Here is a 72,089-nt window from a genome sequence, read left to right on the forward strand (position 1 = left end):
CTTTGGATTTCTTTCATGGCAAACTTATATTACATCTCTGCAATTTCCCTTTTTGGAAAAGACGCCAGGTGTGCTGCATATGGAGAGACAGTTGTCGTTTTATGGGACCTCCTCTCCCAAGCACATTAGTATGTGTCACTCACAGTGGTCCTCTTTCTAGGAATGGCAAATGTCCTCATGCACAGTTACTGTCGAAAACGACCTTAGCATCTGGGGAAAAGGGAAGGCATATTTTAACTTTATTGAGTGTGGAATGGGGTCTAAAGGAGTTTCCTGGTTCAGTTTAATACCGATTATACAAGAAAGGGGTTTCCTGAGCACATGTACTTATGGAAAAGATGCTATGGTTGCAACACATACTAATTTTAACTCAGGAATAAGCCACTCCCATTCTCACCTTCCATTCCAACACGCATGCAAGTTTGCTCGGGATGCGTCCGGGCGAGTCGCTTTGGGTGTGTTTGACTCTTTGCCACACTACGGATTACAGCCTGCCTGGCTCCTCTGTCCATGGGATTCTCCAGGCAAAAATACTGGAGTGGGCTGCCATGCCCTCCTCCAGAGGGTCTTCCTGACGTGAGGATCAAACCCATGTCTCCTGCATCTCCCGCATTGCAGGCAGATTCTTCACTGTTGAGTCACCGGGGAAGACCCCATCCCAACACACATAAAAACAAAAAGAGAAAGGTGTACCAGGTAAACAGATGAGAAGTATCTGGTGACCCTGATGTTTGTGGAAATGATGAGAGATATTGAAGTGAGATTAACAGTTTCGTTTATCTGCCCACAAGACAGCTTTGAAGACCAGGTTTGGCTGTCTTTCAGTGAACTAGGTCAATAGCGTGGTTTATAAAAGCCCTGTGGGCAGCAGTAGGTGTGGAATAATTAGTACAAAGCGCTGTTCAGTGCTACAGTTGCTACGGCAAGACAGATGAATCCGAGGATTTGATTAGTTCCTTTTCTGTCCATAGCCCCTGACCCTCTTTAGTTAATTGAAACTTTAAGTAAACCCACTTGATAATAACTGGCCTCCTGGTGGTGAGAGTATCAGAACCATGGTGACTTGCTAACAGAGTTTTAAATCGAATTTCATGTTTAGCATCCCATTCTGGATATACCAACTTTGTTGTCAAACGGGAGACAAATTTGAAATATTAGCTGTTAATGTAATTTAAAAAAATGCTTTGTGGTTCTCCCACAGGAAAATCATGTTGAAGAAAAATCTTCCTCTTAGTGTTTCCTAGCTAGAGAAAGAATTAATACATTGATTGAACATTTTAAAAAGTAACTTTATCTTTCATCTAAAAAATATATAAAAACAGTGAATTTATGTTTTTGTAGAAACAATTTAGGAAAAGACTTTAGTGGTGAAAATAATCAGTACCAGATTTAAATATCCATCAGAAAAAGCAAGCAAAGAAAAAGATGAATGAAAAACACAAGAAAGATTCTAGTTTTGTTCCTCCACAAAACACTCAATCTCTATTCTTTCTGAACAGTAAATAGCTGGTCAGTATTTTTCCTAGTTACTGGAGAGGGATCTGGTAAGAGCATATTGTGTGTATGCGTGAATTACAATATAATTAAAACAGGAAAATGAAACCACTAATAAGAACAAAAGTATTTGTTTGATAGTCTCTAAAATATGACATGAAAACTTGATACCATGAGGGCATTAAAGAAAAACAGTAAAGAAAAATTTATCTTAAAATTCATTTTTTCCTTATAGTTTTACTTTTTTAATTTATAGGAGACACACAGGATTACAAATTACAACTTGAGAATTTTAAGTTAAAATTCAAACAAAAATGCTTATAAATAAATAATATATTTATAAATATAAATAAATAATTTTATTTTTAATATTTAGGCAATTGCTGGTCTTAAGTAATAAATAACATTTTGGTGCAGATATATTTTGGGGGAACAGAGGTATGAAAACTGCAGTCTATAAAGTACTCTGAACATCATTATAAGAGTAAATAAAAATGCAACTTTTAAACTATGCTGGATATAAATAAATAGTTAGCATTTTATCAGATTAGTAATCAAATATAGTACAATTAATTTCCACTTTATTGAAATTTTCCATTTTCCTGGGTCTGGTCATTTTATCAGTTGTTCAGTACCTAATATTAAGAAGTAATCACTGACTTCAGTCTCCTGTATCTGGTCCTCTATTCAATTGTTCAATATCTAATATTAAGAAATAATCTCTGACTCCAATCTCCAGGTTTCCCTTGCAGTTTCTGTGATAGGGAGCAACTTGTTAGTGTGATACCATGCTCCTAATTAAAGACTGTGGCCCTAATCAGAGTCAGCATGGCAAAGGCATGAATCTGCAGGTTCACCTCTCTGAATACTAATTAGCATGTGAAAGCCTCAAGCTCCAGTCCTAATTCAGAATAGATGATTTATAAGCATTATGTTATTGGAATGTCTATTTGATCTGAAATATTATTTATAGGGAATGATATCAAAGGTCACCTAATTTTGAAAACCAGTCTGTATACACTTAATTAAACTTCTTAAACTTAATTACTAATCCTTCAAACATTAAAAAAAATACTGTTAGTCTATGACAGCTATGATTGATGATTAAAAAATAGAAAGAAACTTATTACTAATACTAGGTAGCCAATATAATCTTCTAAATCTAAAATTATATATTAAACATAGAGGTATAAAAAAGAAGCAAATTAACTTCAAAACCTGAATTTGTTATGAATATTAAATAATAACTCAAACCTGTTTACTTTCTTAGTATGAAATGCCTTAAATAAGTCTAAAGCACCACATCTTATTTTAAAGCTTTAAAATTAGTTAAAATTATGGTTTATGAAGTAAAATATATTATAGAAATGGAAACAAAAAAATAAAAATTAACTGTGCTCCAAAATTGCAACAATTTTACAAAAATACATAAACACAAAGAAATTATTTTTTACTCACTCTGCTGGAGTATTTTAGGAATCTTTCCCATATTCAGAGCCATTTTCAATACTACCAGTATGAGTATTCCTTATTTTTCTGAGTAAAATGATAATTAATTGTGATTTTTTAAAAACTTCTTAAATATACTATAACATGTCTCCAAACATCCATGATACATGTAACCTTTCTATGGGAATTCTTTCAGTTCAAGAATCATACTTCTTTATGCTTCCTTCTTTCATTGCAGAATGAAATTGGCTATCATCAACGGCTACTAAGTTAAGGAAGTTGCAAATGGATATAAATCCAGTTCCGCTCTTGAGTACGGTGCAAAAAAGACAGAATGCATCATCCTTTGAACTATGCTGTACTGTACTTGGTCGCTCAGTCATCTCAGACTCTTTAGTTACCTGATAGACTGTAGCCCACCAGGTTCCTCTGTCCATGGAATTCTCCAGGCAAGAATAATGGAGTGGATAGCCTTTCCCTTCTCCAGGGGATCTTCTCAAGCCAGGGACTGAACCCAGGTCTCCCACTTTGCAGGCAGTTTCTTTATGGTCTGAGCAACCAGGGAAGCCCACTTTGAACTCTAGACCTTGGCTAGTGTCAAGAAAGTGAAGCTTCAGAGGTATTCATACCTTTGAATGGAAATTCACCTCATCAGTAGAGAAGTGGGTAAGAATTGACTATTGAACTAGATAGAGAAACATGTGCAGAATAGGACATTCTTTGACCAGTTTCTGTGACTTGAAGTCCTCAAACTTCCATGAGCTAAGTACCACATAAGTTGGAGGGGAAAACCACCGTCCTTATGCCAACATCCTGAAACCCTCACAGTAAGATTTTTTTTTTTTTTCCTTCAAACACATTTGAGAGAAATGTTCTGGAAAGAACATTGCAAAAAATTATTCAGAATCTGTAACTTTGTAGAGCAGGAACTTAGGCTCTAATAAGTGAGTTGCTTAAGTAAAACGAGTTGTTATTCATTTTCAAGACTGAGATTCAAATTCTTTATTTTTAATTAGATCATTTTGCATTTATATCAATTTCATTACCATTTAAATATTTTCATACATACCTCTGCATCTAGTATGGTCTTCACAACAATCTGTTACACGAGAAAAAATTGTGATTTTGTACCTCTACTAAGTCAACACAGATACTAAACCTCAGAAAGGTGCAGTACAGTATATTTGTCGCCCTAAAGAAATTTAAGATTTATTTTCAGTTATCTCCAAATGTAGTTAACACTTCATAAAGTTTCCCCAAATGTCCAATTCACCAAGACAATATGACTCAGAAACTAAACTGAATTCTGAGAAAACCTTAAGCTTTTTATTTGTGAAAAGCTTTAACCTTGCCAATAACAGTACAAGAAATGTCATTTTTCATCTGGCTTCAGCCAGCTTCTTATGGATCTCCACAGAACTGCTCCAGTTCCCTTTGCCATGGAACTAAGAAAATTGAAGCTATTCATCAATTGCAAAGAGTGGCATGCTAGGGTGTGAGACTTTCACTGACTTTCTTTTGACCTTGGTTTCTTTGGTGATTCAATGTAGGTGAAATACCCCTAGCTGGTGAATACTTCAAGGTCATTCTTAGGGTGAAAAAAGAAAAGGTGTGTGCTAATATTGATTGATCATCCTTATTTAAATCTGATAAATTATTAACTTTAATGACAAATTAATGTTCTTTAGTCTTTAGTGACATGAGCTATTGTGAGAAACAGTGTTTATGAAAAAATGATAATGCTTACTTATTCAGTTTTTTCCAATTACCAGTCCTTGTATTCTTTTTGTATATATAATCAATTATAATATTACATTCTGCCAAATAAACTTGTGAGTATAAATGTTTGACTGAATACATTCATACTGTTGAAAGCTAATCTGAATATTGGTGGATAAAGTCACCTCTATTTATGAATTCAGCATGCATCTCAGAATTCACTATCATCATCTGTTGGCAAGATGATCTATCTGAACCTCATGTCTTAACTTCTGAGACTCCTAGAACCAGTGCTTACATGACCTAATGGAGACAAAAAATAAAACAACATCAGATTTTCATTGACCAGTATTGGGGCAGTTAAATTATTGAAAGTAATATGTACCAAATCTGTGATTTAAAAGATCATATTTGTTATATTAAAATGTTGACCTGGCAAGGACATTTTTTTGTTGTTGTTGTTGTTGGGAGAATATTGACAAATCATTTGCATGAATATGCAGGAGAAATGTCTAATAATTTCTCACCTCCCATAAATATTCTTTAACCTTGGAATAACTGTCCTTGTGCAAAATGATGACAATGTTTTAATAGTTAATTAAGGCTGTTTTCCCACTTGTCTTTAAAGGTATTTTTCCCTATTGTTTCCTGTTTCTTTCTTTTCATTTGGACTTTACAAAAAAAAAAAAAAAAAATCATTGCATGAGACAAAAAAGGCACTTAGCATATTAAGTGTTATGGCTATACACTGTTGAATGTTCAGGGTCATATTTCTATTTTACATGAAATTTAATCTACAAAACATGGACCTTAAATACAAGAGAACTAAGTGAAGGCAAATGAGGTACGTATTTTCAAGGGTAGAAATTGTAAGTCACTTTTCATGAAATATAGCCACTAATGATGCATTTTGAAAGTTTAACTTTGAGTCTTTTATTTCTGAATAGGACTTTATTGTCTGTGGTAAATAGATGATTTAAACACATGGTAGCTGCATATTATGGTTAGATGGCATTGTGGAAGCAGGAAGGTAGGTAGATGATAGAATTTTTCATACTCATCCAAATCTGAGTAACTCTTACTATATTTTCATCTATATAAGACTTATCTAAAGGAAAGTGATAACAAATATGTCAGGTTTTATTCAAATTAATGAGGTACTTCATTTTTTAAATTTATTTTTTAAAGATGTACAATGATTAATTTTAAAATAAACATTTTTCTAATGTTATACATTGATTTTCATTGCAAATGTCTGTGATGAAAATGATTCAGTTTAATACAAATCAAAATTTCCAAGTTAATACATCTAAGAGGTAATAGATTTAAATACTTTTTCATATCTTCTAAAGTTAAATATGCTAAAAGTATAAGTACAAAATGATACTACTAAGGTAAAATGTTCTTTATGATTAAAAAAAAAAAATTCCCCATGGAATGTTACCACCACTGTATTCAAGGGATTTCTCTGAAATTTTGCTTAGAGTTCAGTGACACACATTGATTCATGAATTTGTCAAAACATATTTCTCATTTTTACCTTTAAACTCGCAGTTTCCAAGTATTTAAAGATTTTATCTGTAAACTCATTATGAATCAAAAATTATAATTTTTCAGGCTTCCAATGCAAATTTTAGTTTACTCTTAATGATTTCAATGTTTTTTAATTGGCATAAAAATATGACACAAAAGTAATTTCCATTCTCTAAACATGCCCAAATAGAAATGTTATTTTAAATTCAATGTAACATCATATCAACATATTATTCATAAACCGTTTTACTTATTTAGTATATACCATTACCCCTGCATATTAGAGTATGAAAAAAGGAATCTTTATAGATGTTTAACTATGATATGGATCAAGACCCTATGGGGCATTCCCAGGACAGAACTCCAACCTCCATGTTTTCTGTTTGCCTTTTATCTGTAGAAAATCTTTAGTCAAAGAATAAATTTAATCAGAGAAGTGTGAAAATGCAAAAGGAAGGGAAAACAGTTAAGCAAGTCTAAATGACAATAGTCATTAAATAAAGTCAAGGACCTTTACTTCCTTCTCTAAAGGCTATAGATAATATTCTGAGCCATATACTTTGAGCTGTTTTGTAGATATTGAAACCCCCACCAGGTGGAAGAACTTAATTACACAATGAGCAGATTGTAGCTATGACATCAGTTCAGTTCAGCTCAGTTCAGTCGCTCAGTCGTTTCCGACTCTTTACAAGCCCATCAATCGCAGCATGCCAGGCCTCCCTGTCCATCACCAGCTCATGGAGATTACTTAAACTCAAGTCCATCGAGTCGGTGATGCCATTCAGTCATCTCATCCTCTGTTGTCCCCGTCTCCTCCTCCCAGCATCGGGGTCTTTTCCAATGAGTCAGCTCTTCACATGAGGTGGCCAAAGTACTGGAGTTTCAGCTTCAGCGTCAGTCCTTCCAATGAACACCCAGGACTGATCTCCTTCAGGATGAACTGGTTGGATCTCCTTGCAGTTCAAGGGACTCTCAAAAGTCTTCTCCAACACCATAGTTCAAAAGCATCAATTTTTCAGTGCTCAGCTTTCTTCACAGTCCAACTCTCACATCCATACATGACCACTGGAAAAAACACAGCCTTAAGTTGACACAATTCTAAGAGGGGGAAAAAAAAAAAAAGTGAAATTTGCCCAGTCACTTCCAACTCTTTGCGACCCCATGGACTATGCAGTCTGTGGACTTCTCTAGGTCAGAATACTGGAGTGGGTAACCTTTCCCTTCTCCAGGGGATCTTCTCAACCCAGGGATCAAGCCCATGTCTCCTGCATTGCAGACAGATTCTTTACCAACTGAGCCATCAGGGAAACCCACAATTCTAACTGGCCTCAAAAAAAAGGGAACACATCAACTCTGAAACTGAAGATTAACTGTACTCAACACAATCAGGAGGATGCTGATCAGGCCACCAATGACCAATTTCAAGATGACTGTCAGACCTGACTGCTGTTTCTACACGTAGCCCCCTCTCTCCACTTATACACCCTTGAAATTCCCTTTAAAAGCTTGTGTCCCCTGGTTGTCAGTGGGGAGTAGACAATAAGGCATGAATCTGCCTTCTCCCCCAGTTGCCCACCTCTGGAACAAAGCAAATTTTTCTTTCCGCCAATCTCGCCTCTCCAATATTGATTTTTGAGTGCCAAGCTGCAGTTGGATCTGAGTTTCAGTAGTATCCACATAGGTGGCACTAGTGGAAAAGAATCTACATGCCAACGCAGGAGACACAAGAGACACAGGCTCGATCCCTGGTTTGAGAACATTCCCTCAAGGACAGCATGACAACCCACTCCAGTATTCTCGTCTGGGAAATCTCACGGACAGAGGAGCCTGGCAGGCCACAGTCCATGGGACCGCAGAGAACCAGGCATGACTGAACAACTGAGCACATTGTACATACTCAAGACCAAGTTATAGAATCTACAAGCTATCACACTGGCTAATACAGAAAAGAAAACCCCTGGGCGATAGGGAAAGAACTGTTAAAAGTAAAAATTATTAATCAGAGAGAAGACAGTGTCTATAGATCACTTAGTATGCTGTCATCTCTTAATTTTTATGATTTCTAATTTTCATTTAATTGATTCAAATTTCTTAATTAGGAAATAAAACACCCAATGTTCCATTGTGGACTTTCATTATATACGGTGTACTATGATACAGTTGCTTTTCTCTTTTAGAAGATGCTACCAGGCTTACTTGGAGCTACTAAAAATAGAATGCAGAAAATGAATATGCATTTGAATACAGATGTTTGAAAAAAGTGGTATAAAGTGAAGTAAAAGATAACTGAATAAATACAATTATATGTGTATATTATGTACAGACTTTCTAAAGCTGCATCTCCTCACTTGAAAATTAACTTAAGGGAAACTGGCACCATTTAGATACAGACATGAATGTAAATACTATTAAGGGTTTGCTGTTGTTTTACTTTTGTCTCACTCTATTAAGTTATATTGATTGACAGTAATGGAAGTTGATGACAGAAAAGAATAGAACAACTAATTGAGTGAATCATGATCTTTTGTAGTTCTCTGTATTTCATCTGGAGCATTAGATGGTAAAAATGTTTGATGAAGGATCCTTCTTACTTTGTTCATGAGGTAATAAGCAAGAATAATTTGGAACATTAAATATGTGCATGTTTATTTTGCATTCCATAAATGGTAAACATTTTACTGGCTACAGAGTATAAAGTATAAAGAGTACAGAGTATAAAGCAAGCAGTGGAATTCAGTTCATCCTTTCAATAATCATATATTCTAGTTACTGAGACTCTTGTAGTCAAGTGGCTACATATATACTAAAATGCAGCAGTAGGCCAGTTGATAAAATATTGAAATATTTCCTTAGCATTTTTGGTAAGCAGATACTTCCTCAAGTCCCATCACTACTTACTCCACACCATCCACTTTCTGGAAAGGATCTTAGTGAGAAGGATATAAAATACGGACTCCAGTTCTGGTGCCCACCTGCCCCACATACTGAAAGAATCATTTCTTAAAACAGTAAGTAGATAGCAAACAGATAAGGCCTGAGGTGGGAACATCTATATTTGAAGAACAAGGCCATCCACAGTGATAAGCAGTGATCCACCAAAAATAGTGCTAGTGATCATCAGAAGCAGAGGACCTATTGTGATATGGTGAAGTGCTGTGATTTTATTATGTGTTAAATAAAAAAGCACTAGAATGTGTACATGAGAGAAGAAATAAGACCAGTTTTATGTTGCAAAATATTACACAACTTCTCTGTAGAGAATGGATCAGAAGTTTCTCATAATTTTCTAGACAAACTTTGAATTATTTAAGACCAATTGTATGATTAACTTTCATCTGAACTAGTAAGTTACCCAAATATTTAATAGTCACACAATGACTAGAGACACTGCTGAATTGTAGATCTGGTTTGGACAGAAAATATTTGTATATTTAATTTGGATCTTACACTTGGAAAGAGGGTTGTGAATGTTAATCATAATGTAGAACATTACCATCCCTCACTACAATTATGTCCACTGATCAGATCTGGTGATTTCTCATGGAAAGAAATTTTTCTCTCAATTTTTATTTATTTCATCATACAAATGGGTTTCAAACTCAGAGGGCTACACAGATGAAGCAAGTTATAGCAAAAAATGAAGTGTATTCAGTCAAGTATAATGAATAATGACAGGAGTGAAAGTGTTTGCCACTCAATTGTGTCTGATTCTTTGTGACCCCTTGAGCTGTAGCCCACAAGGCTCCTCTGTCCATGGGATTCTCCAGGCAAGAATACTGAAGTGTGTTGCCATTCCCTTATCCAGAGGATCTTCCTGACCCAAGGATCGAACCTGGGTCTCCTGCAGGTCTCCTGCATTACAGGCCGATTCATTACTGTCTGAGCCACCAGGGAAACCCCAAACAGGGGTAAATTTCCTGTGAATCACCCCCCCCCCACACACACACACACAAATGTCCAAGTGTCTTTTTAACACATAATTGAGGACAAAGAAAATCAATTTGTGTGCAGTTTCAGAAATGAATAAGAACATATTTCACAATGATGATTGAAGTGTCTGTTCCCCCGGTTTCTTAAATGGAACTGGAAAATGCTTTAGGAAAGCTCTTTGAAGGAAGGTTTTAGCTACTGAATATAAGCTGGTGATAACTCTTAAGAAATTCATCTGATATCAACGAAGAAACCATATATACACAACCTCACGGACTTTTATGGTAGGTTGGAAACTGTTATGATGATTGAGTTCAAATCCTTTAATTTTCAAGCAAAGAGGCTGAAGATTTGGGCCTTCCCAAGTGGCACTAGTGAAAAGATGCTGCCTGCCTGACATAGGAGACATAAAAGACATGGGTTCGATCGCTGGGTTTGGAAGACCTCCTGGAGGAGGGCATGGAAACCCACTATGGTATTTTTGCCTGGATAATCCCATGGACAGAGAAGCCTGGCAAGCTATGGTCCATAACCAGTGCCAAAGAGTCAGATATGACTGAAGTGACTTAGGACGCACATACACACATTCTCTATAATACGCAATTTTCATAGGAATCATAACATTTGGAAAAAGATAGGATACTTTCATTAACTTCTCCCAGTGAATATAAATGGAAGAAAATTTTCTTAGGCATTTTTCAACATCTGAGAGGTCATTCAAGAGATCTGTTGAATAGTCGCAATGTTTGAGCTGGATTCGCTACTGTGAAAATACGATAACTTCAAATAACATCTAGAGATGATTTTGGTTTTGTATGAATGGTATAGCCTCTTGTCAACTCTTAAATTGACCTAAAACCCATTGTGCAGACTTTTCATAATGATCTTATCTTAGAACTGTTATCTTATCACAATATAAAAATGTGATACCTTTTGAAAAAAGGAGAGTTTTTTTTTGTTTGTTTGTTTTCTATTGTTTCTGTCATTCATTACTCTTCTTAGAACAAATGTAGACTATATTTATACTTTTATTCTTGAATTTAGTTTAGAATTGCAGAAATATCTAAATCTGTAAAAAGTGAAATTTGTGTTATCCAATTCCCAATTTGAGTTAGTTTCTCTTATGGAATGGGCCTATGTTCTATGTAAATAGGAAGCTAAAGGAGGAGACAAACAGCAAGTTCTAGTTACTTTTATTCACATGCAGTACAAAGCTCAACATGGATCAGAATGATATTTGAGCACCTTTTAATAGTGAAAAAACTGGTTTAAAACTCAGCATTCAAAAAAATGAAAATCTTGACATCTGATCCCATCACTTCATGGCAAATAGATGGAGAACCAATGGAAACAGTGACAGACTTTATTTTTGGGGGCTCCAAAATCACTGCAGATGGTGACTATAGCCATGAAATTAAAAGATGCTTTCTCCTTGGAAGAAAAGCGATGACAAACCTAGACAGCATATTGAAAAGCAGAGACATTACTTTGCCAGCAAAGGTCTGTACAGTCAAAGCTATGGTTTTTCCAGTAGTCATGTACAACTGTGAGAGCTGGACAATAAAAAAGGCTGAGTATGGAAGAACTGATGCCTTCAAATTGTGGTGCTGGAGAAGACTCCTGAGAGTCCTCGGACAGCAAGGAGATTAAACCAATCAAACTTAAAGCACATCAGCAATCAATATTCATTGGAAGGACTGATGCTGAACCTGAAGCTCTAATACTTATGTAAAGAACCAACTCGTTGGAAAAGACCTGATGCTGGGAAAGGTTGAAGGTAGAAGAACATTGTCCTCTGTTAAAGGGGACAACAGAGGATGAGATGCTTGGATGTCAGTGGACATGAGTTTGAACAAACTCTGGTAGATGGTGAAGGACAGGGAAGTCTGGTGTTCTGCAGTCCGTGGGGTCGTAAAGAGTTGGATATGACTGAGCTACCAAACAACAATAGTGACTTGTATTTTTACCCGAGACTTTGAAGTATGTGACAGTATTCTTTACTTAAACAGTGAAAAAGGCACATGCCATGTCACTCATAATCCTCCATGTCTGTCAAGAAGTCAAGGTTACTTAGGTAGCTTCAGGGTGTTCCATGAAAACTGAAAAACTTTTCACAAGTGTCTTAGGTGATATTCACTGTATGTAAACTGTAAGATCTATTCCAAGAATTTGATAGTGCAAGAAAAAAAATTTTCAGTTAGAGATATAAAGAGCAATATGCAAGCTAAAATATTAATTTGTCTTTTGATTAATAAAAGGGAATAAATTAGAAATCCTTATATATTAAAGTGTAAAAACCATGCATTGTGTGTTATAGAGTTTTTAGAAATACTGTCTTGACTATTTTGGAACCCCAGCTAGTAGCCTGACAGTTCCTTTTCTTGAGGAGCAACTTAAGTTCACACCGCTTCCTCTTCTCTGATCAGCCTCTCACACTCCAGGGCCAGTATTAGCACCAGGCCCAGGTATTGGCCGCTTAGGATATGTTTTCCTATGTTCTAGATCCCAGGAAATTATTCAAACTAGTAAACTTATACCCTGTTTGTGTAATGTAAGCTTCTCCCTACAACTTCAGCTTGCTATTATCCTGTCCTCTGGTTCGATCCACTATGTGACCTTGTCTGGCAGTCTTATCTGTTTTGGATCTATAAGTAACAACAACAACAACAAAAAAAAACAAACCTCTTTATCTTTTAGCTTTCTGAGTGTCCTTGTTTTGCTTTCCAGCCAAATTTTTAAATCTTAGAAAAGACTGTGATATAGTATAAATACTGGACCGGACAACATGGTGCATGTATCATAATGAAAGCGCTCTCATTTCTAAACTAGATAATGTATAACAGATATAACAGCCAGATGAAAATCATCTTCACTGATACCACATACTATGAGGGTGAGGTTATACTTCTTTTACTGCCTTGACTGCTGCATCAGGTGGAAGTCATCTTGCCTGAATACACAGTGTGGAAATTCTTAAATTAGTATATAAAACTATACATGCACACATTCATGTGTTACTGGTAGGACAATGATTTCCTCGGTTCTTGTATTCTCAAGGGAAAAAATTAGACAAGAAACATCGAACAGTTTCAAGCAACATGAATTTTATTAAGCAAAGCAAGAGTACACTCTTGAGAAAAGATGATAATGGGCTATCTAGAAATCAAAAGCAACCCTACAATGAGGTTGGGTTTGGTATTTTAGAGTGTGGCAGCCCCTTCCCCTCTCCTACATCATTTGAATGACAAGTTGATTGACAGTTTCAGGTTATACAACTTTTCTCTTAGTGTGCAGGTGCTCACCTACAAGCACCCAAGCATAACCCAGACCGGGTAGGTTAAGCCACAGTGCTAATTTATTATAAATATGGCAAAATGGGCCCCAAGTTACTTTGAGTCACTTGTAATCTTGGTGCACTTGTGACAGCTTGTTTTGGTGGTTTTATCTTGTTTGGTCCTGATAAAATTGGAAACTTAGCCATGGTCATTGGATAGAAGAATGAGGCACTCTGGGTGTGCTCTGATTGCCAGTATCCAGGAGAGAGAGGGAAAGATGATCCCTGCCAGAATGAGGTGGGATCTGCTTATGTCTGACTAGCTACCTAACAGATGCATTCAGTTGAAAGAACATATACACCTTATGTGCATTATCTTTTTTTATTGTAAGCATTATTTATTGTAATCAATGACAAACATTCAAAGCAGTACACTTATGAATTTACATAATTCTTCATTTGTCCATTTTATTTATTAATTTTTTATTGAGGGATTGTGGCCTTACAATGTTGTGGTGGTCTCTTCTGTACATCAGTGTGAATCAGTCATAATTATATATATGTACATATATACATATCCCCTCCCTCTTGAGCCTCCCACCCCCTCCATCCCACCCCTCTAAGTCTTCAAAGAACAATAGGTTGAGTTCCCTGTGTTTTGCAAAAGCTTCCTGTTATCTATTTTACACATGATACTGTGTATAAGTAAGTAAATTTGCTCATTCGTCCAACTCTTTGTTCATTGTCCAACTCTTTGCGACCCCCTGACTGTAGCCTACCAGGTTCCTTTGTCCATGGGATTTTCCAGGCAAGAGTACTGGAGTGGGTTGCCATTTCCTTCTCCGGAGGATCTTCCCGACCCAGGGATGGAACCCGGGTCTCCAGCATTGCAGACAGACACTTTACCGTCTGAGCCACCAGGGAAGCCCATGATAGTGTGTATATGTCAATGCTACTTTCTCAATTTGTCCTACCCTCAACTTTCCCTGCTGTGTCCACCAGACCATTCTCTTTGTCTATAATCTCAATTCCTTCTCTGTAAATTGGGTCATCAGGATTATTTTTCTAGATTCCATATATATGCATTATTCTCTGTCTGACTTACTTCAGTGTGTATAACTAGCTCTAGGTTCATCCACCTCACTACAATTGACTCAAATTAGCTCCTTTTTATGACTGAGTAATATTTAAATGTATATATGTACCACGGGGCTTCCTAGGTGGCACAGCTGGTAAAGAAGACTCCTGCTAATGAAAGAGACATGGGTTTGATCCCTGGGTCGAGAAGATTCTCTGTAGTAGGAAATGGCAATCCATTCTGGTATTCTTGCCAGGAAAATTCCATGGACAGGGGAGCCTGGCGGGCTACAGTCCATGAGGTTGCAAAGAGTAGAACATGACTAAGAGCCTGAGAATACACACAGCATACACACACCACAGTTTCTAAATTCATCCATTTGTTGATGGACATCTTCATTTCTTTAATGTCTTGGCTATGGTAAACAGTTATGACCAATGAAGACAGCATATTAAAAAACAGAGACGTTACTTTGCCAACAAGGTTCATCTAGTCAAGATAATGGTTTTTCCAGTAATCATGTATGGATGTGAGAGTTGGACTATAAAGAAAGCTGAGCGCTGAAGAATTGATGCTTTTAAACTATGGTGTTGGAGTAGACCCTTGAGAGTCCCTTGGACTGCAAGGAGATCTAAACAGTCCATCCTAAAGGAAAACAGTCCTTAATATTAATTGCAAGGACTGATGCTAAACTGAAATTCCAACACTTTGACCCCCTGATACGAAGAGCTGACTCATTTGAAAAGACCCTGATGCTGGGAAAGATTGAAGGTGGGAGCAGATGGGGATGACAGAGGATGAGATGGTTGGGTGGTATCACTGACTCAAGGGACATGAGTTTGAGTAAATTATAGGAGTTGGTGACAGACAGGGAGGCCTGGCATGCTGCAGTCCATGGGGTCACAAAGAGTTAGACACAACTAAGCAACTGAACTGAACTGATGGTAAATAATGCTGCAATAAACATTAGGGTGTCTGTGTCCTTTCAAATTGTGGTTTTCTCAGTACAAATGTCCAGTAGTAGGATTGCTGGATCCTGTGGGAGTTTCTTTCCTCATTTGTTAAGGAATCTCCATATAGTTCTACATATTGGCTGTATCAGTTTACATTCCCACCAACAGTGCAATAGAATTTCCTTTCTCCATATCCTCTTCAGTATTCTTTATTCATAGTTTTTTGATGATGGCCATTCTCACTGGTGTAAAGTAACACTTAATTGTAGTTTTGACTTGCGTTTCTCTAATGATAAGAGACATTGAGCATCTACTAATGTGTTTATTGGCCATCTGTCTGTCTTCGTTGGAGAAAAAGTTTAGGTCTTCTGCTCGTTTGTTGATTGGGCCATTCCTTTTTTCTGATATTGAGTTGCATGAGCTGCTGAGGATTATTCTGAGGGTTGTCTTTTATTCTTTTTATTTCTTTATTTTTTGTTATTTTATTTTATTTTTTCATTTATTTTTATTAGTTGGAGGCTAATTAGTTTACAATATTGTAGTGGGTTTTGTCATACATTGACATGAATCAGCCATGGATTTACATGTATTCCCCATCCCAATCCCCCCTCCCACCTCCCTATGTTGCCTTTACTGTGCAAAACTTTGAAGTTTAATTAGATCTAATCTAGTTTTTGTTTTCTTTTTATTTCCACTACTATAGGAAGTGGATCAAAGAAAATCTTCCTGTGATTTATGTCAAAGAGTGTACTGCCTATTATTTCCTCTAAGTGTTTTATAGTTTCTTGCCTTATATTTATGTCTTTAATCCATTTTTAGCTAATTTTTTTATTTTTAGTATTTTTTATTTTATTTTTAGTGTTAGTAAGTGTTCTAGCTTCATTCTTTTACATGTAGCTGTTCAGTTTTCCCAACACCACTTATTGAAGAGGCTGTCTTTTCTCCATTATATTTTTGACTCCATTGTTACAGATAAAATGTCCACAAGTGTGTGAGTTTATCTTTGGACTTTCTATCTTGTTTAATTTGTGTATATTTCTGCTTTTGTGCCAGTACCACACTGTCTTGATGTCTATAGCTTTGTAGTATATTCTGAAATCAGGAAGAGTTCTTCTGCAGTTCTGTTTTTCTTTCTCAAGTTTGCTTTGGCTATTTGATGTCTTTTGTGTTTCCATACAGATTGTGATTTTTTTGTTGTTGTTGTTGTTCTAGCTCTAGTAAAAAAATACCACTGGTAGTTTGATAGGGATTGCATTGAGCCTGCATATTGCTTTGGGTAGTATAGTTATTTTCATCATGTTGGTTCTTCCAATCCAAGAACATTGAGTCTTCTTTGATTCCTTTCATCAGTGTTGTACAGTTTCTGCATACAGGTCCTTTGTCTCTTTATGTAGGTTTACTCCTAAGTATTTTATTCTTTTTGTTGCAGTGATGGATGGGGCTTTTTTTTTTTTTTTTAATGTCTCTTTCTGATTTTCCATTGTTAGTCTATAGGATGCAGAGGGTTTCAAGTATTAATTTTATATTCTAAAACTATGCTGTTTTGTTGATTAGCTCTAATAAGAATAATTTTCTGGTGGCATTTTTGGGATTTTCTTTGTATAGTATCATGTTATCCAATCTGGATTCCTTTTATATAGTTGTTTTTCCTCTCTGATTGCCAAAAGTAGGACTTCGAAAACTATAGTTAGTAAGAACCTATATTGAATAATAGTGGACACCCTTGTCTTGTTCATGGTCTTAAATGAAATACCTTCAGTTTTTCAGTGTTGAGAATAATGTTTGCTGTGGGTTTGTCATATATGGTATTTACTATGTTAATATATGGTCCTTCTATGCCTACTCTCTGGGGAGTTTTTATCATAAATGGCTGTTGAATTTTGTTGAAAACTTTCTCTGTGTCTATTGAGATGACAGTATGCTTTTTATCTTTTAATTTGTTAATATGGTGTATCATATTTATTGATTTGCATTTATTGAAGAATCCTTGCATCCCTGGGGTAAACTCCACTTGATCATTGTGTATGATCCTTTTAATGTGTTGTTGGATTCTGTTTGCTAGAATTTTGCTCAGAAATTTTGCATCTGTGTTCATTAGTGATGTGCTTAATTGTTAAGTCATATCTGACTCTTTGCTACCTCATAGACTGTAGCCCACCAGGCTCCTCTGTCCATGGGGATTCTCCAGGGAAGAATACTGAAGTGGGTTGCCATGCCCTCCTCCAAAGGATCTTCCCAACTGAGGAATTGAACTTAGGTCTCTCTCATTGCATATGGATTCTTTACTGTCTTATAATTAATATATCTTCTTTTGGCTTGATCTCTTGACCATGATGTTGTGTTCTTCCTTGTCTTGTGTAATAGTCTTTGTCTTGAAATCTATCTTATCTGATATGAGTATTGTTATTCCCACTTTTTTTTTATTTCCATTTGCTTGGAATGTCTTTTTCCAGCCCCTCGCTTTCAAGGATGAAGTGTCCCTGGGGCTGAAGTGAGTGTCTTGTAAACAGTGTATATAGGGGTATTATTTCTGTTTGTTACAGAAATAATTCAGCTGGTCTGTGTCTTTTGGCTGGAGTATTTAATCCATTTACATATAGTGTAACTATTGACATGTATGAACCTATTACTATTTACTTTATTTTGTGTGTGGGGGGGGAGGGGGATTCTGTCTTTTTTCTTGTATTTCTTGTCTAAAGAAGTTGCTTTAGTGTTTGTTGTAAAGCTGGTTTGGCGGTGGTGAATTCTCTTTAATTTTACTTATTTGTAAAGTTTTTGACTTCTCCATCAAATCTGAATGATATCCTTGCTGATTAATCTTGATTTCAGTTTTTTTTTTTTTTTTTCATCACTTTAAGTATATCCTGCCACTTCCTTCTAACTTGCACAATTTTTGTTGCAAAATCAGTTGTTAGCTTTATGGTGACCCCCTTATATATTATTTGTTGCTTTTCTCTTCCTGTTTTTAATATTTTTCTTTGTGTTTAATTTTCATTAGTTTAACTAACATATGTCTTGGCATGTATCTTTTTGAGTTTATCCTGTGTGGGACTCTCTGGGCTTCCTGGATGTGGGTGCTGCTTCCTTTCCCATGTTAAGGGCAGTTTTTGTCTATAGTCTTCTTGAGTATTTTTTCATACCATTTCTTTTCCTCTTCTTCTGAGACCCATATAATTCAGATGTTGATGTGCTTAACAATGTCTAAGATGTCTTTGAGACTGTCCTAATTTTTTTTCACTCATTTTACTCTTCTCTGCTTCAGTTGTTTCCATTATCCTGTCTTTCAATTCAGACATTCATTTTTCTGCCTCAGTTATTCTGCTATTGTTTCCCTCTAGTGTATTTTTAACCTCAGCTATTGCACTGTTCATTGCTAATTATTTATTCTTTATTTCTTATAGACTCTGGTTGTAAGCCTCCTGTATCTTCTTAATATGTGTCTCCATTATATTTCTGTGCCTCCATTTTATTTCCAAGATTTTGGATTACCTTTGTTATCACTACTCTGAATCCTTTTTCTGGTAGACTACCTGTATCCTCTTCATTTATTTCGTCTTGTGGATTTTTTTTACCAGTTCTTTCATCTAATGCATGTTTCTATATTTTAGTTTCATTTAATTTACTGTGCTTGGGGTCTCCTTTCTGCAGCCTACAAGGTTGTAGTTCTTGTTATTTGTAGAGTCTTTGCCCAGTTGGTGGGTTGGACCAGTGCCTCATGAAGGTTTCCTGGTTGAGGGAGCCAGTGTCTGTGTTCTGGTAGGTAGAGCTGGATCTTGTCTCTCTGAAGGGTACTGTCTGGTAACGGGCAGTATTGTGTTCCTGTTTTGTTGATAATTTGTCATGAGGCTTCAATATTAGAGTTTGCTGGCCTTTGGTTGGGGCATGGTCTTAGTGTTGAGCTGAAGGCCTTTGGGAGAGTTCTTTCTAATTAATGGCCCATGAGATTTTGAGTTCTCTGGAGGTCCAACACCCAGGACTCAAGTGTCTACCTCAGAGGTTCAGGCTCAAACTCTTACTGTAGCACTAGATCTCCACAAGCCACAAAACACAGAAAAGAAAGAAGTAGAAAGAGACAGAGGAAAACAAACAAACAACAACAAAAAAAAAAAAAAGAGAGAGAGAGAGAGAGAGAGAAAAGAAGGGAAAAAAAAAAAGAAAAGCAAAAGGGAAAAGAAAGAAAATACAGAAATAAGAAAACATACAGACGAAAAAGATAAATAATAAAAATAACGCTCAACAGACAAGAACCCCAAAGACACTCATACTCATTCTAGGGAGATTAGCTTTCTTTTTTGAAAGTCTGGGGTATTCTTCTAGTATACAGAAGGTTTTCATTAGGCATTGTTCCACCAACAGATATATTCTTGATGTATTTGTGGGGAGTAAGATGACCTCTCCACTGACTCCTTCACCATCTTTTCTTTAAAAAACACTATTTGTTTGGCTACACTTGGCTTCAGTTACAGCTCATGGGATCTTATAGTTAATGTATGCAAACTCTTGATTGTAGCATGTGGAATCTTGCAATCTGGATGAAGATTAAACCCAGGCACCCTGCATTGAGAGTGCAGACTCTTAGCTATTGGACAAGGGAATGCCCTAGAGCATAAACATTTTAATAGATTATCAAATCTGTTCAGTCTCTCAGACATGTCTGACTCATGTGACCCCATGGATTGCAGCAAACCAGGCTTCCCTGTCCATCACCGACACCCAGAACTTACTCAAACTCCAGTCCATAGAGCTGGTGATGCCATCTAACCATTTCATCCTCTGTCATCCTCTTCTACTCCCACTTTCAATCTTTCTGAGCATCAGGGTCTTTTCAAATGAGTCAGTTCTTTGCATCAGGTGGCTAAAGTATTGCAGTTTATAGGTTAGTCCTTCAACTGACTATTCAGGACTGATTTCCTCTAGGATGGAATGGTTGGATCTCCTTGAAGTCCAAGGGACTCTCAAGAGTCTTCTCCAACACCACAGTTCAAAAGCATCAATTCTTCAGCATTCAGCATTCTTTATAGTCCAACTTTCACATCCATACATGACCACTAGAAAAAACATAGCTTTGACTAGACAGATATTTGATGGAAAAATAATGACTCTGCTTTTTAATATACTTACAAGGTTGGTCATAACATTTCTTTCAAGGAGCAAGCATCTTTTAATTTCATGGCTGCAGGCACAATCTGCAGTGATTTTGGAGCCCAAGAAAGTAAGGTCTGTCACTGCTTCCATTGTTTCCCCATCTATTCCCTATGAGGTGATGGGACCAGATGCCATGATCTTAGTTTTCTGAATGTAAAGTTTTAAGCCAACTTTTTCACTCTCCTCTTTCACTTTCATCAAGAAGCTCTTTAGTTCCTCTTCACTTTCTGCCATAAAGGTGTTGTCATATGCATATCTGAGGTTATTGATATTTCTCCCATCAATCTTAATTCCAGCTTGCGCTTCATCTAGCCCAGAATTTGCATGATATACTCCGCATTTAAGATAAATAGGCAGGGTGACAATATACAGCCTTGACATACTCCTTTCCCATTTTGAAACCAATCTGTTGTTCCAAGTCCAGTTCTGTTTCTTCTTGACCTGCATACAGGTTTCTCATGAGGCAGGTCAAGTGGTTTGGTATTCCCATCTCTTGAAGAATTTTACAGTTTTTGTGATCCACATAGTTAAAGGCTTTGGCATAGTCGTAAAGTAGAAGTAGATATTTTTCTGGAACTCTTTTGCCTTTTCGATTATCAGACGAATGTTGGCAATTTGATCTCTGGTTCCTCTACCTTTTCTAAATCCAACTTGAACATCTAGAAGTTCATGGTTCACATACTGTTGAAGCCTGGCTTGGAGAATTTTAACCATTGCTTTACTAGCATGTAAGATGAGTGCAATTGTGCGGTAGTTTGCACATTTTTTGGCATTGCTTTTCTTTGGGATTGGAATGAAAACTGACCTTTTCCAGTCCTGTGGCCACTGCTGAGCTTTCCAAATTTCCTGGCATATTGAGTGCAGCACTTTCACAGCATCATCTTTGAGGGTTTGAAATAGCTCAACTGGAATTGCATCACCACCACTAGCTTTGTTAATAGTGATAATTCCTAAGGGCCACTTGACTTCACATTCCAGGATATCTGGCTATAATTGAGTGATCACACCATCGTGGTTACCTGGATCATTATCATATTTTTTGCATAGTTGTTCTATGTATTCTTGCCGTATCTTCTTAATATCTTCTGCTTCTGTTAGGTCCATGCCATTTCTGTCCATTATTGAGCCCATCTTTGCATGAAATTCTCCCTTGGTATCTCTAATTTTCTTTCTTTTTTTTTTTTTTTTTTTCATTTTTATAAAAATGTTTTTTATTTTAAAACAAGTCTATAAAAGTAGAAATCACATACAAAAATACAGATTACTCTGACGTGTTAGCAAAATAGCTTATGGCTGGACTTGAGTTTGGAAGTAAGTACTGTATGTGTTGAGGGCATCCGGAAATCAGAGGCCGACCGGATCCTCCCTCCAGCCCGTGTTACTAATCTGTAAACAATAATTTCAAGTAGTATGTAGCACTTTTAAACTACTACAAAACTGAAACCTAATCATTTCCCGTGTAACACTACTTTATAAAAATGTTCTTCCTTAGGTTTGAGCAGATAAGGGCACTTCATACCATTGTTTCTAACATTTGAAAGATCTGATTTTTTAAAAAAGCAATGTTAATAGAAATGATGAGTTTGGGCTTTTTGCTCCATTTTGAATATATGGGAAGGTCATCTATTTAAACAAGAAATTAGTGTTTTGTGTTTCTGTGTGTGTGTTTTAAGTAGAATTTAGTCCTTTTTCTTCTATGTATCATCAAAAAAAAAAATTCACTGATGCTATTAAAAGGTTCAGCACCCAAGTCTTAACTTTTACACACGTGCCGGCTGTGCTTATTGCTCTGAAACTGCACGGAACATACACCTGCTTCTAGTGTATATTCCTAATTGAAAGGAACATGCAGTTCTTAGGGAACTCCAGGTCCAGAACTTTATAAAACGGGTTGCTAGAGACAATCATTGTGGGAGGCCATTAAAATAAAATAAAGACAATTTAAAATACTTGATTCCAGAGTAAAAATAGCTTTGAGAACCTTAGCTAAAAGGAAAATGGCAGGCATCTGCGGTTCAGGATTCCATCCAACATTTCAAGAATCAAAGAATGACTGGTTCCTACCTCTCTAAAACAAAGTAAGTCATTTTAAAAGCTAAAGAACCCATGTTAACATAATTTGATCATAACGTCAGAAGTCCATAATTCAATTTCCTCAGCTAATTCAGAACACTGCAAACACAGTACATAAAGAAAATAAAAGTATTAGTCGCTCAGTCGTGTCTGACTTTTTGCGACCCTATGGACTGTAACCCTCCAGGCTCCTCTGTCCATGGGATTCTCTAGGCAAAAATACTGGAGTGGGTTGCCATTTCCTCCTCCATCTAATTTTCTTGAAGAGATCTTTGGGCTTTCCCATTCTATTGTTTCCTCTACTTCTTTGCATTGATCATTGAGGAAGGTTTTCTTATATCTCCTCACTATTCTTTGGAACTCTGAACTCAAATGGGTATATCTTTCCATTTTTTCCTTTGCCTTTCCTGTCTTTTCTTTTCTCAGCTATTTGTAAGGCCTCCTTGGACAATCATTATGCCTTTTTTGCATTTATTTTTCTTGGGGATTTTCTTGATCACTGCCTTCTGTACAATGTCATGAACCTCTGTCCATAGTTCTTCAGGCACTCTATCAGGTTTAATCCCTTGAATCTATTTGTCACTTCTAGTGTATAAGCATGAGGGATTTTATTTATGTCATACCTGAATGGTCTTGTGGTTTTCCCTACCTTTTTCAATTTAAGTCTGACTTTGGCAATAGATAGTTCAAGATCTGAGCCACAGTCAGCTCCTGTTTTTTTTTGTTTTTTTTCTGGTTGTATAGAGCATCTCCATTTTTGGCTGCAAAGAATATAATCAATCTGATTTTGGTATTGACCATCTGGTTGTCAAAGTTTAACTGAGTTTTGCCAAGAGAATGCACGGGTAATAGCAAACACCCTCTTTCAACAACACAAATGAAATATGTTAAATCACTGCCTCATATTTAAGTATCAATAAAACAGAAGTATCTTTAGCTCTAAATTTTTATAAAGCCAACAACCTAAGACTTTTGAATCAACAACACTGAAAATAATCTTGATATCCTTTAAAGTATAGATGAATTAAATACAAAAGTATTATTAGTTTTTAATTCTTTCCTACAAAGGGCTTTGTAAAACCTTTAGCTAAATGTGGCTCCAAGATCAAACTATTCCTGATTCCCTCAGCCTTGAACTTTTCCAGGTGCTTCACAGGTCCTGACAATGATGCTCTTTTAGGTTTTTCACATTACTTATTACCCATTTGGAAATGTCTTCTGATTTTCATGTATGAACATTCATTTTAAATATTCATTTTCTACAATACAATTTATTTTAACAGTGACAGTACAACACCCTATCAAATGTTGAGTATTTCTTCACTATAATCAGTAAATGGCTTCTGGTAATCCATTACTCCAAAGAGATTATTTCCCTTTTCCTTCATAGAAATAGATGCCATTGTTTCCTGATTCCTAGCTATATAAACATTTTATGCTCAGGTCTAGTGACTTTATGTTTGGCCTATGGAAGTTTTGCTTTATTATTCTCCACTTGTCATAAAAATAATTTGCATGTTGAATACACACTGAGAAAATAACAATTTTTACTATAAACACGAAGACAATGGCATAACCTTTACAAACATATATTGCAAAGCTTTTACAGTGTTAGTTTCAGCAATTTATCTACTTTATTGTTTGGCTTTCCAATCAAAGAACACACAACTCATTTTGTTCAAACTCTAGATGCTCTTAACTCTAAGAGTCTCACTTTACTCATTTATAAGTCTGCTTTTGCCTTGAAGGTGTTTTCCAGGCCAGGTGAATGGTAAACTCTGATTTTTATGATCTCACAGGGTTCAAAACCTACCAAAGTAATTTAACATAATATGAGAACATTATATTAGGCAGGTTTCTTCAGCTGGAAATATCATCAGTGTGGTAGGAACTATAAATAAATACCACATAATGTCCTCCAAGAAACAATGAACTGATAATTTTGTTAAAAAATGGTCCCAGAACTTTAGTTTCTTGATAAACCTGAGAGAATCAAATATATATTTTATCAGGACAGAGTCTCATGAATTTTATGTCTCATAAATTCTCTATAGTTAACATACTAGGGGAAATTAATACCTCTTTCTCCCTCTTTCACACACACAAACACATGCTCAAATTGCAAAATACATGTAAACAACCGCAAACAAACAAACAAAAAACACCCACAGTAGAATAAGACCTGAAAAAGACTTCAGACAAGTAATTGTTAACACATAATTAAACAGTTCGGAATTAATAAGAGCTTGAACATAAATAGGCCATTTTTTAGATGAACCAAAATTAAGTTTCATAAATAAAATAGAATAACTTGAAAACTCAAATCCAGTGTATGAGTTTAAACACAAACTGACATTTTAAGACACTAGTAAGCCAAAGGATTAATTTATACAAATGATCCAGAGTGCATCAAAGAGACTAAAATGAAAAATGCAAAGTCTTCAGAGTCCAAGAAAATAAGATGAGAAACAAGAGTTGTGGAAAAGCATAAAAAGTTATTAAGTTGCACATATTACTGGAAGATACACAAGCCAAGAATTTTCCAGAATTGATGAAATAGAAAAAGGTATAACACAGCACCCAGTGAACCCAAATCATATTAATAAAAAGAAATCTAGACCAACACATACCAAGGGAATGATTCAAATCACTAAAGACAAATAGATGTCTCAAAAGCAGCAGAAATCAATGGCAGATAAACTTGAAATGTGCAAAGATAATATTTGATATGCAATTTTAGGAGTAATATTGGAAGGCAATGACATAACTTAATCACCTTGTAAGAAAGTGAAAATATGCAGTTTGTCTAGAATGTTATACCTAATGATATCATTTAAGGATCAAGTGTGACCATAACATAGCTCAAAATCAAAGCAGAGTTAACCCTCAACAAACTTTTACTAATGGAAATTAAAAATGCTATATAAGATTGTTATATCTTCTTCTTGGATGGATCTTTTGATCATTATGTAGTACCCATCTTTGTCTCTTTTCAGAGCCTTTATTTTAAAATCTTTTATCTGATATGAGTATTGCGACTCCTGTTTTCTTTTGGTCTCCATTCGCATAAAATATTTTTTTCCAGCCCTTCACTTAAGTGCAGAAAATGATGCCAAATTGAAGCTGGGCGATTAGAGGAATATAAGAAATTAATACAAATATATCTAAATCTAATAGTTTTATTTTTTAAAAGCATGAGTTTACAAAGTAAAGTAGATCTAAAATACATGGCCATAGTAGTATTTAATGGGAATGAATTTCAAATGTTTTAGATTTTCAAATTTCAAATTTTTTGGAAGATTTTTAGAGTTAACCTGGTGTTGACTGGGAAAAAAAAGAAAGAAAGAAAAAAAAAAAAAGAAAAAAAGCACAAACTAACACTGAGAGCTCTGTTTTATTCAGTGGACAAAACTGAGAACAAGTCTGGAACGCAACATCTCAGATAACCGCTGCAGAGAGGCAGGGACACAGGGCTGGAGGGGAGCCAGGATATATAGAAGCTTTTGCAGCTAAGACTAGGTAGTCAGTACCTCTAGAGTTTAGTGTTAGTTAAAGAAAGCCAAATATCTCTTAAGTTAAGGAATTTAGTGTTTTTCTATGTGTGGGAAGATACAAAGTCTGAGCTCATTGAAGTCGTTCCTTTGATCTGCCCCTCAGCTCTCTGGGGTCAGTATTCTGGGCTTTGCATCCTGAATCAACTCAGGGTTTACCATCAGAGGTGGCTGTGGAGGCTAACTACTAGATTGGGGGGCATCTTGCATCCATCCTGAGTTCTCTCCATCTTGGGGTGGCTGTCACTTGATGGCTACTGTATCATTTGTTTACTGATATGGAAGATGGCATTTTAGCTCACAGTGGGCAATAAAAGTGTTAAATAATATCAAAGTGTGTTCAGAATGGGTATTCATGTTATTATCATATATGCAAGTATGATGAATATATGCATTCAAAATAATAGAGAAACTTTGTAAAATAAGAGGCCCCTCTGGGGGAGGGTGAGTCCACATTAAAAAACATTAAAAAATGATATAGGAAAATAACACAAAATAAGATGGGAGAAATTAATTGCTGTCACTACAATAAATCTGGGCTTTCAAGTTGGTACTAGTGGTAAAGAGCATACCTGCCAAAGTAGGAGACATAGGAGATGTGGATTTGATCCCTGGGTTGGGAAGTTACCTGGAGGAGGGCATGGCAACATAGCCCAGTATTCTTACCTACAGAACCCCATAAACAGAGGGGCCTGGTGGGCTATACTGTCCATGGGGTCACAAAGTGTCAGACACGCTGAAGTGACTTAGCATGCAAACAAGCACAATACATCTAAATGGAGTAAGTATTCTAATGAAGATAAATACTTTTACATTGCACACACAAAAAATATTAGCACTACCATAGTTTAAAGTAGAGACAGCAAAATACTGAGAATCCAAAGCCATTGTCTATCAAGAAATACAACAAATCTTTACAAATTATATTTTCAATTTTATTTTATTTCCCTAAGAGTATAAAAAAAGAGAGAGAGAGAGAGTATAAAGCATGCTTCTTTTTCGTTAAGTTCTTGATGACTATTACTTATTTTTATCACAGAGGTCAGTGTAGTTGGAAACTTATATACAGGTGACTAACTTTACTTGAAGTAGAATTGCCTGTGGTTTCACTTCTAGAGTCTTTTTTACACGTTGGCTATATATACACCTTTATATGTATTTATAACAAATTAGCTTTTGACATAATTTTATCCTTACCCTTTGCTTGCTAATTAGAAGAACAATGTAATTGATATCTGTCTATTCTAATATTTGCTGTTGTTGTGCTCAGCTGCAAATGACCCCATGGACTGTATGTAACCCACCAAACTCCTCTGTCCATGGTATTTTCCAGGCAAGAACACTGGCATTTCCTACTCCAGGGAATCTTCCTGACCCAGAGATCAAACCTATGTCTTCTGTATTGACAGGCAGATTCTTACACCTTGTGCATCTGGGAAGCTCTTTCCTATCCCACAAAAACAAAAGTCTAAGCTTTCACTTTCTGCACAGTCTAAGAGGAAAGAATATGGGATCAAAGACTTTGAATAAGTACTGGCTTAAATCACTATTCTGTTGTTTACCGGCTGTGTTGTTGTTTAGTTGCAGAGTCACGCTCGACTTTTTGTGACCCCATGGACTGTAGCCCACCAGGCTTCTCTGTTCATGTGGTTTTCCAGGCAAGAATACTGGAGTGTGTTGCCTTTTCCTCCTCCAGGGGATCTTCCTGACCCAGGGATCAAAACTGCATCTTCTGCATTTGCAGGCTGATTACCACTGAGCCACCGGGGAAGTGCTATTCCATTATAAGGCTGAAGAGATGCTCTTTCTTAACATGGTTTTTAAAAATCAATTTTTATTAAAAAAAAATTCTTTCAAACTGTATTCAAAATGCAATTCTACCTGTTATCATTAAGCAGTAGTCTTCTTAATGCCAATAAATTCTGCTAAAATTCTATAACCTCAAATAACCTCTATCCTTTCTCTTGCTGTAACGTTGAAAGCTTAAGAAAACCAAACCTACCACTGGTAGATTGAGGGAAAAATGCTTGACAACAAAAATATTATCTTGATATTGAGGTTAGGATAATTTTTTTTAGCTTAAGTTTATTTTTAGTGAAGAAAAAGCTTACAAAATTTTGAAATAATCACAATGGGGAATTCTAATTTATAATTTTAGAGTTTAAGGGAAGGAATATATGAAGATAAAAATGTTTATTTTTCCCTAAATGATCTAATGGATAATTTTTCACTTGACCAGAAATAATGTATTAAGTAATTATAACTTACAAATCAGTGACAATTATAAGGAATTGGGGAGTGGAGTTGAGAATACACTGACATACTCTAAGGAAGTACAGTGTTACTGAAAAGTGGACATGGATGAGCTGTGTATCTGTACTCTGAAATCCAGGACAAACACTAAAGTAAAATTAATATGATAAAAGAGGAGAGAAAATTGGATCCTGTAAAGTGCTCAGTTAAAACCAGAGAAGGTTAAAAAAAACAAAAGAGGGGAGATAAATGAAAAAGTTTAGTGACTAGAAAGCAGTTATAGGAAAAGGTCGGTAAGTCTATAGATTTATAAATCTAACTATATCACTTTCAACGTGAATGCTCTGAATTTACCTGTTAAAAGTAGAAACTGAGAGAACAGGTAAGACAGACAAATAATATGTTTTCTAAACGAAGTCCACCTTAAGTATAAAGACAAAAGTGGATTAAAAGTAAAAGAATATAGTAATACATATTAACACAAATTAAAAAAAAAACTGGAGTACAATATTTATTACAAATCTGACTTTAGAGCATGGAAAATTTTTCAGCTTTAAATAAGCGTGTTGCATATTGATGAAGAAGAGTCAGTCTTCAAGAAGGCATAACAATTCTTAAGATATTAAAATACATCAAGTAAGAACTGACAGAACTGTAGGCAATAATGTAAATCTACCATTAGAGTTGGATATTTTAACACACATCTAACAGTGTATGATGGATCCAGCAAGCAGAATACCATGATAATATAGTTGAATGAAACAGCTTTATGTTAGTCAGAGTTCTCCAAAGAAATACATACACATTTTCATATATATATATGAAATGGTTTATTATGGGAATTGGCTCAAGTAATTGAAGTTTCTGCAGTCAGTCCATCAGAAGCAAGCTGGGGAAATAGGAAGGCCAATGGTTTAAGGCCAAGACCATGGAAGCCTGAGTAGAGGAAAGGGAAGACATGGTCCCAGTTCATGTACTAAGGTCTGATGTGAAAGTCAAAGTCACTCAGTGGTGTCGGACTCTGCAACCCCATGGATTATACAGTCCATAGAATTCTCCAGGCCAGAGTACTGGAGTGGGTAGCCTATCCCTGCTCCAGGGGATCTTCCCAACCCAGGGATCGAACCCAAGTCTCCCGCATTGAAGGCAGATTGTTTACCAACTGGGCTACCAGGGAAACCCAAGGTCCAATAAACTAGGAGCAACAATGTCCAAGGACAGAAGGAAATGCATGTCCTGTCTGAAGCAAAGAGCAAATTCACTCTTCCTTTGCCCTTTTGTTCCTTTGATAAAGCTCATCATGTTTATCTTTTCCCAAAGCAGAGCCTCAGTGGTTATCAACAGAAATATGCTTCTTTGAAAGTACAAGCTTTAAACAGGATTGACAATTCAAGATGAATGATCAAGAGCTCATAATTATATGATACATAACTTTTAAAACATTTTAGTGTAACTCAATAACAGTTTTGACGTGAAAGTCCTTGACTCTTAATATTTTATCTTCTATCTCATGAAAAAATCTACACTATCAACACTCAAGACTGCTGATTCTCATTTTCATTTGTATTATATATATATACACATATATATATATGTATATGTATATGTATATCTAAGAATGTGAATGCTTTTGTGGCACCAGAACAATATATTTAATGGTTAAGAAAGGAGCCCAGGCACATCAATAAGTGAAAATACATTTCCATTTTTTGTAAGAATAGGTGTAATAATGTTTAGATCAAAATAAAATTAATAAATATTAAAACTTTGCTGCAATATTATTCATTTTATCAATTCTGTTCAATGTTGCATTCACAGTTCTTAGATTAGTACCTTGTCTATAGTATGTATACATATAATTGATATTGAATGAGTAGATTGTATATTAATTCCTGGTAATATTAGCCATTTTAATGATTTGTTATGTAATATCTGATAATGTATACATTGTAATATTAGCCAATATGTTAGTTACATCACATGAAATTGTCAATATTTGATCCTTTTTGATATCCTGTTACTTATATTGTCAGTAGTTTAGGTGAATCTGGTTTGGCAATAAAATAATGATGTGTTATAATTACAAAATTATGTGAAAATTACCAGTTTGGATACCTGCAAAGAAAATGACAATGTAACATATTCAAATCAATCAAGTTTTTTTCCACTATTACTGTGCTGGACATCTGTAAGATTTAAGTTCTACTTTTACATTTCTGGACTCAGCTTCTATCAACTTTACAATGACTTAACTTTTAAAAAGCTTCTATAACTAGATTTGTAATATAAACCATATGAATATGCCTGATATTAGCTAGCTATTCACAGATCATTCTTTATGAACTTGGTTAATCAGAGCCCAGCGACAGGTGACTACAAAAGTAATATATTAAGGGTTATTGGCATCAATGTTTTCTTCCTATTGATCTGAAGAAAGATGAATTCACTAAACAAAGACATTACCCAAACAATGCAAAACATAAGACTAGAGAGGCAAAGGGAAGGGCTGAAGCAAATCTGATTATCTTATTGTAATTCTTGCTGAGGTCAATTTTTGTTCTTCCTGTTTTTCTGAGATTTCTCAATATTCTCATAATAAATTATCCCCTTTTCCTTAGGCTAAAGTTGGTTTTCTTTATTTGAATTCAAAACAGTTCTAAGTTTTTTGTCATATCAAATAAGAAATACTGATAAAGCACAAAAGAGCCTGGAGGCTATAAATTAATTGTACTTCCCTGTATCTACTTTGTTCTGTAGCTGACAGATATCTAAAATAGTATTTTAATTATTCATTGATTATCTTTTTGTTATAAAATATACCACCAAAGAAAACAATCCATATAACTGTGGTGAAGTCTTTAATAAATCACTTCACTAGTGTTTTAACAAGTACACATATTTGTCTTTGTTCATACTAAAATTAGGTATTAAATATTTTTTTCAAGGAATTGGAATGATGTATGTGTGTGTGTGCAGGCAAAAATGACTGTGGATAGACCTCAAAGATGCAGTAGTAACAGTTTACCACAAAATTACAATGTAGAAGTAGTGATAAAATCTGAAAATCAAGGTCTTAGATTCACAAATCATAGAATATAAAATCTGCCTCCAAAAAGGCAGCCAGACAGTGGTCAAAGAATCCAGAAAATCACAAGTCAAAGGAAAAGTGTTTTGGCTGATTATTTCTAGTTGTTAATAATTAATACTATTAATAGTGGGAGTATAGCTGGGGAAAATAATTTATATAGCTAAAGATGTGATACATGACCAGTGATTAAATCCAACAGAAAATGTTGATTACATAGAAAGGTATACAGAGTGGACTTTTGTTTTTCTTTTTAAGCTATAAAAGAACAACAATGCAGCAACAACCACAAAACAAGCTTACTGTATGTGCATAGGGTAGGATTTGAAATTATAATCACCATGCCTCTTAAGAAGCAAAACTTAAGGTTTGTTTTCTCCCTAATGGACTATCCCCAAATAAAGAACTATGCATTCTAAAATGCTAAGTTAAGATATGAAATATAAAATGTTATCTTTATCACTGCAAATATGTAAAAAACTAAATATAAGTGAAAAGTTAACACTGGTTATCAAATCAAATTGTAGAAAATTTATCTCTTTAGATTTTGTATTCTTGTTAAAAAAGTAATTTAAAAAATCAAGAAATAGTATAAGAAGAAGAAAATTTACATATACTGAACACCATGTTTGTGCTGGCTTTTTATTTTATACTACAACTCCATACATCAGTTTTGCTACATGCTTTCTTAGGAATATAGGAACTGTAAATTAGAAGTACAGAAATCCAGAGAAGATTTTTTTTTTTTTTGGCCTGGAGTGCAGCTAATAAAGAGAAAAAAGTAGGTGGCAATGAAGGTATTTTATAATTTAAAATTCTGTGATGTTAAACCACCATATTGATCATTTAGAAAGTGTACTTATACAAATTTGGACATTTTAATATGAATGTATGATAGAATCAGATTTTAAATGGAAAGTCTAAAATTATAAAATAAATGAGAGCCTCAAAACCTTCCCTATATTTCTGATTGAGAATAGGGTAAAGGCCTTTTGAGTATGTTGTAGTTTTATTTATTATTTCATTAACATTATCTTATAAACTGATAAGTTTTTAATCTTTTCATTTTCTTCAAAATTTTTACATTACTGAAAATATCAAAGCAAAACACACACACACACACACACACACACACACACAATACCACTTTCAAGTTTGGCTAATAAGTCACTCACAAAATGGACCCTTCAAATTTCTTCAAAATATCTGAATGTGTACTTCCTTGGTGGCTCAGACGGTAAAGCATCTGCCTACAATGGGGGAGACCAGGGTTCAATCCCTGGGTCGGGAAGATCTCCTGGAGAAGAAAATGGCAGCCCACTTTAGTATCCTTGCCTGGAAAATTCCGTAGGCAGCACAGTGTGGCAGGCTATACAGTCCATAGGGTCCCAGAGAGCATGACGCAGAGGAGCACAGAGCACATGCTTAATGTCAGGACTGATACTGGTTTTAACTGCCATGTATCAAAAAAACTACTTACCGATGTTGGCTGTGTGTGCGTGTGCACGCGCGCGCGCGTGTGTGTGTGAGTCACTCAGTCGTGTCTGTCTCTGCGACCCAATGGACTGTAGCCCCCTAGACTCCTGTCCATGGGGTTTCCCAGCCAAGAATACTGGAAAAGTTAGCAATTCTCTTCTCCAGGGTATTTTCCCAAACCAGGGATCAAACCCAGGTCTCCTGAATCACAGGTGGTTTCTTTATCAGAGCCACTAGGGAAGCTTGGACCAAGTTGCCACAGTTCAGTTCAGTTCAGGCACTCAGTCATGCCCAACTCTTTGTGACCTCATGGACTGCAGCACCTCAGGCTTCCTGTCCATCACCAACTCCCAGTGCTAGTTCAAACTCATGTCCATTGTGTCAGTGATGCCATCTAAACATCTTATCTTCTGTCATCCCCTTCTCCTCTTGCCTTCGATCTTTCCCAACATCAGGGTCTTTTCAAATGAGTCAGTTCTTCACATCAAGTGGCCAAAGTACTGGAGCTTCAACATGAGCATCAGTGCTTCTGGTGAGTATTCGGGTTGATTTCCTTCAGGATGGACTGGTTTAATCTTGTAGTCCAAGGGACTCTCAAGAGTCTTCTACAACACCACAGTTTGAAAGAATGAATTCTACACTCAGCTTTATCGTGCAGGTCATACAACAATACATGAGGACTGGAGAAACCACAGATTTGACTGGCAAACTTTGTCAGCAAAATAGTCTTTGCTTTTTAATATGCTGCCTGGCTTTCTCATAGCTTTTCTTCCAAGGGACAAGTGTTTTTTTTTTTTTTTTTTTTTTTTTCTTTTTTTAATTTCATGGCTGCAGTCACAATCAGCAGTGATTTTGGAGCCTAACAAATAAAGTCTCCCACTGTTTCCCCATCTATTTTCCATCAAATGATAGAACTGGTTGTCATGACCATTTTTGTGTGTGTGCTGAGTTTTAAGCCAGCTTTTTCACACTACTCTTTCACTTTAATCAAGAGGCTCTTTAGTTCTTCACTTTCTGCCATAAGGGTGGTGTCATTTGCATATCTGAGGTTATTAATATTTCTCCTGGAAATCTTGATTCCAGCTTGTACTTCATCCAGACCAGCATTTCTCATGATGTACTCTGCATATAAGTTAAATAAGCAGTGTGGCAATATATAGCCTTGACATACTCCTTTCCCAATATGAAACCAGTCCATTGTTCCATGTCTGGTTCTAATTGTTGCTTCTTGACCTGCATATAGATTTCTCAGGAAGGTGGGCTGATATTCCCATCTATATAAGAATTTTCCAGTTTGTTGTGATCCACAGAGTCAAAGGCTTTAGCACAGTCAATAAAATAGTAGATGTTTCTTCTGGATTCTCTTTCTTTTTCTATGTTCCAGCGGATGTTGGCAATTTGATCTCTGGTTCCTCTGCCTTTTCTAAATCCAGCTTAAATATCTGGAAGTTCTGGGTTCATGTACTGTTGAAGTCTAGCTTGGGGAAGTTTGAGCATTACTTTGCTATTGTGTGAGATGAGTGAAATTGTGCGGTAGTTTGAAAATTCTTTGGCATTGCCTTTCTTTGGGATTGGAATGAAAGCTGGCCTTTTCAGTCCTGTGGCCACTGCTGACTTTTCCAAATTTACTGGCATATTAAGTACAGCACTTTCATAACATCATCTTTTAGGATTTGAAATAGCTCAACTGGAATTCCATCTTCTCCACTAGCTTTGTTCATAGTGATGCTTCCTAAATCCCACTTGACTTCATAGTCCAGGATGTCTAGCTCTAGGTGAGTGACCACACCACCATGGTTATTTTGGTCATTTAGATATTTTGTGTAGTTCTTTTATGTATTCTTGCCATCTCTTCTTAATATCTTTTATTTCTTTTAGGTCCATAATGTTTCTGTCCTTTTTGTATCCATCTTTGCATGAAATATTCCCTTGTCATCTCTAATTTTCTTGAAGCAATCTCTAGATTTTTCTGTTCTATTGTTTTCCTCTCTTTCTTTGCACTGATCACTGAGGAAGGTTTTCTTATCTCTCCTTGCTGTTCTTTGGAACTCTGCATTCAGATGGGTATTTCTTTCCTTTTCTTCTTTGCCTTTTGCTTCCCTTATTTTCTCAGCTATTTGTAAGGCTTTCTCAGACCACCACTTTGCCTTTTTGCATTTCTTCTTCATGGGAACGGTTTTGATCACCCCTTCCTGTACAGTATTATGAACCTCTGTCCATAGGTCTGCAAGCACTCTCTCTATCAGATCTAACTTCTTAAATCTCCTTGTCACTTCCACTGCATAATAGTAAGGGATTTGATTTAGGTCACACCTGAATGGTCCAGTGGTTTTCCCTACTTTATTCAGTTTAAGTCTGGATTTAGCAATCAGGGGTTCATGATCTGAGACACAGTCAGCTCCCAGTCTTGTTTTTGCTGACTGTATAGAACTTCTCCATCTTTGACTGCAAAGAATATAATCAATCTGATTTTGCTATTGACCATCTGATGATGTCCATGTGTAGAGTGGTCTCTTGGGTTGTTGGAAGAGGGTGTTTGCTATGATTGGTGTGTTCTCTTGGCAAAACTCTGTTAGATTTTGACCTGTTTCATTTTGTACTCCAAGGTTAAACTTGCCTGTTACTCCAGGTATCTCTTGACTTCCTACTTTTGCATTCCAGTTCCCTATGATGAAATGTACATCTTTTTTGAGTGTTAGTTCTAGAAGGTCTTATAGGTCTACACAGAACCTTTCATCTTCAGCTTTTCAGCCTTACTGGTTGGGGCAAAGACTTGGATTACTATGATGTTGATCGGTTTGCCTTGGAAAAGAACAGAGATCATTATGTTGTTTATGAGATTGCATCCAAGTACTGCATTTTGGACTCTTTTGTTGACTATGATGGCTAATCCATTTCTTCTAAGGGAGTCTCATCGATGGTAGTAGATAAAATGGTCATCTGAATTAATTTCACCCAATCCAGTTCATTTTAGTTCACTGTTTCTTTTTTGTTTGTGTGTTTTGTGTTTTATTTTTTTTAAATTTCTTTTTATTAGTTGGAGGTTAATTACTTCACAACATTTCAGTGGGTTTTGTCATACACTGACAAGAATCAGCCATAGAGTTACACGTATTCCCCATCCTGATCCCCCCTCCCACCTCCCTCTCCACCCGACTCCTCTGGGTCCTCCCAGTGCACCAGGCCCGAGCACTTGTCTCATGCTTCCCACCTGGGCTGGTGATCTGTTTCACCATAGATAATATGCATGCTGTTCTTTCTAAACATCCCACCCTCACCTTCTCCCACAGAGTTCAAAAGTCTCTTCTGTACTTCTGTGTCTCTTTTTCTGTTTTGCATATAGGGTTATCATTACCATCTTTCTAAATTCCATATATATGTGTTAGTATGCTGTAATGTTCTTTATCTTTCTAGCTTACTTCACTCTGTATAATGGGCTCCAGTTTCATCCACCTCATTAGAACTGATTCAAATGAATTCTTTTTAACAGCTGAGTAATATTCCATGGTGTATATGTACCACAGCTTCCTTATCCATTCATCTGCTGATGGGCATCTAGGTTGCTTCCATGTCCTGGCTATAATAAACAGTGCTGCAATGAACATTGGGGAGCACGTGTCTCTTTCAGATCTGGTTTCCTCAGTGTGTATGCCCAGAAGTGGGATTGCTGGGTCATATGGCAGTTCTATTTCCAGTTTTTTAAGAAATATCCACACTGTTTTCCATAGTGGCTGTACTAGTTTGCATTCCCACCAACAGTGTAAGAGGGTTCCCTTTTCTCCACACCCTCTCCAGCATTTATTGCTTGTAGACTTTTGGATAGCAGCCATCCTGACTGGCGTGTAATGGTACCTCATTGTGGTTTTGATTTGCATTTCTCTAATAATGAGTAATGTTGAACATCTTTTCATGTGTTTGTTAGCCATCTGTATGTCTTCTTTGGAGAAATGTCTGTTTAGTTCTTTGACCCATTTTTTGATTGGGTCATTTATTTTTCTGGAATTGAGTTTTAGGAGTTGCTTGTCTATTTTTGAGATTAATCCTTTGTCTCTTTCTTCATTTGCTATTATTTTCTCCCAATCTGAGGGCTGTCTTTTCACCTTGATTATAGTTTCCTTTGTAGTGCAGAAGCTTTTAAGTTTCATTAGGTCCCATTTGTTTAGTTTTTCTTTTATTTCCAATATTCTGGGAGGTGGGTCATAGAGGATCTTGCTGAGATTTATGTCGGAGAGTGTTTTGCCTATGTTCTCCTCTAGGAGTTTTATAGTTTCTGGTCTTACATTTAGATCTTTAATCCATTTTGAGTTTATTTTTGTGCATGGTGTTAGAACGTGTTCTAGTTTCATTCTTTTGCAAGTGGTTGACCAGTTTTCCCAGCACCACTTGTTAAAGAGGTTGTCTTTTTTCCATTGTATATCCTTGCCTCCTTTGTCAAAGATAAGGTGTCCATAGGTTCATGGACTTATCTCTGGGCTTTCAATTCTGTTCCATTTATCTATATTTCTGTCTTTGTGCCAGTACCATACTGTCTTGATGACTGTGGCTTTGTAGTAGAGTGTGAAGTCAGGCAGGTTGATTCCTCCAGTTCCATTCTTCTTTCTCAAGATTACTTTGGCTATTCGAGATTGTTTGTATTCCCATACAAATTGTGAAATGATTTGTTCTAGTTCTGTCAAAAATACCGTTGGTAGCTTGATAGGAATTGCATTGAATCTGTAGATTGCTTTGGGGAGAATAGTCATTTTGAAAATATCGATTCTTTCAATCCTTGAACACGGTTTTTCTCCATCTGTTTGTGTCCTCTTTGATTTTTTTCATTAGTGTTTTATAGTTTTCTATGTATAGGTCTTTTGTTTCTTTAGGTAGATATACTTCTAAGTATTTTATTCTTTTTATTGCAATGGTGAATGGTATTGTTTCCTTAATTTCTCTTTCTGTTTTTTCATTGTTAGTATATAGGAATGCAAGGGATTTCTGTGTGCTAATTTTATATCCTGCAACTTTACTATATTCATTGATTAGCTCTAGTAATTTTCTGGAAGAGTCTTTAGGGTTTTCAATGTAGAGGATCATGTCATCTGCAAACAGCGAGAGTTTCACTTCTTCTTTTCCTATCTGGATTCCTTTTACTTCTTTTTCTGCTCTGATTGCTGTGGCCAAAACTTCCAACACTATGTTGAATAGTAGTGGTGAGAGTGGGCACCCTTGTCTTCTTCCTGATTTCAGAGGAAATGCTTTCAATTTTTCACCATTGAGAGTGATGCTTGCTGTGGGTTTGTCATATATAGCTTTTATTATGTTGGGGTATGTTCCTTCTATTCCTGCTTTCTGGAGAGTTTTAATCATAAATGAGTGTTGAATTTTGTCAAAGGCTTTCTCTGCATCTGTTGAGATAATCATATGGTTTTTATCTTTCAATTTGTTAATGTGGTCTATTACATTGATTGACTTGCGGATATTAAAGAATCCTTGCATTCCTGGGATAAAGCCCACTTGGTCATGGTGTATGATTTTTTAAATATGTTGTTGGATTCTGTTTGCTAGAATTTTGTTAGGGATTTTTACATCTATGTTCATCAGTGTTATTGGCCTATAGTTCTCTTTTTTTGTGGCATCTTTGTCTGGTTTTGGAATTAGGGTGATGGTGGTCTCAGAATGAGTTTGGAAGTTTACCTTCATTGCCATTTACTTTGTTGTTTTGGGTTCACGTTTATACAACCTTTCTGCATTTCCTGTCTAGAGAAGATCCTTTAGCATTTGTTAAAGAGCTGGTTTGGTGGTGCTGAATTCTCTCAGCTTTTGCTTGTCTCTAAAGCTTTTGAATTCTCCTTCATATATGAATGAGATCCCTGCTGGGTACAGTAATCTAGATTGTAGGTTATTCTCTTTCATTACTTTCCGTATGTCCTGCCATTCCCTTCTGGCCTGGAGGGTTTCTACTGATAGATCAGCTGTTATCCTTATGGGAATCCCTTTGTGTGTTATTTGTTGTTTCTCCCTTGCTGCTTTTAGTATTTGTTCTTTGTGTTTGATCTTTGTTAATTTGATTAATATGTTTCTTGGGGTGTTTTGCCTTGGGTTTATCCTGTTTGGGACTCTCTGGGTTTCTTGGACTTGGGTGGCTATTTCCTTCCCCATTTTAGGGAAGTTTTCAGCTATTATCTCCTCGAGTATTTTCTCATGTCCTTTCTTTTTGTCTTCTTCTTCTGGGACTCCTATGATTCAAATGTTGGGGCATTTCACGTTGTGCCAGAGGTCCCTGAGGTTGTCCTCATTTCTTTTGATCCTTTTTTCTTTTTTCTCTCTGCTTCATTTATTTCCACCATTTTATCTTCTATCTCACTTATCCTATCTTCTGTCTCCGTTATTCTACTCTTGGTTCCCTCCAGAGTGTTTTTGATCTCATTCATTGCATTATTCATTTTTAATTGACTCTTTTTTATTTCTTCTAGGTCTTTATTAAACATTTCTTGCATTTTTTCGATCTTTGTCTCCAGGCTATTTATCTGTAACTCCATTTTGCTTTCAAGATTTTGGATCATTTTTATTATCATTATTCTAAATTGTTTTTCAGGTAGATTCCCTATCTTCTCCTCTTTTGTTTGACTTGGTGGGCACTTTTCATGTTCCTTTACCTGTTGGGCATTTCTCTGCCTTTTCATCTTGTTTAGATTGCTGTGTCTGGAATGGGTTTTCTGTATTCTGGAGGTCTGTGGTTCCTTTTTATTGTGGAGGTTTTACCCAGTGGGTGGGGTTAGACGATTGGTTTGTCAAGGTTTCCTGGTTAGGGAAGCTTTCATCGGTGTTCTGGTCTGTGGAACTTGATTTCTTCTCTTTGGAGAGCAATGGGGTGCCCAGTAATGAGTTTTGAGATGGATCTATGTGTTAGGTGTGACCTTGGGCAGTCTGTATGCTGACATTCAGGGCTATGTTCCTGCGTTGCTGGAGAATTTGCGTGGTATGACTTGCTCTAAACCTTATTGGCTCTTGGGTGGTGGTTGGTTTCAGTGTAGGTATGGAGGCTTTTGGACGGTCTCTTATTACTTAAAGTTCCATGTAGTCAGGAGTTTTCTGGTGTTCTCGGGTTTTGGGCTTAAGTCTCCTGCCTCTGGATTTCAGGTTTATTCTTCCTGTAGTCTCAGGACTTCTCCAACTATACAGCACTGATAATAAAACTTCTAGGTTAATGGCGAAAAGACTCTCCCCCGTTAGGGACTCCCAGAGAGGTTCACAGAGTTACATGAAGAAAAGGAGAGGGAATAGGTAGATAGAGATGAGCAGGAGGAGAGAAAGGGGGACTCAAGAGGAGAGAGACAGATCTACGCAGTTCTCTGTTCCCAGAGTGTTCTCCGTAGCCCAGGCACCCACAAAGATTCACAGAATTTGATTGGGAAGAGAAGGGGAAAGGAGGAAATAGAGGTGTTCTGAGGTAGAAAACAGAGAGTCAAGATTGGGTGAGAATAATCAACACACTCCTGAATGAAAATGGGAACTGAATATTGGATTATTAAATGTTCACAATTTATATCATATACTGAAAAAGAAAAATTAAAAATCTAGATTAGAGGTTAGATTCTTAAACATACTATATTAAAAACAAAAACCAAAACACACACAAAAAAATTTTAGAAATATATATGAAGTTCGGTTTAAAAATAAGGCTTCTCTTTTTTTTTTTTTTTTTGGTAAGGTTATAGTGTATTGAAAATGGAAATTAAGGAGTAGTAGAGGAGTACTAGAGGACTTTAAAAGAAATAAGAGAAAAAGAAAAATAGAAAATAGAAGAGAAAAAGGAAAAAAAAAAGATGAAAAAAAAGAGAGAAAGAAAAAAAAAATTTCCCTAATTTAAAAAATCGTAAAAATCTATGAAAATGAAAGTTAAGTAGTAATGGGGGAGTAACAGGGAATTTTAAAGGAAAATAAAAGCGAAAAAATAAAAAAAAAAAACAACATTAAAAAATTTTTTTTTCTTACTTAAAAGAAAAATAAGTAAAAATATATCTAGGAATTTCTCTGGAGCTGTTGAGGTCAGTGTGGGTTTGGCTCAGTTTCAGATAGCTCCTCATTCCAGCGTACACTTCTCGATATATACAGGCCCCTTCCAGTGTAGTCGGTGTTTTCTTCAGGGATTTTAATCTGTTGCACTGGTCCCTTCTGAAGCGGTTCCCTTTGTTTACTTGGCTTGTTTGCCGGTCTCTTCAGGGCCTCATTTCCGCTCTGACACAGGCGGGCGGAGGTGGGCTCTTATTCAGGTAGCTAGTTTCGTCGTGCTGCGGGGCGGGGCCGGCGCTGCTTTCTTCCTCTGTGCTGCTCAGGCTCCCGGCTGCTCTATGTGGAGCTCGCCCCGGCTGCGCGCGGTTCCAGCCCTGGGGCGTTCCACAAAAGCTCGGAACAAAAAGTTGCGCCTGCTCTTTGTGCCTTCCCCGTCAGAGTGGTCCAGGCAGCCAGGGGCTTGATGGGCCCACTCTCCCCGGGTGCGCGCGCCCACTCCCTTCCGCGGTCCCAGTCTGTTTCCGCGGTGCCAGTCCGGTGCGTGCACCCTCTGCTCTCCGCGTCCCCAGCCCCAGTCGCCGCCCGCGCCTGTCGGGTGCCTGCGCCCTGTGTCTTGCTGCGATCCTCCCGGTGGTTGTCGGCCATCCAGAATCTCAGTCCCTTTGTTCTGTGAACGGCCGGCAATGTGTTTGGGCCGGTTAATTTTCTCTCTCTTTTGCTCTCCCACAGTTCAAGTTGGCAACTCACAAAAGCTCCCTCCGATTGTCCTCAGGGCGCTCAGGCCCGGACCCTGCCCCAAGTAATGCCGCCCGCTCCTCTCTGTTCCGCCCCCACTTGCTGGTGGCGGATGCGGGAGTCTGGGGTACTTTTCTGCTGGGAGTTGCTTTTAGGCTCGTAATCTGTGGGTTTTATTATTGTTTCTCTCCCAGTCAGGTTGCCCTCCGAGATTCAAACACTTCCCCCAGGCCCGCCAGGTCGAGGGCTCCCCGGTATCTGGGAACGTCCTCTATTAAGACCCTTCCCGGGACGGATCTCCGTCCTTAGCTCTTTTGACTCACTTTTTATCTTTTATATTTTGTCCTACCTCCTTTTGAAGACAATGGGCTGCTTTTCTGGGCGCCTGATGACCTCAGCTAGCGATCAGAAGTTGTTTTGTGAAGTTTGTTCTGCGTTCAGTTATTCTTTTGATGAATTTCTAGGAGAGAAAGTGGTCTCCCCATCCTACTCCTCCGCCATCTTAGTTCACTGTTTCTTAAAATTCAGTGTCCACTCTTTCCTTCTCTTGTTTGACCTCTTCCAATTTCCCTTGATTCATGGACCCAACATTCCAGATTCCTGTGCAATATTGTTCTTTTAGCATCGGACTTTTCTCCCATCACCAGTTACCTCCACAACTGGGTGTTGTTTTTGCTTTGGCTCAGCCTGTTCATTCTATCTGGAGCTATTTCTCCACTCTTCTTCAGGAGCATATTGGGCTCCTATAGACTTGGGGTGTTCATCTTTCAGTGTTATATCTTTTTACCTTTTCATACTGTCCATTGCCTACTTGGTAATAATTAAAATATTGCCTAGTTGGTAATAATTAAAAGCAAAAAAAAAAGAAATAACTTTAAGTCATTTAATTACAATTGTATGTGCTTGTATCTAATTTTATATTAGTATTGAAATATGCTATTTATACCAGTGTAATTTTTGTCTGAATCTAATTGAACTGAAGCTATCTTATGTATGATTGAAAGCTATACTCTGTTTAATAGCAATATTACTCTCTGATTGCATTTTGGCTTGTAGCTAAGGGTATAAATATATTTAGTTTAGTTTTGATGGAGAAGGCAATGGCACCCCACTCCAGTACTCTTGCCTGGAAAATCCCATGGATGGAGGAGTCTGGTAGGCTGCAGTTCATGAGGTTGCTAAGAGTCAGACATGAATGAGGGACTTTACTTTCCCTTTTCATTTTCATGCGCTGGAGAAGAAAATGGCAACCCACTCCAGTGTTCTTGCCTGGAGAAACCCAGGCATGGGGGAGCCTGGTGGGCTGCCGTTTATGGGATCACACAGAGTCAGGCATGACTGAAGTGACTTAGCAGCAGCTGCAGTTTAGTTTTGAAGGTTTGGTTTATATTTTTGTGTTTATTTCTTTACTGAAAGGAAACCACCTCATTTCCACATACTCCACAATAACAGTGGCTGCCCAAACTTTCTGTCAACAACAAACATATATTACTTCCCTTGTCTGCTGTACACACACCTCTTCTGTTTTGCTTCTCAGAGTTTACCACAGCTTGTATCTTTTCATCAAATTTCTTTTTCATCTTTTCCAGTTCATCAAACTTAGAAACATTAATGTTGAACTCTAATTCATGATGTCTTCACATCTAATCTGCCTTACCACTTAATATTATCTATAGTTCTCTGAGAAAATTCCTAGAGGATAGGGCTGTGATGGCAAATCTCAGTTTCTTGCATGTAGGAGCATGTGGCACCATCCTGTAAACCTTTAGCTTCATCTGGAGTTTAATACAACACGGATGTCAGGATGTTGGCCTTCCAAAGGACATGCTGAGATTTTTGATCTACTTCTCTGATTCTTGTCTATTAATAAATTCTGTGACAGCTTCCTGCTGAGTAGCAAAATTCAGTGACAACCTTCAGATAGGTGTTGCCAAGGAAGATTTCTGAGTGCATGTAGTTTTCATCTGGTGCAATTTAGTGCATGACCTTTGTCTTCTTTGGGCTGTCTATTAGTCCACAGCACCAGGCTGACTGCAAAAATATGACTCATAATGTTAGATGTAGCTCCCTGGATGTGATTCTGGTGAAAAAGTCTGTAACCATTAGTAATTTTTATAAAGAAAGTGCTAAGATCTTACATTGAAGCTGTTGAGGAGGCAGTATTTGCTGGAGATAAAAATGCACCAAATGCCAATACTGCATATTTGCCTATTCTCCTTTTATGCTATATCATAAGAAAAAAAATGGGAAAATTTATTCCTTTTCTGATGAGTTATCAGTGAGTTTGGAAGGTATTTTTATTACTAATTTTTCAATCCTAACCAAACTGATATGCTTTTTATGATTCATAGTTGACTGGAATATTTTTTTAAGTTTTTTTTTTTCTTGCCACTTTATTGATACATCATTGACATGCAGTGTTGTGTAGGTTTAAGGCATACAATGTTTGCCTTAAAGGGGAACATTTCATATCTGCTTTTATTTCTATGATGCCAACTTACTGGAAATTTATGTTAAAAATAAAGAGCACTTACTTTAACTTTCAAAGCATAATGACCATCTACTTAAACTGAGACTGTAATGATGAAAAATCCTTGGAGGGGATACGGGGAAAGGAAAGAGAAACAAACAAAACAAAAAAAAAAAAAAAAGGAGAGAGAGAAAGAAGGGAGGAAGAATTAAAATTAAGAGAGGAAACTTTGAATGTCAGGAATAGCATGCTCTAAGCTCTTAAGAGGTATCATCTTCTAAATGTTAATAATAACCTTATGGATTAGGTACTACTGTTAAAACCATTTTACATATGTTGGACTGAGGCAGAGTGAGATTGATTTATTGCAAGTCATCCAGCAAACAATGGTAGCACCAGTATTTGAGTGTTGGCGATGTGCTGTGTGGGCTTCCCAGGTGGCACTAGTGCTAAAGAACCTGCCTGCCGATGCAGAGAGGCAAGAGATGCGGGTTCCATCCCCGGGTTGGGAAGATCCCCTGGAGGAGGGCATGGAACCCACTCCAAGATTCTTGCCTGGAGAATCCCATGGGGAGAGGAGCCTGGCAGGATACAGTCCACAGGGTTGCAAAGAGTAGACACGACTGAAGCGACAGCACAGCACAGCCCAGTGTGCTGCTGAGGAAGACCTTAGTATCAGATGATGCTGCTTCTCCCATTCCTGTCAGAACAAAAGTTCTGATTAAACTTGGATAGCGTTTCTTGTTAAAAAAAAAATACAGACTTATTTCACAAATGATGCTGAATGACAGTTTACCTCAAGTTTGAGTCAAGGAAGGTACTGTATCACTACACAACAAAATCGTACACACTGGGTGGTGTAAATGACAGAAATTTATTTTTCACACTCTGGAACTTGGAAGTCCAATATCAAAGTGTTGGCACTTTTGATTTCTCTTGAAGCCTCTGTTCTTGGCTTGCAGATGACTGCCTTCTGATGATATCCTTTTGTGACCTTTGGCCTGTAGACTCATATCTGGTGTCTTTTCCTCTTTTTACAAGGACATTAGTCAGATTGGATTAGGGCCTACTCATATGATCCCAATTACCCTTAATTACCTCTTTAAGGTCCCTATCTCAAAATAAAATTATATTGAGGTTTACATTTACATATGTATGTATATATTAGGTACATGTGTGGTATATACTTTATCTATCCATCTATATCAGGGGAGATCATAAATGCAAATTCGTTATTTATTTTTCTTTTATTTGACTCAGTCTTTCATTTAAGTAAGAAATGTCCCCATTTGTGTAGAATTACATAGTAGTTGTTCTGACCAGATAACTCAAGAGCCCTTACAGATTTATCAAATAAAAATTTCCCTTTTTTATGTCTCACAAATATCAAATTTACTCCATAATTACCAATACTTGAGTAACTTGATATCTAAATAAAGATATCAAAAGAATTGTTTGGTTTAATGTTGATATGAAACTAGATTTCAAACTTAATGTGAGTCTCCAAATATCATCTTGAAAATAAGTGCAGGTCCCGATTCAAAATAATTACCAAAAAGATATTCCGTGAAAAAGAGAGTGTCAAATGTTTCAAATCTAAAGTTAGATGAAGTGAGATTTTATTTAAAATATTGTCACAGTAATGGGGGGGGGGAGTATAATAGGGAGAGTGCTCTGATGATAAGATCTGCAAGATTCTCAGGAGTCAGGCAGAAAGGAATTTTCTTTTATAGGGAGTTATGAAAGAGAAAAGTGAAAAGTATTACTTGCTTAGTCATGTCCAAGTCTTTGGGACCCCATAGACTTGTCACGCGCCAGACTCCACTGTCCATGGAATTTTCCAGGCAAGAATATTGGGGCAGATAGCTATTCCTTTCTCTAGGGGTGGGTACTACTTCCTTCTTTAGAGGATCTTCCTGACTCAAGGATCAAGTCGGAGCTTCCCACATTGCTGGATTCTTTACTGTCTGAGCCAACAGGGAAGCCCTTAGTAAGTTATAAATGAAGCTAAAAAGAACAAGGCACTGGGGAGCTAGGGGGAGGGGGCGGGGGCATGGCCTGACAGTTGAGTAGGAAAATGCTTTCCCTGAGGTCAGTCTATTTTCAAGAGTGCCCTTAAGGAGGAGTTTCTCCATATTCCACTACCGACTCAGACTGAGATTAGTCAACCTTGAGGAGCCTGAATGGAAGAAAACAGGTTTAACCAAACTTTTATCAAGCTAAATTTGCAGGTGTTTTGTGGAGATTGGTGAGTAAAAACAATTCAACTAATCACCTAATCTACAAACAATTTGGGTGGTCTATGTCTTGCCTTATCATAGGTAAACGTGAACTTCTCTAATCCTAGGGAACACAATTCTTTGAATTAAAACTTTTCTCAGAACATGAGAAAGTGGGGAAATTTCTGAACCTTTGCTCTCTTTCAAGAACATGTACCTCGTAGTTTAGCATTGTCACAATCAAAGTACATTCGTGAGTGTTTTCTTTCAATATTCAGACATATGGTATAAGCATCCTTATGCTCTTCCAAATAGAGAAAGGAGTATGTTAAGGCTGTATATTGTCACCCTGCTTATTTAACTTATATGCAGAGTCATCATGAGAAATAGTAAGCTGGATGAAGCACAAACTGGAATCAAGATTGCCGGGAGAAATATCAGTAACCTCAGATATGAGGGTGACAGCACCCTTATGGCCGAAAGCACAGAAGAACTAAAGAACCTCTTGATGAAAGTGAAAGAGGAGAGTGAACAAGTTGACTTAACACTCAACATTCAGAAAACTAAGATCATGGCATTTGGTCTCATCATTCATGGCAAATAGGTGGGGAAACAGTGGAAACAGTGAAAGACTTTATTTTGGGGGGCTCCAAAATCACTGCAGATGATGACTGCAGCCATGAAATTAAAAGACATTTGTTCCTTGGAAGGAAAATTATGACCAACCTAGACAGCATATTAAAAAGCAGAGACATTACTTTGCCAACAAAGATCTGTCTGGTCAAGGCTATGGTTTTTCCAGTGATCATGTATGGATGTGAGAGTTGGACTGCAAAAAAAGCTGAGCACTGAAGAATTGATGCTTTTGAACTGTGGTGTTGGAGAAGGCTCTTGAGAGTCCTTTGGACTGCAAGGAGATCCAATTAGTCCATCCTAAAGGAGATCAGTCCTGAATATTCATTGGAAGGACTGATGTTGAAGCTGAAACTCCAATAGTCTGGCCACCTGATGCGAAGAATTGATTAATTTGAAAACACTATGATGCAGGGAAAGATTGAAGGCAGGAGGAGAAGAGGATGACAGAGGATGAGATGGTTGGATGGCATCACTGACTTAATGGACATGAGTTTGAGCAAGCTCCAGGAATTGGTGTTGGACAGGGAAGCCTCAGGTGCTGCAGTCCTTGGGATCACAGAGTCAGACATGACTGAGTAACTGAACTGAACTAATGCTCTTATAAAAGAGCACCTCATAGATGTTACTGACAATGACACATTTATCATCACAATTATTTAAAAAGTACTGAGAACACAGGAAAAAATATCAGTTCTTAGTCCTGTTTATGAATGAGACTGTGTGACAAATTAATGACTATAGTAAAGTCAGAGGTGGTTAAGTTCTTTGTGGATTCATTGCAATTTGGGCATGGAATTGAAAGATACTGGGTTGCCTTTCCCTCAAAAATGATATGGATTTTAAAGTTTAAGAGAAGTGGGGAACATCTGTGTCTGTCACTTATTTTACATATATTCTGTTAAGTCATAGGAATTCAATAACACTTCAACTTCTAGAGGAAATTCATAGCAGATTTTTGTCTCTTATCTCTGATGTTGGCTCTCTTTCAACAGATGATGCTATATTCTTTTTATTTTTTTTTCTTATACTTCTAAGAGAAATAAAATCTTGATACTGTCACAGTCTCTTACAATCAATATAGACCAGGGATTGCATTGACATTTTCTTCTGAAAACTGTTTATCTTTGCTACCTGGGCATAACTTTCACACAGGAATATAAATACCAGTACAACAGAGAAAGGAACCTCCTTCTACCTTTGTGACAGCATTAGGAATGCTTAGGCCTATTTTTTTCCTAAGTAATGTAAGTTTTGTGTATTTACTCGACAAATAAAAATACGTATAAGAGTTTGGAAAATATCTACTAGATAAGTAAATCTGTAAGAAGCATATCCATAATTATTGATGTTGTTTGCTGTTTAGTCACTAAGTTATGCCTGACTCTTTAGCGACCACATGAACTGCAGCCTACCAGGCTTTTCCATTCCTGGTATTTCCCAGATGAAGATGTTCGAGTAGGTTACCATTTCCTTCTTCAGGGGATCTTCCTAACCCAGGCAAGGAACTTGAGTCTCTTGCATTGCAGGCAGATTCCTTACCATCTGAACCACCAGGGAAGCCCTTACTAATGTACCTGATGGTATTTAATTTGCAAGTCTTGCAAGTCTTTAGTTTCCCTGCAAAGAAAGAAAACTTATAAACATTCTGATATACAAGAAGGAATTTATAGCCTGAAATAATATGCATTTTTTACTATTCCAAGTTAGGATATTCTATTCCTGGTCAAAGTTCATACCCTCAGAAATATATAAATTCCCTCTAGCGAGCCTTAGGTAAGTTATTCCATAGTGCACAAAATAGTAATGTATTATTTGATTCAGTATTTTTACTTAACAGATGGATTACATTTATATTTTTATGTAGACAGTTTATGATATATGTAATCAAATTTCATTAAAATTTCATAAATGCAAGCATATTTTATGGTACATTTATATATACAAAATTTTATATAATTTATATCATAAAATTTTTCCATAGGTAAATATATACTATGCTGCTGCTAAGTCGCTTCAGTCGTGCGACCTCAGAGATTGGCAGCCCACCAGGCTCCCCCATCCCTGGGATTCTCCAGGCAAGAACAGTGGAGTGGGTTGCCATTTCCTTCTCCAGCGCTTGAAAGTAAAAAGGGAAAGTGAAGTCGCTCAGTCGTATCTGACTCGTAGCGACCCCATGGACTGCAGCCTACCAGGCTCCTCCGTCCATGGGATTTTCCAGGCAAGAGTACTGGAGTGGGGTGCCATTGCCTTCTCCGAAATATATACTATAATTATATATATATATATATATATATATATATATATATATATAAATTTATGGGCTTCCTTGGTGGCTCAGATGGTAAAGAACTTGCCCGGCAATGCAGGAAACTCAGCTTCATTCCCTGGTTTGGGAAGATCCTCTGAAGAAGGCAATGGCTACCCACTCTATTCTTGTCTGGAGAATTCCATGGACAGAGAGCCTGGTGGACTACAGTCCATGAGGTCACAAGGAATCAGACGCGACAGAGCGACTAACAATTTCACTTTCACAGTCAATGTCTTTAAATTCAGTATACCCATTAAGGCCTAAGGCAAATCCCTGATGCTTTAAACTTATTAATATAATAACCCCCTCACTCCCCCACAACACCTCCAAAACTATTAGGAACAAAGGAAGGCAATTTAGGCAACTATGACCCATTCTGCCCTAGAATCAATCAGTTTAAGACTTCATTATTAAATTATAAACACATAAATATGCAGTTGAATAAATCTAATCACTAACATGTACCATCTTAATGGTAATATCTTAATTATTTCTTTAAAAAGTATAAGCTTTGTCATAAACATAAGGGTGCAGATATCTCTTTGGGATACTGGTTTCAATTGTTTTGGATATAGACCCAGAAGTGAGATTGCAGAATCATAAAGCAGTTCTATGTTCTTTTTCAATCATTGTATTTATTTATTTGTGGCTGTGCTGGGTCTTTATTGCTGTGTGGCCTTTGCTGTATTTGCAGGGAACAGGGCTAATCTTTGTTGAGGTGCTTGGCTTCTCATTGCAGTGGCTTTCCTTATTGCAGCGCACAGGCTCTAGCACACACAGGCTTCAGTAGTTGTGGTTAGCGGGCTTAGTTGCTCTATGATACGTGGGATCTTCACTGATTAAGGATCAAGCCAGTGTCTCCTGCATTGGAAGGCAGACTATTTACCACTAAGCCACTGGGGAGGCCTCTTTAATTGTTTGTGACCCTTTTATACTGTTTTCCATACTGGCTACCCCATTTTACGTCCCTACTGTTGACTTTTTAAAGAGAGCACAACATAAGAGTTGTGAGTTAAGATTTTGGAGGGCAACATGATGGTTATAACTCAGGGGACAGCATTTCAGATAGCTCTGAGAAGTGGATCCTTAGAGGCAGGAGGGAAGGTCAGTGTGCATATGATTTTGATGAAGGCAGGGGTATATGCAATCAAGCACACAGACTGGCAGAAGGTGGCTGCTAGTTTCCTGAGGGTTACTGCTAGTCACAAGGAGCAGATGTCTCTAGCAACACTTTTAGTGTCTCTCTAGATATGAAGAGATGCAAGAATTGGGTTCAGAATATTCTCCTGAAAATATCTAAGTATCTGAGAATCTGTTTGTCAGTTTTTCCCAGAGCTCAGGGTGCTTCATTCCTACTCTCCACCCTGAACACAGTCAGGGGTGTTGAAGGTCAGGGACTGCAGAGGCATGCGCTTTAATCATTGCAGAGGCAGATGGCAAGTGCCAATTTTGAATTGGCACCACCAACAGTGTGCAAATCTTCCAATTTCTCCACATCCTTGCCAATATTCACTGTTTGTTTTTTGATGATAGCTACACCAGCAAGTATGAGTTGATCTCTGATTGTGATTTTGATTTGCATTTCCCTGATAACAGATTTTGTGCACTTTTTCATATACCTATAGGCCACAGTAAAAACAACAGAAACAACCTAATGTCTATTATCAGATAAATGGATAGTGAAAATGTGGTATAGACATGCAATGAAATATTATTCAGTTTTAAGAAAAAGAAAATCTTGCCAAATGCAGCAATGTGGATGAACTTGGAGAATGTATATTAAGTGAAATGTCAGTCACAAAAGAAAATATTGTGTGATTCCACTTATATGAGATATCTAAAATAGTCAAGCTCATGGAAGCAGGGAGTAGAATGGTGGTTTCCAGGAGCTGTGGAGAAGAAGCATGGAGTTGTTCTACATGTATGCTGTAAAGTTTCAGTGATGGAAAATAAATACATTCTAGAGCACTGCAGTACCACAAATATAGTGCCTAGAGTTGACCACAGTCTATTGTACACTTAGAAATTTAAGAGGTTAGAACTTATTTTTAGTGTTTCACCACAGTAGAAAAAGAAAATTAAGGGTGAAGAGCAAGAATTCATTAGTAACAGAGTTAGCCTCCTTTGCTTTAGAAATTTAAAATAAGACACATATTTGTGTGTTTTACTTTAATACTTGAACATAGATAAGTGTATCCATCACAGATCAATTCTACTGAAACTATTTTTCTATAAATTATTACCCATTATAAGACAGGCTTATATGACATTGTAAAGGAAAAAGTGACAGTAACTTATTTGTTTTTTTGTATTAATGCCCTGGATTAATAGATTTTTCCTAGCAATATATGCATAATGATGGGACTATAAGAAATTTAATAACAATACCAGGGAAACAAATAGAAGTAACTCAGATTGTGTCCTTGCACTTTTATGTGGAAATACGTGTCATCCAAGTTTGTCATGTCCACTTGCCCTCTATTTCTTCACTTTAAGAAACAATGGTCTAGACACATGAATGTCACACTTTTCTAGAATATTTCCATGTTTGCTCATCACTCTTTTCTACATGCTGAAGTTCACAACAAAGACTTTGAGAAATAGCTATCACCCAAACTGCATCACATCCCAGTATACCCAATAGATGATGTTCTGCATCAGCTTGGCAAATGCTTACATGGGGCACACTTGTTTCCTAACAGTTTGATTTATGAAAAAATTAAATATAGGGTTTTATCTTACACTAACTATAGCTATAAATAAATAAAAGTGATAGCCTTTTTTTGTGATAACTTGATTGTTAACAGTAAACATGACTGTGACTGAGAAATATATTGGAGAAAGCAGCATCTGTTTAGAAAAGGCTGATTCTCAATCTCTTTTTGCTTTTTTTAAGGAGAAATTAAGTAACCCTGCTGTAGCACTGAGCATTTTCTGAACAAAAGGCATTCTTGAAATGAGTATGAAGTAACTGAGAAGAATGAAAATTAAAATATTAATATAATTGAGCTAAGGAACAATTAAAGTACTCAAATTAAAAAAAAAATGCATTACTCTGATCCGTGGTTTAACACAGTGATAGTAATCCAGGTAATAGAACTCTGTTGGAAATATTCTAAGCACTCCCTTAGCAAAATCATTACAGACTGGCCTTCTGCCTCAAATAATTTCTGTGATAAGCTACTGAAAATTTAATTGGCTTTAACTCTAAAATATTTCTTCATAAAGTAAGTACAACAGATGAATAAACCTCTTTGATTTATGTATTTATAGAAACTTATGGAAACTCATTTACATGCTTCCTTTGCAGATATTTGTATTAAACAGAAATGTTCAAAGAAATATTGCAAGGATCTTTAAGAAGCCATATTCCCTACCATAAAATCATGTTTGCAGATGAAAATTTTGATTAAATGAATTAAGTATCCACTTAATTTGCTGCCAGAAATAGCAAGTACTATTTTTGTCAATTACTAAGATGTAAGCTGTTACAGAAATATATTTCTTGAATAATATTTCTCTTCTAAAATATTAGAAATGCAATCTCTTTATGATCTTTTAATTTGAGAATTAGCCACATGCCCATATCTCAAAATGTTGTAACATCCTTGACTATTTTCCTTTACTGTGAGTTTTGTTTCTCAGTTTAAATGGTTCTTTTGTAGAAAGCATAATTGTAAAGAAATGAATCAAAGTTCTTCAGCCCAAAACCTCCCTTGTAATTCCAACACAGAGCTTGGTCAATCAATAGGTTATAATAAACAGAACTTTTACTTCTACCTTAATTATAAAATGGTTTCCCAGGTGGCTACAGTGGTAAAGATTCTATGCGCAATGCAAAAGACCCAGGTTCAATCCCTGGTTCTGGAAGATGCCCTGGAGTAGGAAGCGGTAACCCACTCCGGTATTCTTGCCTGGAAAATTCCATGGACAGAGGAGCCTGGAGGATACAATCCACCGGGTTGCAAAGAGTTGGATGTGACTAAGAGACTAAGAACTTACAGATAAGGATATCAAACACCCTATGTCATCACACCCAGGGGTCCCTTTGACCCATCCTTCCTCTGGCCTCTCCCCTAACCTAGATCCTGCAAAGCCCTCATGCTCTGACTCCTTGTGATGCTTCCTCTCTTGTGTGTGTGTGTGGGTATGCTCAGATGTTCAGTCATGTCTGACTCTTTGTGACTCCATGGGTTGGAGAAGCAGCGTGCCAGGCTTCTCTGGCCAAAGGATTTTCCCAGCAAAAATACTGGAATGGGTTGCTATTTCCTCCTCCATGGAATTTTCCCAACCCAGGTGTCAAATGCATATCTCCTGTGGCTCCGCTTTTGTAGTGGATTCTCTACCAGGAGTGCCACCTGGGAAGTCTCTTGATTCACCTTTGATTAGGTGTGATGTCAAGTATATGTTTCCTCAGGGATGACTCATTTTTAAACAAATTTCTGTCACATTTTCCACAGTTTTCTTTTCATTACCTCAAAATATTTGTTGCCATAAAATAATATTTACACATATGTTTCATTTACCCATTGAGGCAAACACTAGGTGAGATAACTTCATGAAAATATGGTATGCCCCAAAGTGTATGTGTCTCTTCCAGAACCACTCATGGGAAGCTTTTAGCTCTTAATGCTATAGAGCCCAAATATTAGCCTAGAACACAAGATCCCTCCTGAGGTCCTTTTAAGCTACTTCCCCACCTTCTCTCCAAATATTAGTGCTTTTCAATTCACCTTGGATTTCCATTCAATTTATCTTCCCATGCCTTAACATTCTAGCTCTGAATGCACTTTCCAATTTTGTATATAATTCACAAAACTCTTAAAAAATTACCAATCAAGCCATGTGACATACTAAAATGTCTAAAAGAGGTTATACAATAATTTTCTGATTATCAGGTGTGTACTTGTATGTGTGTATGCTTACTCAATTAATCTTTTTTCTGTGTAGTAATGCAAGAAAGGATATTCATATTTCCTAAATTTTGGAATCTCAAAATGACTTTGTATTGTTTGTACAGAAGAGTTGAACGTGGAAATGTAAAATTTAGGCCAAAAACCACACACCTAAAATTAACTGATATCATTGATGCCATTATATACATTCTAGTTTCTATATTCCTTCTATAGCTTTTAAATAATATTTTTGTTTAAATTCATTCATACCAATATATTTATTATATACTATATATATATATTCTTTATTTTTATTCTCATTTTTTCTTTTTATTTCTTTCACATTTTCTCTTTTTCTCACTTTTTACTGTAACAAATGTATTGTGAAACCTGTCAAATTTGTTCTCCACAACATTTTTATGTTTTATTCATTGTCAAAACGGCTTTTTACGGGGAAGATCCCCTCCTCTCTTCTTTTTATTAAAAGACACACTTTTGATATGCCAAAATACAACAGAAATAATGTGATGAATGTTTTCGTAACCAAAACTCTCTACAGTGAGGTGATATATGATTTTTTTTCTTCTGTATCATTCCATAATCAAATTCCTTTCTTCTCTCTCACTCAGAAGAAAGCACCATCTTGAAATAAGAGCTCATAACACCCATAGTTTATTATGTATGTTTATATTATATTATACATTTTATTAATTGCAGAAGTTTTAAATGTCATCTCCATGGTATCACAATGCATCATTTTTGAATCATTATCTTTGTAACACTTAACCAAGTATATATAGTTTCTATTAATTTTCACTTCTGTACTGATTATTTTATTCAAATATGTAGATATTTATAAATCCATTATCCAGATGGTAAATATTGGGGTTTTTTTCCAGCATTTGCGAGAGCAAATATTATTTTTGTATGTGTTGCTTGTTCATATACATAAATACTTCTTAAATATATCAATAAGAGCCAAATTACTGTGTCAAAGGATGTGAACCTCTTCACTTTACTATTTCTAGCTTTGTCTTAAAGCAGATATAGAAAGTATAAAAGTTTTTGTTGTATCAACCAGCAGCATATAAAAGTTTTGAATGTTCTATGTACACATCAATTCTTACTCTTTGTGGACAAATGTTTAAATATGAGAAGTAATGAGTAATAAAGTCCTCTTTTATTGAGGATTGAATATGTGTTGATTTTAGCAGTTGGGAACATCTTTTCACACACTCATTCACTTTTCCTCTAAATGATTTGTATGAACTTTATATTCTACAGAAAATCCCTTTTTTAGACTTTCAGTATATCATATATTTTCTACATATCTGTCATTTGTGGAATATCATAAATCTGTGTACTGCATTAATTATATAAATAAACATAGATACACAATACATATATGCATATATATTTACTCACACATATATATGCCACATTGACATATATGCAATTCAATATTTACATATGACATATATGCAATTCAATATTTACATCTCATTATATGATATATACATTTAGATGCCTACTTACATATGTAAATAGTGTTTTCCTCTTTTAACACACAGACACCCAATATACACAAATGCACACATACACCAGAGAGAAATATCTCTGAGGAAAGACGATGAAGGAAAGGTGATTATGGTACTGATGACAACATATCTATAGGTGAGGTGATTATAGATAGATTTGATATTTAATTAATGATTTACCTTCTTCATGATCAATTTATTTATTATATAAATATACATTGTATATCAAGAAAAATTAAGAGGATCTATATTGTCACATAATTTAAAAATGTTTATGGCTAAAACTCAAACCTTCCTTTCAGATAATCAACAGGATGTATCTGGTATTCTTGCCTTCTGAAAATCATAGGCCTGATTTCTCTCCTATAATCAATTTGCTTGGTATGAGATTACCTTAAAACGTCCTCTCTACATCTCAAATGTGAAGATATGTTTTATTTTTATTTATTTATTTTTTTGCTTCTGAAATCTCTTTTTTTTCCATTTATTTTTATTAGTTAAAGGCTAATTACTTTACAATATTGTAGTGGTTTTTGTCATACATTGACCATTTCTCAAATTAATTGAAATGATTTATACATAGTTTTATTGATCAATCTTACACTAAATAAAAAATAAGAATCACAGTATCACCTATTTCACAACAATATAAATAACATCTTTTCAAATTTTACTAGAATCATAATGAAGTATAAGCTGTCAAAATCTGAGACCTTAAAAAACTAATTCATAAATTCAACTTAAGAAATAAAAGCATGGTTGTATAAATTTTTTTTGTTTGTTTTTTTGTTTTTCTGGTGGCCTACACACCAAAAAATTAATAGTAAAGCTTTCTTTTCTTTCTGCCATCTCTTTATCCAAATCTTTCCTTTAATATTTTTAAATGCAGGAATAGCATATCACTAATAAAATCTTGTTTTCAGAGTAAATATTAATGCAGCATGAGTTTTCCTTCCCAGGGGAAAAGAGCAACATTTATATTATAGAAACTTTTTAGAAGTGTTATTTTTAGTATATTAGAAATTTTAGACATGAGTATGTAATTGCACATATATTTACTTTAATTTGAGCTTTTCAGTGAAATTAGTGAAGCAAAATTTTTATTATATCTTTAATAAATAAAACTCATGCATGACTTTCCGTTTCTTATAATACAGACCTCTTCTTCCATTTAAATAGTTTTTTTTCACTGTTTCTTAATCCCTAATCTTGTACTCCCAGATACAAAATTCTATTTAGTGTTGAATTGGAAACCCAGCTTAATATTATAATGAAACCAGAGCTGATGAGGTTACTTTTTCTCTTCATACTCCAACCATATGAGGCTAAACATATTCTCCTGCAGTCTTTATTGAAATTTTATTCCTCTGCCCAACCAAATAATAGTTATTCAAATAAATGTAACACAGTAGTGTTACAAATTGCAGGTGTTTAGTACAATTTTTTTAAATATTTATGCATTTTTTGATATTTATTTTAATTGCTTCAAGCTCCTGCCTGCATGAAGCTGTTTCAGTTGTGTCCAACTCTTTGTGACCCCATGGACCAAAGCCCAACAGACTCTCTGTCCATAGGATTCTGAAAACTTGCCTAGAGTGGGTTGCCATACCCTTCAGCGGATCTTCCTGACCCAGGTATTGAACCCATGCCTCTATGTCTCCTGCACTGGCAGCTGTGTTCTTTCCCATTAGCACCACCTGGAAGCCCAAGCATGCACACACAAAACAAGTTCAGATGCCACACTTAAGGTCTGTGACTATCGTAAGGTTGCCTCTTACTGACAGTAGGCCCTTTTCTCTTCTTAGTGAACTATGCAGAAATTAACAAGAGAGGCTTATAACATCTACGCGATGGGTTATTCACCACTATATTGTTGAGATCTCCTGGTTATACATGCATACAAAAATGCAGTCTGATATTTCGTTTATTTAGCTTTTAAGGCTGAAATTTATATTTTCTTATTATTTTGGGTACCATCAGCTCATGGGAAATAGATGGGGAGACAGTGGAAACAGTGTCATACTTTATTTTGGGGGGCTCCAAAATCACTGCAGATGGTGACTGCAGCCATGAAATTAAAAGATGCTTACTCCTTGGAAGGAAAGTTATGACCAACCTAGATAGCATATTAAAAAGCAGAGACATTACTTTGCCCACAAAGGTCTGTCTAGTCAAGGCTATGGTTTTTCCAGTGGTCATGTATGGATGTGAGTGTTGGACTATAAAGAAAGCTGAGTGCTGAAGAATTGATGCTTTTGAACTGTGGTGTTGGAGAAGACTCTTGAGAGTCCCTTGGACTGCAAGGAGATCCAACCAGTCCATCCTAAAGGAGATCAAGCCTGAGTGTTCATTGGAAGGACTGATGCTGAAGCTGAAACTCCAGTACTTTGCCCACCTGATGTGAAGAGTTGACTCATTGGAAAAGAGCCTGATGCTGGGAGGGATTGGGGGCAGGAGGAGAAGGGGACGACAGAGGATGAGATGGCTGGATGGCATCATTGACTCGATGGACATGAGTTTGAGTAACTCTGGGAGTTGATGATGGACAGGGAGACCTGATGTGCTGCAATTCATGGGGTCACAAAGAGTCGGACACGACTGAGTGACTGAACTGAACTGATTATTTTGGGTAAAATGTTGCTATGATTTAGATTCATAATGAAATACTTCCTGAAGTTTGAATACCAGATTCATTATTTCCCACAGTTATTATGTTGATGTCTTTCTCAGCTTTATATCAGCTTTATATCTTAAATGACCTAAACATTTGTATTAACGTTGAGCATTAACTTTTAAAATGCTTCACATACTTAAAAAAAAATTGTGCAATGAAGCTAAATCATGAACCCACTCACTGACAAGAGATCTGCTTGAAGTGCAGAATTTACCCAAGGAAAGGATGTCAATAAGCAGTGCTAAGTTCCACAAAGAAAGTACTTAACAGCAAATAGAACAATAGCTTGCAATGACACATTTCAAACCCAAAGAAATGAGAGATCTCTGTCAATTGACTTCAGCTAACAATTTGTAGAGAACAGATTTGAAAACTCCTTAAGGTAACAGTATGCAGGTGTGGCATTTTCCATACAACACTAGGACTGTATAGGTAATGCAAAATTTGAAAAGTACCTGGGGATAGCCAAGTCAAAGATAGTATAGCAAGTAGTAATCTGCTGTACAATTAATTATGTTAGATTACTGTTATAATCAAAGAAGTCCATAAATGATAACATGCAAGAAAATGTTACCTGGAAAATGAGTTGATTCTAAAAGGAATATAGTCTTTCGAAGAAGATGTCATCATATTTTAAATGAATAGGCAATGTCAATCAAAGTGTCCCACATTTTAATAATAGCTTATATTTTAAATATTTATTAAACAAAATCGGGATACTATAAATTATACAGTAGATTATCTAAAACCACAAACACCAAATGTCAGGTATTGTCTTAGGGATTGGGATTGGGAAAAAATATAAAAGGATGGCAAATGTCAGATTTGGACATATTTTAAATTAGTGGAAGGATATTTAAGGGAATTCCAGTGAGAGTTCAGAAAGTAATATCAGGCAAAATATACATTTTTTATTTAAAAGTAATTTTAAAAGTCTATGTAATTTAAGTATGTGTTTTTATTATAAATTATGATAAAGTGTGTGAGTATGTTGAATATTGGAGAATAGCTTTCTATTTATGTTTCTAGGAAAGGACATGAATATTTAATAAATTCAAAGCTATTTCTCATTCTTGATTTTGAAAACTAAAATTTCTTTTACTTTTCCATCCTTCAGAAACTTTACTATTTTCTATTATATGTCTGTTCAACTACTAAGTGAGGAGTATCTGACAAATTAAATATGACTCATCAGAGGGAAAAAATTCATGAAAATACACAAAGTCATTGCCATCTTTTTTTTTTAGTCTTATTTACTATTTTTCAGAACTTTTTGAGCTCTAGTAGATTCAGTTCAGAACACATCCTAAATAAGGTGAACCATAATTCTATCCTCAATATTCTTCTTTCCACAGTAAATTCACAGGTGTTGGATCTTCCAGAGAAGGTGAGTGCTATTAATTTATTTCCTGGTAAAGTCAGGAAGAAATTTTTCTTTTATTGAAATATAAAAATATGTTTTTAAATTTAAAGACTATTTTATAGAACAGTTTTAGATTTATAATAAAACTGAGATGAAGATAAGAGACTTCCCACACACCCACTACCTCCATACCTGCATCAGTTCAGTGCAGTTCAGTCACTCATTCATATCTGACTCTTTGTGACCCCATGGATTACAGCACTCCAGGCTTCCGGGTCTAACACCAAACTCCAGAACCTTGCTCAAACTCATGCCCATTGAGTTGGTGATGCCATCCAACCATCACATCCTCTGTCATCGCTTTCTCCTCCTGCCTTCAATTTTTCCCAGCATCACGGTCTTTTCTAATGAGTCAGTTCTTTGCATCAGGTGGCTAAAGGGTTGGAGCTTCAGCTTCAGCATCAGTCCTTCCGTGAATATTAAGGGTTGATTTCCTTTAGCATTAACTGGTTTGATCTCCTTGCAGTCCAAGGGGATTTCAAATCTCAAGCACCACAATTTGAAAGCACCATTTCTTGGGAAGTCAGACTTATTTATGCATAAAGTCTCAAATTCTTACATGACTACTGCAAAAAAGCATAGCTTTGATTATATGAATGTTTGTCAATAAAGTGACATCTCTGCTTTTTAATACAGTGTCTAGATTTGTCAAAGCTTTTCTTCCAAGGAGAAAGAGTCTTTTAATTTCATGGCTGTAGTTAGTGTCTGCAGTGGATATGGAGCCAAAGGAAATAAAATCTGTCACTGGTTCCATTTTTCTCCCTTTTATTTTCCATGAAGCTATGGGGCCAGAAGCCATGATCTCAATGTTTTAATGTTGAGTTTCAAGCCAGCTTTTTCACTCTTGTCTTTCACACTAATCAAGAGGCTTTCTGCCATTAGAGTGGTATCAGTTGCATATCCAATGTCGATATTTCTCTTGGCAATCTTGATTCCAACTTGTGATTCATCTCTGCCAGCATTTCACATGATGTAATCTGCATAGAAGTTACATAAGCAGGGTGACAGTATACACCATTTCCCAACTGCAACCAGTCAGTTGTTCCATGTCCAGTTCTAACTGTTGCTTCTTGACCTGCATACAGTTTTTCTCAGGGGACAAATAAAGTAACCTTATACTTCTGTCTTTAAGAATTTCCCATGGCTTGTTGTGATCCACACAGTCAAAGGCTTTAGTGTTGTCAATGAAGCAGAAGTAGATGTTTTTCTGGAACTCCCTTGATTTCTCCATAATCCAATGAATGTTGGATATTTGATCTCTGATTCCTCTGTCTTTACTAAACCCAGCTTGTACATTTGGTAGTTCACAATTCACCTGTTGCTGAAACCTAGCCTGAAGAATGATAAGCATAACCTTGTTAGCATGTGAAATGAACCTAACAGTATGGTAATTTGATCTATGAAGGAAGGTACATTCTATAGGTTAGGACAAAACATTATTAAATATCATGCAAAATACTTTCGCTATACTAAAACATCCCCTGTACTCTGCCTATTTATGTCTCCCCCATCCCCTACAGCCACTCATTTTTTTTTCTAAGTCTCTAGAGTTATGTTTTTTTCCAGAATGTCAGGTAGTTGAAATCATAAAATATTGAACCTTCTCAGATTCACCTCTTTCATTTAGTAATAATCACATAATTTTCTGTCTTTTCATGGCTTTGTAGCTCATATCTTTTGAATGCTGAATAATATGCCATTATCTGGATGAGTTTACTTATCCATTACTGGAGGACATCTTTAATTCTTTCAAGTTTTGGAAGTCATAAATAGTAATATCCATGGGCAGATTTTTCATGGAGATATATATATATTTGGCTATATATATTTGGTTATATATATATATAAATACATACATATATATATATATATGTGTGTGTGTGTGTGTATTTGGTTAAATACCAAGGAATAAAACTGTTGGATTTGTTTAATAATAATAATAATAATAAGCTGTTTTCCAAAGTGGCTGTAACATTTTGTATTCCTATCAGTAGACAATGAGAGTTCCAGCTGCTCCACATCCTCCTGAGCATTTGATGTTGCCTGTGGTCGGGATTTTGTCTATTCTGATAGTTGTGTCATGGGATCTTATTACTGTTTTAATTTTCCTTTCCTTAATGATGTATGTGGAGGATCTTTTCATGATCATATTTGCCAGCTCTATATTTTCTCATAGCCTTTATTGTCAAGGCTATGGTCTTCCCAGTGGTCACATAATGTTGTAAGAGCTGGACCGTAAATAAGAAAGAGCACTGAAGAAGTGATGCCTTTGAATTGTGGGCCTGGAGAAGACTCCTGAGAGTCCCTTGGACAGCAAGGAGATCAAACCAGTCAATCTGAAGGGAAATCAATTCTGAATCTTGTTGGAAGGACTGATGCTGAAGCTGAAACTATAGTATTTTGTTCATCTGATACAAAGAGCTGATTCATTGGAAAAGTCCCTGATTCTGGGAAACACTGAGGGCAGAAGAAGAGGGCATCAGAGAATGAGATGGCTGGATGGCATTACCAATGCACTGGACGTGAGCTTGGGCAAACTTCATGAGATAGTGAGGGATGGGGAGGCCTGGTGTGCTGCAGTTCATGGGGTCACAAAGAGTTGGACATGACTGGGCAACTGAACAAAAACAACATATTATCTGATATTCTTTAAGTAGTTGCTTTGAATTGTTATTAGAATGCTTATATTTATACATGAATTAGTATTTCATATAGTTACTCATTAAGGCTGAAATTTATTTTACCTGAAAAATGGAAAAAAAAACAACATAAATTTTGCTTTAGACACAGATGACACATTTTTCTACTAATTGCATAAAGTGATAACACCGAGTCAAGTAGTTTATAAAAAATACGAAGCAATCCACAGGTCCATCAATCACAAAATAGCAAATATACTCCAATACTCTCAATTTCTATAAAATTGAAACTATTTTACATAAAATGTTTGCCTTTAAAGAGTAGTTCAGTTTAGTCTCTCAGTTATGTCCTACTCTCTGCAACCCCATGGACTGCAGCACACCAGGCTTCGTTGTCTATCCCAGACACCTGGAGTTTGCTCAAACTCATGCCCATCGAGTCCGTGATGCCAACCAACCATCTCATCTTCTGTCATCCCCTTCTCCTCCTGCCTCCAATCTTTTCCAGCATCAGGGTCTTCTCTAATGAGTCGATCCTTCGCCTCAGGAGGCCAACATATTGGAGTTTCAGCTTCATCATCAGTCCTTCCAATGAATATTCAGGACTGATTTCCTCTAGAATGAACTGGTTGGATCTACTTGCAGTCCAAGGGACTCTCAAGAGTCTTCTCCAATACCACAGTTCAAAAGCTTCAATTCTTTGGTGCTCAGCTTTCTTTATAGTCCACCTCTCATATCCATACACAACTAATGGAAAAATCATAGCTTTGAGTAGATGGACATTTGTTGGCAAAGTAATGTCTCTGCATTTAATATGGTGTCAATATGGTTGACATAACAATATGGTTTGTTATAGCTTTACTTCCAAGGAGCAAGCATCTTTTAATTGCATGGTTGCAATCACCATCTGCAGTGATTTTGGAGCCCAAGAAAATAAAGTCTCTCACTTTTCCTATTGTTTCTCCATCTGCTTGTCATGAAGTGATGGGACAAGATGCCATGATCTTAGTTTTTTGAACATTGAGGTTTTTTGTTTTTTTAAAAAATTTATTTATTTATTTATTTTCAGTGGGTTTTGTCATACATTGACATGAATCAGCCATAGAGTTACACGTATCCCCATCCCAATCCCCCCTCCCACCTCCCTCTCCACCCAATTCCTCTGGGTCTTCCCAGTGCACCAGGCCTGAGCACTTGACTCATGCATCCAACATGGGCTGGTGATTTCACCATAGATAATATACATGCTGTTCTTTCTAAACATCCCACCCTCACCTTCTCCCACAGAGTTCAAAAGTCTGTTCTGTACTTCTGTGTCTCTTTTTCTGTTTTGCATATAGGGTTATCGTTACCATCTTTCTAAATTCCATATATATGTGTTAGTATACTGTAATGTTCTTTATCTTTCTGGCTTACTTCACTCTGTATAATGGGCTCCAGTTTCATCCATCTCATTAGAACTGATTCAAATGAATTCTTTTTAATGGTTGAGTAATATTCCACGGTGTATATGTACCACAGCTTCCTTATCCATTCATCTGCTGATGGGCATCTAGGTTGCCTACATGTCTTGGCTATTATAAACAGTGCTGCGATGAACATTGGGGTGCACGTGTCTCTTTCAGATCTGGTTTCCTCAGTGTGGATGCCCAGAAGTGGTATTCCTGGGTCATATGGCAGTTCTATTTCCAGTTTTTTAAGAAATATCCACACTGTTTTCCATAGTGGCTGTACTAGTTTGCATTCCCACCAACAGTGTAAGAGGGTTCCCTTTTCTCCACACCCTCTCCAGCATTTATTGCTTGTAGACTTTTGGATAGCAGCCATGCTGACTGGCGTGTAATAGTACCTCCTTGTGGTTTTGATTTGCATTTCTCTGATAATGAGTGATGTGGAGCATATTTTCATGTGTTTGTTAGCCATCTGTATGTCTTCTTTGGAGAAATGTCTGTTTAGTTCTTCGGCCCATTTTTTGATTGGGTCATTTATTTTTCTGGAATTGAGCTTCAGGAGTTGCTTGTATATTTTTGAGATTAATCCTTTGTCTGTTTCCTCATTTGCTATTATTTTCTCCCAATCTGAGGGCTGTCTTTTCACCTTACTTATAGTTTTCTTTGTTGTGCAAAAGCTTTTAATTTTCATTAGGTCCCATTTGTTTATTTTTGCTTTTATTTCCAATATTCTGGGAGGTGAGTCATAGAAGATCTTGCTGTGATTTATGTCAGAGAGTGTTTTGCAAATGTTCTCCTCTAGCAGTTTTATAGTTTCTGGTCTTACATTTAGATCTTTAATCCATTTTGAGTTTATTTTTGTATATGGTGTTGGAAAGTGTTCTAGTTTCATTCTTTTACAAGTGGTTGACCAGTTTTCCCAGCACCACTTGTTAAAGAGATTGTCTTTTTCCATTGTATATCCTTGCCTACTTTTTCAAAGATAAGGTGTCCATAGGTTCATGGATTTATCTCTGGGCTTTCTATACTGTTCCATTGATCTATATTTCTGTCTTTGTGCCAGTACCATACTGTCTTGATGACTGTGGCTTTGTAGTAGAGTGTGAAGTCAGGCAGGTTGATTCCTCCAGTTCCATTCTTCTTTCTCAAGATTACTTTGGCTATTCGAGGTTTTTTCTATTTCCATACAAATTGTGAAATTATTTGTTCTAGTTCTGTGAAAAATACCGTTGGTAGCTTGATAGGGATTGCATTGAATCTATAGATTGCTTTGGGGAGAATAACCATTTTGACAATATTGATTCAATCCATGAACACGGTATGTTTCTCCATCTGTTTGTGTCCTCTTTGATTTCTTTCATCAGTGTTTTATAGTTTTCTGTGTATAGGTCTTTTGTTTCTTTAGGTAGATATACTCCTAAGTATTTTATTCTTTTTGTTGCAATGGTGAATCGTATTGTTTCCTTAATTTCTCTTTCCATTTTTTCATTGTTAGTATATAGGAATGCAAGGGATTTCTCTGTGTTAATTTTATATCATGCAACTTTACTATATTCATTGATTAGCTCTAGTAATTTTCTGGAAGAGTCTTTAGGGTTTTCTATGTAGAGGATCATGTCATCTGCAAACAGTGAGAGTTTCACTTCTTCTTTTCCTATCTGGATTCCTTTTATGTCTTTTTCTGCTCTGATTGCTGTGGCCAAAACTTCCAACACTATGTTGAATAGCAGTGGTGAGAGTGGGCATCCTTGTCTTGTTCCTGATTTCAGGGGAAATGCTTTCAATTTTTCACCATTGAGGGTGATGCTTGCTGTGGGTTTGTCATATATAGCTTTTATTATGTTGAGGTATGTTTCTTCTATTCCTGCTTTCTGGAGAGTTTTAATCATAAATGAGTGTTGAATTTTGTCAAAGGCTTTCTCTGCATCTATTGAGATAATCGTATGGTTTTTATCTTCCAATTTGTTAATGTGGTGTATTACGTTGATTGATTTGTGGATATTAAAGAATCCTTGCATTCCTGGTATAAAGCCCACTTGGTCATGGTGTATGTTTCTTTAAATATGTTGTTGGATTCTGTTTGCTAGAATTTTGTTAAGGATTTTTGCATCTACGTTCATCAGTGATATTGGCCTGTAGTTTTCTTTTTTTGTGGCATCTTTGTCTGGTTTTGGAATTAAGGTGATGGTGGCCTCATAGAATGAGTTTGGAAGTTTACCCTCTTCTTCAATTTTCTGGAAGAGTTTGAGTAAGATAGGTGTTAGCTCTTTTCTGAATTTTTGGTAGAATTCAGCTGTGAAGCCATCTGGTCCTGGACTTTTGTTTGCTGGAAGATTTTTGATTACAGTTTCAATTTCCTTGCTTGTGTTGGTTCTGTTAAGATCTTCTATTTCTTCCTGGTTCAGTTTTGGAAAGTTATACTTTTCTAAGAATTTGTCCATTTCATCCAAGTTGTCCATTTTATTGGCATAGAGCTGGTGGTAGTAGTCTCTTATGATCCTTTGGAGTTCAGTGTTGTCTGTTGTGATCTCTCCATTTTCATTTCTAATTTTGTTAATCTGGTTCTCTTTTTGTTTCTTAATGAGTCTTGCTAATGGTTTGTCAATTTTATTTATTTCTTCAAAATACCAGTTTTTAGCTTTGTTTATTTTTGCTATGGTCTCTTTAGTTTCTTTTGCATTTATTTCTGCCCTAATTTTTAAGATTTCATTCCTTCTGCTGACTCTGGGGTTTTTCATTTCTTCCTTCTCTAATTGCTTTAGGTGTAGAGTAAGGGTTTTTCTTTTGCTTTTTTCTTGTTTCTTGATGTAAGCCTCTAATGCTATGAACCTTCCCCTTAGCACTGCTTTTACAGTGTCCCATAGGTTTTGGGTTGTTGTGTTTTCATTTTCATTCATTTCTATACATATTTTGATTTCTTTTTTTATTTCTTCTATGATTTGTTGGTTATTCAGAAGCATGTTATTTAGCCTCCAAATGTTTGAATTTTTAACAATTTTTTTCCTGTAATTTAGATCTAATCGTACTGCACTGTGGTCAGAAAAGCTGACTGGAATGATTTCAATTTTTATGAATTTTCCAAGACCAGATTTATGGCCCAGGATGTGATCTATTCTGGAGAAAGTTCCATGTGCACTTAAGAAAAAGGTGAAGTTGATCGTTTTGGGGTGAAATGTCCTATAGATATCAATTAGGACTAGCTGGTCCATTGAGTCATTTAAGGTTTGTGTTTCCTTGTTAATTTTCTTTTTAGTTGATCTATCCATAGTTGTGAGTGTGGTATTAAAGTCTCCCACTACTGTTGTGTTACTATTAATTTCCTCTTTCATACTCGTTAGCATTTGTCATACATATTGTGGTGCTCCTATGTTGGGTACATATATAATTGTTATATCTTCTTCTTGGATTGATCCTTTGATCATTATGTAGTGTCCTTCTTTGTCTCTTTTGACATCCTTTATTTGAAAGTCAATTTTATCTGATATGAGTATTGCGACTCCTGCTTTCTTTTGTTCTCCATTTGCGTGAAATATTTTTTTCCAGCCCTTCACTTTTAGTCTGTATGTGTCTCTTGTTTTGAGATGGGTCTCTTGTAGACAGCATATATAGGGGTCTTGTTTTTGTATCCATTTAGCCAATCTTTGTCTTTTGGTTGGGGCGTTCAACCAATTTTCATTTAAGGTAATTATTGATAGTTGTGGTCCCGTTGCCAATTACTTTGTTGTTTTGGGTTCACGTTTATACAACCTTTCTGCATTTCCTGTCTAGAGAAGATCCTTTAGCTTTGTTGAAGAGCTGGTTTGGTGGTGCTGAATTCTCTCAGCTTTTGCTTGTCTCTAAAGCTTTTGAATTCTCCTTCATATCTGAATGAGATCCTTGCTGGGTACAGTAATCTAGGTTGTAGGTTATTCTCTTTCACTACTTAAGTATGTCCTGCCATTCCCTTCTGGCCTGGAGGGTTTCTATTGATAGATCAGCTGTTATCCTTATGGGAATCCCTTTGTGTGTTATTTGTTGTTTCTCCCTTGCTACTTTTAGTATTTGTTCTTTGTGTTTGATCTTTGTTAATTTGATTAATATGTGTCTTGGGGTGTTTCACCTTGGGTTTATCCTGTTTGGGACTCCTGGGTTTCTTGGACTTGGGTGGCTATTTCTTTCCCCATTTTAGGGAAGTTTTCAGCTATTATCTCCTCGAGTATTTTCTCATGGCCTTTCTTTTTGTCTTCTTCTTCTGGGACTCCTATGATTCGAATGTTGGGGTGTTTCACTTTGTCCCAGAGGTCCCTGAGGTTGTCCTCTTTTCTTTTTATCCTTTTTTCTTTTTTCCTCTCTGCTTCATTTATTTCCACCATTTTATCTTATACCTCACTTATCCTATCTTCTGTCTTTGTTATTCTACTCTTGGTTCCCACCAGAGTGTTTTTGATCTCATTCATTGCATTATTCATTTTTAATTGACTCTTTTTTTATTTCTTCTATCTCTTTATTAAACATTTCTTGCATCTTCAATCTTTGTCTCCAGGCTATTTATCTGTACCTCCATTTTGCTTTCAAGATTTTGGATCATTTTTATTATCATTATTCTAAATTCTTTCTCAGGTGGATTCCCTATCTCCTCCTCTTTTGTTTGACTTGGTGGGCACTTTTCATGTTCCTTTACCTGTTGGGTATTTCTTTGCCTTTTCATCTTGTTTAGATTGCTGTGTCTGCAGTGGGCTTTCTGTATTCTGGAGGTCTGTGGTTCCTTTTTGTTGTGGAGGTTTTACCCAGTGGGTGGGGTTAGACGATTGGCTTGTCAAGGTTTCCTGGTTAGCGAAGCTTGCATCGGTGTTCTGGTGCGTGGATCTTGATTTCTTCTCTTTGGAGAGCAATGGGGTGCCCAGTAATGAGTTTTGAGATGGGTCTATGTGTTAGGTGTGACCTTGGGCAGCCTGTATGTTGACGTTCAGGGTTATGTTCCTGCGTTGCTGGAGAGTTTGTGTGGTATGTCTTGCTCTAAAACTTATTGGCTCTTGGGTGGTGGTTGGTTTCAGTGTAGGTATGGAGGCTTTTAGACAGTCACTTATTACTTAAAGGTCCATGTAGTCAGGAGTTTTCTGGTGTTCTCAGGTTTTGGACTTAAGTCTCCTGCCTCTGGATTTCAGTTTTATTCTTTGTATAGTCTCAGGACTTCTCCAACTATACCGCACTGATAATAAAACTTCTAGGTTAATGGTGAAAAGATTCTCCCCTGTTTGTGACACCCAGAGAGGTTCACAGAGTTACATGAAGAAGAGGAGAGGGAGGAGGGAGATAGAGATGAGCAGGAGGAGAAAAAGGGGGACTCAAGAGGAGAGAGACAGATCTACGAAGTTGTCTGATCCCAGAGTATTCTCCATAGCCCAGGTACCCACAAAGATTCACAGAATTGGATTGGGAAGAGAAGGGGAAAGGAGGAAATAGAGGTGTTCTGAGGTGGAAAATAGTCAATATTGAGAGAGAATAATAAACACACTCCTGAATAAAAATGGGAACTGAATATTGGATTCTTAAATGTTCACAATTTATATCATATACTGAAAAACAAAAATTAAAAATCTAGAGTAGAGGTTAGACTCTTAAAAATACTATATTAAAAACAAAAACCAAAACACACACAAAAACTTTTAGAAATATATATGAAGTTTGGTTTAAAAATAGGGCTTCTTTTCTTTCTTTTTTTTTTTTTTTCTGTAAGGTTATAGTGTATTGAAAATGAAAATTAAGGAGTAGTAGAGGAGTACTAGAGGACTTTAAAAGAAATAAGAGAAAAAGAAAAATAGAAAATAGAAGAGAAGAAGAAAAAAGAAGAAAAAAAAAGAAGAAGAAAGAAATTGTTTTTCCTAATTAAAAAAATGGTAAAAATCTATGAAAATGAAAGTTAAGGAGTAATAGGGGAGTAATAGGGAATTTTAAAGGAAAATAAAAGAAAAAAAGAAAGAATAAAATTTTTTTTTCTTACTTAAAAAAAAAGTAAAAATATATCTAGGAATTTCTCTGGAGCTGTTGCGGTCAGTGTGGGTTCGGCTCAGTTTCAGATAGCTCCTCGTTCCAGCTTACACTTCTCTATATCTACAGGCCCTTCCAGTGTAGTCAGTGTTTTCTATGGGGATTTTAATCTGTTGCAGCGGTCCCTTCTGAAGCGGTTCCCTTTATTTGACTTCTGTTGCCAGTCTCTTCAGGGCCTCATTTCCGCCCTGACACAGGTGGGCGGAGGTGGACTCTTATTCAGGTAGCTAGTTCCCTCGCGCTGCGGGGAGGGGCTGGCGCTGTTTTTCTCCGTCTACACTGCTCAGGCTCCCGGCTGCTCTGTATGGAGCGTGCCTGATGCTGCGCGCGGTTCCAGCCCTCGGGTGATCCACAAAAGGGCGGAACACAAAGCTGCACCTGCGTTTTGTCCCTACCCCGCTCGAGTGGCTCAGGCAGCCAGGCGCTTGACGGGCGCTCTCTCCCCGGGTTCAGCGCGTCTTTTGCCCTGCGCGATCCCAGCCTCAGTCTCCGTCCGCGCTGGTCGGGTGCGTGCGCCCTGTGTCTAGCCGCGACCCTCCCGGCGGATATCGACCATCCAGAATCTCGGGAGGTCTTTTATTAGAAGATGGAGGCCCGTTTGCAGCGTGGTAGGGGATGCGATCCTTGGGGCCGAGCCTACCCCTTTCCGCTCCCACCTGCCTCCTGCCTCCGTCAGGGCTGGGCCGGTCTGCAGCCTGCGAGCTCTTCTCAGGACTTTCTCGGTCCCTTTGTTCTGCGCGGCCGGCAATGTGTTTGGGCCGGTTAATTTTCTCTCTCTTTTGCTCTCCCACAGTTCAAGTTGGCAACTCACAAAAGCTCCCTCCGATTGTCCTCAGGGCACTCAGGCCCGGACCCTGCCCCAAGCAATGCCGCCCGCTCGTCTCTGTTCCACCCCCACTTGCTGGTGGCGAATGCGGGAGTCTGGGGTACTTTTCTGCCGGGAGTTGCTTTTAGGCTCGTAATCTGTGGGTTTTATTTATTGTTTCACTCCCAGTCAGGTTGCCCTCCGAGATTCAAACACTTCCCCCAGGCCCGCCAGTGCGAGGGTTTCCCGGTGTCTGGAACCGTCCTCTATTAAGACCCTTCCCGGGACGGATCTCTGTCCTTAGCTCTTTTGTCTCACTTTTTATCTTTTATATTTTGTCCTACCTTCTTTCGAAGACAATGGGCTGCTTTTCTGGGTGCCTGATGACCTCAGCTAGCGATCAGAAGTTGTTTTGTGAAGTTTGCTCTGCATTCAGTTATTCTTTTGATGAATTTGTAAGCGAGAAAGTGGTCTCCCTGTCCTACTCCTCCGCCATCTTGGCTCCTCCGAACATTGAGTTTTAAGCCAACTTTTTCAGTCTCCTCTTTTACTTTCATCACAGGGCTTCTCAGTTCTTCCTCACTTTCTGTCATGAGGGTGGTGTCATCTGCATGTCTGAGGTTATTGACTTTTCTCCCTTCAGTCTTAACTCCAGCTTGTGCTTCATCCAGTCTGACATTTCACATGATATACTCTGTATATAAGTTAAATAAAGAGGTTGACGGCCTGACATAATCCTTTCCCAATTTGGAACCAGTCCATTTTTCCATATCTGGTTCTAACTGTTGCTTCTTGACCTGCATACAGAATTTCTCAAGAGACAGATAAGGTGGTCTGGTATCCCCAACTCTTTAAGGATTTTCCACAGCTCTTTGTGATGCACGCAGTCAAAGTTCTAGCATAGTCAATGAAGGAGAAGTAGATGTTAAAGAGTAGAACTCTGTCCTAGTTAATGCTATTTTCTTCCAGTTTTTTTAATAAGAATAGATTTTATTAGATTTCTTGTGTTTGTGCTAAGTCGCTTCTGTCATGTCCCACTCTTTGTGACACTGTGGACTGTAGCCTGAAAAGCTCCTCTGAACATGGGATTCTCCAGGCAAGAATACTGGAATGTGTCGCCATGCCCTTTTCCAGGGGACATTCCTGACCCAGGGATTAAACCTGTGTCTCTTATATCTCCTGCATTGCCCTGTGGGTTCTTTAACATTAGCGCCACCTGGGAAGCCCTGTTAGATTTCTTGTGAGTAATGTAATAATCTGAAAA

The sequence above is a fragment of the Muntiacus reevesi genome, chromosome 11 (assembly GCF_963930625.1).
Source record: "Muntiacus reevesi chromosome 11, mMunRee1.1, whole genome shotgun sequence".
Classification (NCBI taxonomy): Eukaryota; Metazoa; Chordata; class Mammalia; order Artiodactyla; family Cervidae; genus Muntiacus; species Muntiacus reevesi.